Source organism: Condylostylus longicornis, unplaced genomic scaffold (assembly GCF_029603195.1).
Source record: "Condylostylus longicornis isolate FDR11 unplaced genomic scaffold, ASM2960319v2 ptg000001l, whole genome shotgun sequence".
NCBI classification, from domain to species: Eukaryota; Metazoa; Arthropoda; class Insecta; order Diptera; family Dolichopodidae; genus Condylostylus; species Condylostylus longicornis.
In genome coordinates, this window is record NW_026577970.1 from 7,459,274 (window position 1) to 7,531,362 (window position 72,089).

General features: G+C 22.9%; 2 protein-coding genes and 1 non-coding gene across 6 annotated transcripts; 1 reads left to right on the forward strand and 2 right to left on the reverse strand.

The window, feature by feature from the left end:
• Positions 1–1,374: 1,374 nt before the first annotated feature.
• On the reverse strand, positions 1,375–2,398 carry LOC129619175 (NAD-dependent deacetylase sir2D-like). Its single transcript, XM_055534303.1, has 3 exons — positions 2,227–2,398; positions 1,843–2,151; positions 1,375–1,472 (listed from the first exon to the last, which is right to left on the reverse strand). The coding sequence occupies exons 1-3, from the start codon at positions 2,396–2,398 to the stop codon at positions 1,375–1,377; spliced, it is 579 nt and encodes a 192-aa protein (XP_055390278.1).
• Positions 2,399–9,360: 6,962 nt separating this feature from the next.
• Positions 9,361–30,258, forward strand: LOC129619249 (calcium/calmodulin-dependent protein kinase type II alpha chain-like). Of its 4 annotated transcripts, none has more exons than XM_055534416.1 (2): positions 9,361–9,382; positions 27,665–30,258. In XM_055534416.1, exon 2 carries the CDS (start codon positions 28,519–28,521, stop codon positions 30,133–30,135), a length of 1,617 nt encoding a protein of 538 aa, XP_055390391.1. In that variant the 5' UTR covers positions 9,361–9,382; positions 27,665–28,518; the 3' UTR covers positions 30,136–30,258. The 4 variants fall into 4 exon arrangements, with proteins under 4 accessions (XP_055390391.1, XP_055390399.1, XP_055390382.1 ...); XM_055534424.1 differs by lacking the exon at positions 9,361–9,382 and adding an exon at positions 13,149–13,404; XM_055534407.1 differs by lacking the exon at positions 9,361–9,382 and adding an exon at positions 18,121–18,235.
• A 30,360-nt stretch (positions 30,259–60,618) lies between these two features.
• On the reverse strand, positions 60,619–60,691 carry Trnas-aga (transfer RNA serine (anticodon AGA)). The gene has a single exon. It is a non-coding gene; the product is annotated as a tRNA-Ser (tRNA).
• Between the last annotated feature and the right edge of the window lie 11,398 nt (positions 60,692–72,089).

Below are 72,089 nucleotides of genomic sequence, written 5' to 3' on the forward strand. Positions count from 1 at the left end.
TATACACTCGTGAAGATAGAAAGCTGAAATTTTATATTTACATATGTAGATCTTTACTAGAAACTTATTTCTGTGGAAGAAAATTTTTACCTATCTGTCCCTCTCTAAAAGTGCCCCTAAAACCCTAAAAAACCAGAAAAATAGTGTCTAGCTTCTTAACCGTGGCTTGCCACATTTGAACTAAAAAAAAATAAAATTGCTGATAAACGTAACCGTTGTCTAAAATATATTTTTTTTTAATTTTTGATGTCGTTTTCCTTCTATACCCTATTGTGAGATTTTAACAGCTTTTAGACACTAAAAAGTAGTTCACTTCTTTAGAAGAAAATTCTTTTCCACCTCCACCCCCTCCAGTTATCACCTTTCGAAATTTTTTGAATTTGATTTTTTGGAAACTTATATTTAATTAAATGTCATTAAATGTTTTTTCCGTTTTATTTCAAATATTCCATAGATTCCTCATCCTAAATGTATGCCATTTTCGATATAGTTTCGTCTTTGAATGAAAGTAATTTTAATAGTGTATAAAAGTAGTATTTTCACTTGTTCAAGAGAAAAGTGCTACATTACAAACCATTTGTTTGACTCAACTTTATTTTATCTAATATCATTTTAACGATTTATAACTTTTAATAATTTAATTCTTTAAGTTACTACCTTGCAGTTTTAATTGTTCAAATGCTAACCATACGACAAATCTCTTAAGAATACAACAATGATTTCAGGTTATGCAATACATATCATAGACAATAAATTCTCGATAAACTTCGTTTCATATGAAATTAAAATGCGATTGTTAAGTGACTAACGTACGCACATACATATACATAACTTTGCAGACCAATAATCGATTTTAATTGGCGTCGCTATATTGCTCTTCCTGCAGCGCAAATCTCCTAATATATACTAACTTATATTAGTATAAGCTTCAAAGTTTGTCCATACAGTATTTCCACAGGGCAATGCTCTAAGTCATCCTTAACGGTAACTGTAATGCCTAACATGATTACGGTAATCCGCTGTACGGGTCTTATGAACTCCCAACATTTTGTTCAAGTTTGAGCGGAGCCAAATCACGAATGGGAGAACACTTTTCAATGAATGTCCCAATGTCATCACTAGTAACGGGATGGCCAAGAAAATCAAGAAGTTTAACGCCCTAAACTGAGCTTTTTACTTTAACAATAATAATTGACAGTTTTTTTTTTTTGACCAAAAATAACACAAAATTCTTCTTGAAATAAGACATTAGCAATTAAACCCTTTAATAGACGTGTTTTCGGCCTAGTTAAAAAAAAATAATCAACAAATATTGCTCAAACAATGAAGAAGAAAATTTTTTGGTAATATTATAGGCATCGGTTACTACAGAAATCACACTAACTTAATATTTAAGGAACTATGTAACGGAATTTTTTGATATTTAATATTTGAGTTCTGATTTTCAATTGAGCTAACTGATAACTGTATAACTACAACAATTTAAGTTGATTTGAATTTATTTTAATATAATTAATATAAAATACAATATTCTCCGTTTTATTTATTAACAATTCACAATATTACAGTAATAATTTATATACATACATATTAATAAAAATAAATTTATATATTGCTCCATAATTAATTATTTCATAAAAGTTATTTTAAATGGAAACGTTTGTTCTCCAATTTTATCATAATTATTAATTTTAACAATTATTCCAATTGCAATTATTAATATAATTATAACAATACTTAAAATTATAATGACTGTTACATATGTCAAATTATGTTTTTGTATTACAGTAGTTGTTTTATTTAATATCGTATTATCATAATAATGTGTCAAGTTGATATTACTATCTTCATTACTTGTATCATTATTATTACTTGCTGCAAAGTAATTTTCATTAGAACCATCTTCTTCTAATAAGGTTGTCGTCTTTAATGATGTTGATGTTAATTTAGTTGTTGATGAAGTTGTTGATATAGTTGTTGATGTTGTTGACGGTATTTCATTATGAAGTGTTGTATATGCTGTTGTTGTTGTTAATATGATTTCATTATTCTTTGAAACACATTTAATACCGTTAATTGAGTCTTCATCATTGTAATTATGGTAAAGTCGATCATTATAATGTGATCTTTGTACATAATATGGTAATTCAACTAATACAGTTATAATTTTTGTAGAAAAAAAATTTAGCATTTCCTTTAAATATGTACAATTCCAATTATTATTACTAATATTAATTGTAAAACCTCTTTTAGATATTCTTAAATGTTTATAATCAATTTCTTTCAATTGATTATTATTTATGTAAAGTTTTTGTAACATTCTTAAATCATTCAATATATTTAAATTTAAAATTGTATAATTATTAGAAGATAAATCTAATTCTTCAATATTATTCATTATTTGAAAATTTATATTTTTAATATTTGTTTCAGATAAATTTAAATTTAATAAATTATGCAACGAAATATTGTTTTGGGTTTCAATAATTTGCAAATTCCAATTTTTTGATAAATCTAGAATAACAAGATTCTCTAAAAATTTCAAATTTTCTCCATTAATTATAATTAATTTATTATTTGATAATTGCAATTTAATTAAATCTTTATTATTGGCAAATGAATTTAATTCGATTGTTTTAATTAAATTATTATTTAAATTTAAAATTTTTAATTTTTGTAATTTAGAAAAATCATTATGTGTTATCATATTTATTTTATTTGTTTGTAAATTTAAATTAATAATATTAGAGTTATTGTCAAACCAATTTCCATTATTTAAATTTTCTAAATAATTATTTGATAAATCTAAAATTTGTAATTTTTTCAAATTATAAAATCCATAATCATCAATTGATTCTAAATGATTTCTACTCAAATTTAATATTTCTAAATAATTTGAATTTTCTAATAATTTTGTCTTTATTTTGTATATAGTATTTCCATTTAATGATAAAATTTTTAAATTGATTAAATTTTCAAATAAATTTTTGTTTAATTCTGATATTGTATTATCATCAAGATATAATTCTTTTAATTCTGTACAATTTTTAAATGAATTATTATCAATTTTATATATAAAATTCTCACTTAAATTTAATATTTGTAATTTTGAATAATTAAATGGTTTCAAATATCTAATTTTATTATTTTGTAAATATAATATTTTAATATTATTTAATAATTCATTAGATTTAATTAAAAATTCATAATTCTCAAGATCATTATTAGCAAATGATAATTCTGTAATATTATAACTGCTATCATTTGCATATTTACTATATTGAAATTCTTTAGAAAATATGCAATTTTCAAAACTTATAGATTTAACATTTTTTAAATTTTTATAAATTTCATATAGATATTTTATCCGACAATTTTTAAAAATTATAAAATTTTTATTATTATATTTTTCAAGATCATATTTATAGTAATAATTATTACTATTTGAATTATAGTTATAGCGAGATTGTTGTCGATCTATTAAACGAGCATCTAATTCATTACTATATTGTTCAAGTATTAAAAAAGTTGAATTAGAATATTTTTCAAAATTGTTTGAATAATATTGAAATGAAACATCAATTAAATTTATTAAAATAACGGAAAGAAATATTTTAAGAACTCTCATATTTATTATATATTTTTTAATTAAATTTAACTATCTTAAAATATGTTTGCAACTGAATTGATATAGGAAGAAAAATCGCAATCATACTGAATTGGTATCGTATTGGGATGAAATATAATTATAACTTTTTTTTATCAGAACTAAATTTAAAATTATTTTTTATGTTTCAGATCTGACAAACACTTTTCTCTAATGTAATGAATTCTTAAATTAGTAAAAAAGGAATTCTCCTACTATAATTTAATGTAATATAACAGTAATATCTTTTGACGTAGTTACTTTGAAAATAAGGAATGTTTGTAATAATTTCTTATTATTTCATTCATATGTTATTTATTTATTTAGTCTAAGATCAAAGAGCCTCCACTCTTTTATAGTTACAGTTGTAATTATTATTTCATAATAGTCATTATTACATAAGTCTAGTAGAAGTCTACCAGTTTGACAATAGAATTTGAATTATATTAAAAATTATTTCTATTTATTTGATTTGATTTTCTTCAAAAAAAAATTTCTTAAACAAATTAAAATGTTAAAGCCAATAATTAAAAATATCAATTTGGTTAGAAATTCAAACTTGTTTTCAAATGTAGTCCTACCTTATTTTAAAATCACTTAATATTTCATACAAGAATTTGACATAAAATTGCATAAAAATTAATTAAACAAAATTTGGAAAATGTAAACGTAAATGTAGACAAATTAATAAAGGTTAAAAAACAAGTCTAACTTCTAAAATTTAATCTGTCATTTATCATATTAGTTTTAGTTTGTTTTAGGCAGACATATAATTTTTAATTTTGCAATTGCTGCTTTATTGTAGAATTGCTTCGTGCAAATCTAACTAACTAAACCATTGCGTCAATTCAAATCGTGTGTGTTAAATAGAAATTGCAATCAGTTAGTAAAAAAATTACAAAATTATTTGATTGCTTAATTGTATTTAATTGTATGCCACCATAAAGTTGCATGTGTGCACGCTTCAATATAAACCTATGGAATACAAATAAGCAATAAAGCAGTTGCAAAACTAACGAGAAAAAATAGAGTTGACCGTGTCAACTCTATAATATCCGTACGAATTTGTTATCCTATGTGCGAATAAATATGTCATAAGTGACTATGGGACAGACCATAACTTTAAGTTAGCATATTAATTAATGCAAAAATTTAAGTAGATACTGTGTTTTCAATATTTTCTAAGATATGACCGAACTACTATTGAAGTTGTATGCCAGCTACCAGAAAGAGCCAAACAATTTCAACGAATTTTATCAAACACATTGGTCCAACTAATGTATTCGCTTGTATGAAATTTCAATACCACTCCTTTTATAGTTTCTAAGATACAACCAAATAAATTTTGAAGTTGTATGGCAGCTACCCGAACCAGTACCACGATCTTATCCAATTTAAATAGGGTTCTGGCATTTACTATAATAAGTAAATCATTTGTGAAAATTTGGTGAACTTAGCTCAATTAGTTTATGAATTATCGCTGGGACGGACGGGCAGACAAAGCTAAATCGGCTTAGATACACTTAAGTTTATATCTAAGACCATTATTTCTTACAGTGTTACAAACAGTATGGCAAATTTAGTATATCCTTCGAACATACGTTTGTACGGGTATAAAAGTTGTATATACATCTGAAATATGATTAAAATTTAATGATAAATTAGCATATAATTGTTCGGTAATTTTGGTTCGAATATAATCCATATAATTGTTCGGAAAATATAATCCAGAAATAAAATGTGGCGTTAAGCCACCCTTAAACTACGTTTAGAATTCGTTTTAAATAAGATTTTATTGGTTGTGGAAAACCTCGTTAACAATAGGAGCTTACTGTATGAATTAATATTATTTAAGATCGCAATGCTTCCTCTGCAATTTGAAGCGGTACGCTTTTAATTTTTGTTTATGCCTCTTATGGAATTTTATCTAAAAATATGAGCTTTTTTAATTTCTTCTTGGATTTTCTATTTTTAGTCTATATACACTCGCAATAACTTTATTGATAATAAATTTTTTTTCGAAATTTCTACTAAAACAAATAAGTTATCTTAATTAAGAAGTACTTCAACTTGAAAACGTGAGAGAAATATGAGAAAATAAATATGGTCGCTTTGTAACAACATAATGTTAAAGTATAATAAAATTTTTGAAATTAAGTTATAAGAAAAATTTTATTAATAAGGACAGAGTGAAAATAACGAGAACTTATTTTTCAAAAATTTTTAAACTGAATTTAAAAAACCTTATTCACTCACCACAATACCGGTATTGACTTGATGTAAGCTGTGCACCAAAAAGATTTTTCGTTTTCTTATATTTTGCGATGGCCTCCATTTTTGTCTATTTTGAATTTGTGATATTTTGAAATGAATCCGTTGCATTAATTAAATAACAGTATTAAATGAATAATAAAGAACTTTTTTTAAACTTTTTTAAGCTTTTAATATAAAAAGTGCCTTTACAGTTATAGTTTCTTGTAAACTTTTTAAATATTTTTCACTTGTCTATACAAAATTTTTAAATTGATAAAATTATAAGTATACACACGTAAGTCAAATATAAACTTAAGCTATTTGAAAATGACATTTAAAAATATACGGTAAAAATACCCAAAAAACTAAATACATTCATAAAAGCTCTTTCTTCATTTTAGTATGACTTTAACGTAAATTTTAATATCGTAAATCTTTCAAAATGTAATGAGATTCATATATACATACATACATGTTCTGTACTTATACAAAAAAAATATGTTATTGCTTTTACTCTCTAGTGTGCGCACATGTATTTTAAGAATACAAGCACGAAATTTTTGAAACGTCAAAATTTCTATTTCTAGATTATAATGACATGAAAATAAGCAAAAAAAAAAAAAACAAATCCAGGGTCACTCCTAGGTAATGGTTACGAAGAAAAAGGTGAAAATTAGATTTTTATCAATTCAATATTGAATTGATAAAAATTAATAGAAGAAGGGGTTAAGTAACGTTTAAAAATATTTTTCCAGTATACTCGTTATCAAAAATTGTGTTAATAAAATCTTCGAAATTTTGAAGTTCTATACTACCAACCCAAATCTTTGGAGTAGCATTTGAAGTGATACATAGAAGAGAATATGATTGTCATGCGTGCATATCTAAATCCACGTAGACATAGTTGCAGAATTTAATAACTTAATTAGAGAATTTAATTTATGTATATAACCATAAAGAGAGATATTATGTATGAGCTCATAAAATATAGATAGGGGTAAGTCATATCCTAACGATGATAAAATTAGGACATGATTGCAAAAAAACAAAAATTCTGATACCATAATAATCAGAATTTACTCCGAAACAATAATTTTAAGGCATTTTTTTTTAAATAAGTACTTTTTTCTGATGATAACAATGCTTTGTGGATTTATGTTAAATAGTTTTCTTATTATATACTTGATTATTAAATTACTTAGATACTGTCACGCTGTTTTTTGAACTTACGTCAACAAATTTAATAAAATGATAAAAATACAGAGGTGAAAATTTAGAAAATTCTTTTCGCTCCATATATACAATTAGAAATATTTAAAAGATATATATATGTATTAGAAATAGAATATCAATAACAATATTATTTTATTAGTTATACACATTTTTGATGGAATTATCTGATAGATGGAATTATTTGATTTTATCAAAAATAAACGACATATCTTTAAAATTCAAATGAGTAGATAAAATTGAAGTATTGTAAACACAAATCAATGGTAGACCTATACACTCATTTATATCTAGAATAAGTATTTTTATTATAGCTTCTTGGCGGCCTCGAATATAGCCTCGAATTCGAAATATACCTACATATTATTATGGCGGCACTGTTTTATAACAAAAAATATTTTCATATATTGAAAAAAAGAAATAAAATAAAAAAAAAAATAATCAAACAAACAAAATAAATAAATTATTATAAGCACGTTTTTAATATTATGAGAACAAATTATAAGACACATTTATTTATAATTTATAAATAGTATTTATGTATGCATGTATGTATAGTATTTTCTTTTAATTTATATGAATTTCTTATATTTTAATAATGTATAACAGTTATATAGTTATAATTTATAGAAATGAATGTATGTATTGTACATGTGTATCTATAAATAATTTTACTTTTAGAAAATTTCTATCTAAAATATCCACAATAGACTAATAGAGCACCTCTAATATTATACTCTCTATTATAGATAACACATAATTATAATATTATATTTAAGTATGTATATATAATTTAAATGGTACACGTAAGTATATATTTATATATTTAATATAAACCAGTAAAATATATTTTCTTTTTTCATTTTAATTATTACATGCAGTTGTGGTGTGGTTTGGTGTATAAAAATTTTGCATATTCAATTTAGAGAAGAGAGTTAAAAAATCAGAGATTCAATTTGTTTCTTTTGAAATGAGAAATCGAGAAGAGAGAAAATAATATAGACTTGAAAAAAAAATTTAAAATATTATTTTGCTATTACGCATGTTTCTTTTATTATTTTTTTTTTATTTTTTTTGTTTGTTAAAAATAGCGCATGTTCTAATAATTTTCTTGGTTGTCATTATTTTACAGTAATTTTTATTTTAATCAAGTACCAGTATACATACATATGCAATAGTTTTGTATACGTATACATAATATACGTATGTAATTATAAATATACGTATGTAATTAAAAATTTATTATTTTTATTTTAAAATAATAAGTATAGGTATATGTATTTTGTATTACAAAAATTTATTTGCGGTTTGTATTCATTTGTAAATATTGTTATACATACTTAAATTTTAAAATAAAATACTTACAAACATAATTATGTGTAATATTTTTACAATATTATTTAATTTACTTTTTTATTATTAATCTATATATATATATATATATATATATATATATATATATATATATGTATATATGTGAATATTATCATTCGAAAATCAATCTATGCCAATATAAATTTGGGATGAATTTTAAGCAATAAAATTATAACAGTAGTGGTGTGAAAATATATACATATATTCAATATAAAGTATTATACTCTTATACTATTTTTATATCGTATATTTTTTATTTATCAGTATTAATAAAATATATACATATATGTGTATCAGTGTATGTATGTAAAAAGAAAAAAGTACTTTTTTTTTTTGGTGTACATTAGTGCATTAGTGTCAAAAATTTTGTGTCAATTTATATTTTTATTAAAAAACAAAAAGAAAAGAAAAAATAATTTTTTTTTTTATTGCAATTCAATGTTATACGTATACAAGTTTTAAAGTATATACTTGAATAATATTGCAATTAGAATAAATAGTTGCTAAATATTTATACATATGTATGTATGTTTGTAAATATATATGTCAACAATATTATTATAATTAAAGAGAGAACAAAATTAAAAGAAGGCTCTATTTTAACATAAAATATATGTATAACTGTTTTATTTTTATTATAAAATTTTCTCTTGCAATATACATACATAAATATATACATACATTTCAATATATATAATAATTGCACATACATACTCGTACAATGTATGTACACGTATATTTTGTATAATAGTTCAATATAATGAAAATCATGTTATCATATACCTAAAAGAATTAAAATAAAAAATTAGTCTTGTCAATTTTTTGTATAAAGTCACAGTCAGGTTGTTTTATTGATTGGCAAAAAAAACTTCAATCATAGTATATACAGAATTTTTTTTTCTTTTCACATGAATAAATTTGAAAAAAAAAAATCAATTTAAAATTATCAATATAAATAATTAATAATTAAATATAGAAAAAACAAATAATATAATAAATTAAAGTAAACATTAATAAACAATAGAAAAAAATACATAATACATAAATATATTTTCGATTAAAAATATATTATGTATGTATATACGAGTATGTAAAAGTAAAATGTATTAACAAAAGAAATAATTGTTGAAACAAATAAAAGTGATTTCAAAACAACAGAGAAAAACAAAAGAAAAAACAAATTCATATTTTATTAAAAATATAAAATTAATAAAAATAATTTTATATTATAGAAAAGTGAAAGTGAATATTAAATATAGAAGAAATATATATAATAAACAATAAATAATAATAAATAATAATAATATATTATAAACAAAGAGTAATATATAATAACAAAAGAAAAACAAAAAAGAATTTATTAAAAAAAAAACAAACAAAAAACTATTTAATAATAAATAATATTATTTAATAATTATAGTTTATTTAATATACATTCATATATATATATTATATAAATTATTTAATCATGAAATTAAAATTTTTATTATTAATATTTTTAGTATATACTTTTGGTTCATTTTCATTTAATTTTGAAATTTATAATTTTATATTATTATTTTGTAATATTTTTACAAATTTATTAAAACCATCTGATTCAATATCATCATCATCATCTACATCTGGAAATTATTATCATCAACAAAATTTAAGAAGACAACAACAACAACAACATTATCATCAAAATAATTTTGATACAAAATCAAATTTATATGATAATAATATTTATTGTCAAGAATTATCTAGAGCATCATTTAAAAATACAATTGATATTTATTTTGGAAAATTTTCATATAATATTATAATGGATAATCGTATTAATATTAATATATCATATGATTCAAAATATTTAAATCAGAATCGTGATTGGAGAAATTATTTTAATAGATTATTTAGTTAAAAATAAAAATTAATTAATATTGATTTACAAAAATATTTATTAAAATTAAATATAAATTAAAATAAAAAAAATAATTATAATTAATAATGATAAAGAAAATTAAAAATTCCAATTTGTAATTATATATAGCACATATACTTAATTAAATATAAAAGAATTAACTATAATTATTAAATATTTTAAATAATTTTAATGTAAATTTTTTTTACATTTATTTAATAAACAAAAAATTTATATTATATTATGTGTATATATAGATTATGTAAAATAATAAAGAGAATTTAATTCATATTACCTCTGTTCATCGCCTGCTCTTCCCATCTTCTAAAGCCCCTTCAAATGCAAAAATAGTTTTTTATTAAAATAAAAATATTAATGTTAATATTGTATATATCAAAATAAAGAAATAATTAATAATTTTTCAAATAAACAACAATATTAAAATAAAAAAAAATTAATTTATTTTCTTCATTCTAAAATTAATAAACAATTTACATATATATAGGCTTTATTGTTTTTTATTCTCACGGTAATTTTAATTTCTTAAATTTTTTTCTTCTCAGTTTTTTGCTTCATTTTTGATTCTTCTGTTTTTTTTTTGGTTATAATGTAGTCCCAGGTCCGAAAAATGGGTCAAATCCTTTGTATTGATTTGTGCAATTTAGATAATATATATATTATGTATATGTACATATCTATACTAATATAAATATGTATGTGTATGAATGTAGGTAATATATAAATCTAGGTTTGTTTTTTTTTTTGTAATAACACTACGTATGTATTAAAAAGTTTTGAATAAGTTTGCTTTATATATTCATATAAATATATTTTATGTAATTCTACAAATGTGAATGTGTGTATGTGTACGTAAAATTATTATTCTTTAGACATTTTATACTAAATACTTAATATAATTATACTTTATGTAATATAATGTATGTAGGTTTATATAAAAAACAATTAATAATAATGAAAACAAATATAATTAAAAATATAAAAAATTAATTTAAAATAATTTGTTTTTTTTGCTGAACTATTAAATATATATTAGGGGAGATTCCTACATGATTGACTAGTAAATTAACTCTGTCATGAGGAAACAGTGTCAAATTTTCTTATCATACAATTTACATACTTTTTCACTATACATTTACTTTTTTACAGATTTCAGAGATACTGAATGAATTTAATTAATGTCAATATTTTTATTGTTATTTACATAAGGAAGGGGATTGCGATATTTTGGGCCATATCACATTATAAACAAACTAAAAATAAAATTAGGTCAAATCAATATTACTTGGAAAGAAGTTCTTTGCCCTTTCGCAAATGGAAAATACTGATTTTTAATTACTCTCATTCGTATACCGAAATATTGTAAATAATTGCAAATATGAGGCAAAAAAAAAATCCAAAGAAGCATTAATATAATGGTCAAATTGAAGGGTTAATTACATGATTTAAGAAAAATAATTATATTATCTTTTATTTGTCTACATTTATAGAAATTTTAAAAAAGTGTACAGTTTCGGCAATAAATGGTGTCGATAATTCGGTCTTTAGAAATTTCGAGAAGTAATAAATTACGAGGGGAATGGAGGTGGAAAATAATTTTCTTTTAACGAAATAAACTATTTATTAATATCTAAAATCTGCTAAAGAAGCTGGTCCACTATATCTACTCTTTACTATTAAGATAAGTGGATGTCGTGGACGGTAACTAATCACTACCGTTTCAAAATTTGTTTTGGAAAAGAGCTTAAAATGAAAATACTAGGTTTAGTTAACTGCAGGCTTTTCCTTTTTTTTAAATTATAGCATTTTATTTATTTATTAAATTTTTATTACTTGTTTTCTGTTATATTGTTATGTCTCATTTTTATTTTGATCCAAAAAATTAAAAAGAAATTAATTTGACATATAACTTCATAAACATTTAAGATAAATGGTAAAAGTGAGTAATTCATAATTCGGTTAAGATATGTACATCAGGTACCTCATGTTTTTATCAAATCCTATACAAATTTCGATATGTAATTACGACCAACCACTTCTAACTAAAACTTAAAAATATTTCCTAAAATATTTCTAAAAAATTGATAATATTTCTTTGAGTCTTCTTTAAAATTAAGAGTGACATTGCCAGTGGACTTATTTTCGGCAGTGAGATCTCGCTTAAATATTTAAAATTATTATTGTAGACACACCAATATCTTTGCCCCATGTCTATGAAATTTTGTATCATTAAAATTTATTAAAATCAAATTTGTTTTCTTAGGTTTAATGATAATATCGCGCTCATCGCAATAAGTGTGAACTGTGAATTCTTCTATTTGATCTTGTATTTTGTTTATTTTTCTTATATTTGGTAATATTAAAAAAAAAAAAACCGAATACTTTAATTGAAAATGTTATATATACGTAGAACAATATTGTGGAATTAAATTCATCTATATTACAAAATTAATTAATATTGTTTTGTATTGATTTAAATTGTATTTAATTTATATTATATATGTATATGTTGTGCGTATGTAAATAAAAATAACCATATTTAATTACAGAAAATTTATACGGATATATTCTCTTCTGATTCTATATGAAAATTATACACTCTTACTTAGGCGTTCAGTATAAAAATATTACAATTTTCGGCATTTGAGATTTAAGGAATCAAAAAGTTTATTTGGACAAAAAAAAAAGAAATATTTGTTGAGTATGTTTTAGTTTTTAATGTGGGGAAAATTAAAACGAGGTCAATTTTTACACCACACTTACACGAATTTGTATCTTTTCATTCTATTTTTGTGTATAATAACTTTTGTAGACTTGTATTTGTGGTAACGATTTTGTGCGACATTATTTTTTTTTCTGTTATATACCTACTGTCAGTCTATAAGAAAATATAATATAGAATAACGCTCAACAGATAAGAATATTAAAAATATGAGTAATGTCATCGAACGGCAATCATTTCTGGGTTATTATTCCAAGTTGAGTATGTGAAGTAAAAATAATCCGAAATTTTTAAATTTTACATATTTTTTTTTTATTGTATTCTTATGTCATAAACAATATTATATTGTATATTATCGTGATGTATGTACAGATGTACAAAAATTATATTATTGTGTTTAATGAAATTGAGAAAGTTTTGAAAAAATTAAACCGGTATACATAAATTGTAGTAAAAGTTCAGAAATTTTCAATGGAATTAATTAAATACTAATAAAAATTAATGAAAATTGATTTTAAATTTTATTTTTCATGTTATAAAATTTTTGCAAATTTAATATAATTGTATGTATGTGCACGAAAAATTTATTGAAATAAAAAATTCAGATAGTTATGTGCTCCTGAACTGAAGAGCAAAAAAATATATATATACATATATGTATGTACTAATATGTACAGGCACTGAAACTGAATATACATAATTTGTAATATTGTGTGATTATAGTGTGGACAGTTATACATAAAATAGATTTTTATATGTAGTGATTAAATTTGATATACGTATATGAAATTTTGCAATTTGTTTGTATAAATATGTGGAAAAAATTTAAAAAATATTATAAATTATTATTCAAAAAGAAAGAAGAACATTTTAAAATTCGAACAAAACTTTAAGATTCAAATGCAAGCACAAAATAAAGGTTCTAATAAAATATTCTAAGTTTCAATTTTGACATTTTTATATTCATATTTTACCCATAAATAGTATTATTTTTTTTTTAAATAGAAAGCATTACACATTTATATACATACATACATATTAAATATCAAAATTCTAGAGAAGAATTGTGTATATAATATATATGTGGCATTCATACAGCTGTCATGCATACAAAAATTCCTATTTGAAAAAAGAGAGGAAAATATACATATTATTATATGCATATACATATGTATGTAAGTACATATATGCTAAATATTGAAAATAAGGATATTTTCACTAATTAAGGGTAAGCCGGTATAGCAAAAAATTTGATGTCGAAATTCAATTTCTTTATTTTTCTCTTTATAATATTTATAATTATGTATTTCAATTTAAAAAAAAATTTGAAATTAAGATGAAAACAATATTCCCATACATAGCACAAATAATGTCAATTTATGCCTACCCTTTAAATCATTCTAGTAGTATAACACTGCAAAATACTTCAGATTAGTGAAATGCTGTTTTGTATCCTATTATACAGGAATAAAATGTAATGTAAAAATTTTAATACAAAGAATTTAGCATTTATGTAGAGTTTATTGCAAATTTAAGGGCTATATACACCTAGAGCGTATATGTGTTTTGAATGTTATATAGAACACAAACAGTAATATAGCAAAGTTTTAAACGTTTTAACAATCTATGTACGTGTACCTATTCCACTATTAAAATTATTTTTATTCATATACGAAACTATTTCAAGGATTGCATACATTTAGGAATAACGATTTTTGCAATCTTTGACTTAAAGCAAAAAAAAAATTTAAAAAGGCGTTAAAATAATGCTGCATTTTAAGGGCTAATTGCATAAGTAAAGAAAAATAATTATATTTTTTAATGACATGTAATTTATAGTTGGCTTTTTGCGTTTATAGAAATTAGGAAACGCATGGGGTTTCACAAATATAAGGTGCCAGAAATTGAAATTCCGGGACCTGAAAGGTCAAGAAGAAAAGCGACATTCAAAATTTGAAAAAAAAACGCGTTTTAGATAACTGTAAATTTTAGCGGCCACCTTGTTTTCACAAAGCTCGAATATGGCATGCTGCGGTAGAAGAAGCAATCCATTGTTCTCCTGCGTTTGCAAAATTTAAAAAATACTTATAGTTTCACTGCAATAAATAGCTAAAAACATGGCCTTTTTAGGGTTTTTGGCGTGGGGAATGACTTTTAGAGTTTTGGGGGGGGGGGAGGATAGGAAAAAATTTTCTTCTACGGAAATAAGTTCTAGTAATGATCTATGAACTGATGGACACGGTGAAACTAATAATCATTTTTTTTCAGTGTGAATTGAAAGTTCAAAACCAAATACAATGCATATACTGTTTTAGAATTAATAAATGATTTTGACTTTTGCGACCAAAATCCAAAATTTAATAATAAAAAGTTTAGTTAATCTAAATTAACAAAAATTTTTATTCTCTTTATTTTAGTTTGAAATTTATTGACTATATTCGATTGGTTTATTTATTTTTTAAAGAGTGTCTTTGAACATTTTGTTATTCTATATGTATATTTATAATGACTTATTGTAAACAGTTCTGCTAACGTCAATTTTATGACGTTGTCAAGTGATGTCAATTATTAGTATACTCTACTTAATACAAGTTTTTTTTTGCCAGTTATTTGTTTTTTGTTTCTTTTAGTTATTGTTTTAGAGGCCCGGTTTTACAAAACATAAGTTGTTTTTTTTTTTTATCATTTAATTAATTTAATATAAAAACTTTGACATATTTATTTACGTAAAATTATTGTTAAATATTTTTTCATGTACGTACAATTTTAAATATAAACATATACATATACATATATATGTATAATTGAATACATAAATATTCCTATATATCTACATATATACCTGCGTACATATGACATCTTGCAATAATATGAACAAGTGTATGAATGGCGTTTGTTGGACTACTTTTAAATAATTTTTCTATTAATTCTTTGTTTTCATTGTGAAGGTTTATTTGAAGAGTAAATTTGTGTAAATCAATAAAAATCTTAAAAATTAGTTTTTTTTTGTCAAAATAGCAGTTAAGAAAACGATGTCACCTGCTTTTTAGAATAACAATTTTGATCAACAATACTATTAATAATTGAGAATTTTAATAGCACTTAAAATTAAAAAAAAGTTGAAAGAGCTGCATTTGTTTGAGTTATGAATTTTTTTTTTCTCAAAACCATTTTTTTGATAGATCTCCAGAACAGAAAGAGATACTTTTAAGTTTTGATGGTTTAATAGAAGTTTAACTAACGGGAAAAAAATTTGTGTAAAAGTTTTTTGAAATTTTAAAAATGTTTAATCCCTATTTTATCGGGAAAAAATCCCGAAAACTCATCGGGGTAAAAAATTGAAAAGTGGGAAAATTTGAATTTTTCTGGAACTGAAATGCCGTGATTTCAAGCTGTTTTATATATCTTTCAAAAAGTGTTTATTTGAAGCTACTACCTTTTTCGAAGCGGAAGCTTTTGGCAAGAAAACTTTGGAAAATAAAAATTTTCCAAGTGAAAATTCATTAAAATATTTAAAATATTATTTCGAAAACTGTTGAGATTAATTCACCTAGTTCCAAACAAAAATTTTACCCATTTTTGTTTCTCTGAACAATAATATATTCATATTTCACATACTTCTCTTAATTTAGAGTCGTATCCTAAAATTATGCAATTTTAGAACATGTTATACTCAAGAGAATAATGTGCAAATTAAAAATATAATTTTTCAAGGAAATATTCTACTTTACGAACCCTTGATTTTATCTGTTGTTTATGTTGTGAAAGTCTCAATGCACTTTTTTAAAATACTCACTTTCACTTTTGTTTTTTTTTTCGTTTTATGCTCCTAATTAATTATAAATTTTTAATAATATTATATGGATTTTTTAATATTATTATCATTTTGAAACTTGATATGAGCAAATTACTGAAATATAACATATAAGATTATATTAGTAAAAAAAAAAGAATAAAAAAAAGGACCTACTTAAAATAGAAATCGAGTAACAGGTGCACTTTTTTTTCTATATACATACATATATATTTTTAATATAATCGAAAAATAAAATAAAAACAGAAGTAGAAAGAAAAAAATCGACATTAATAAAATCGTATCGATCGATTTTAATAATTTTGTTGTTTTTTTTTTTTTTATATTTCTATTCTATAATTTCATATTAAATTTTTCCAATGCTAAATTTATATGGCTAGATAGTGTGTGTATTCTAAAATATAATTATTGAGAGAAAAATTTTGAGTATTAAAAAGTATTGTGTGTACATGTATACGATGATGTGGAGTGGAGTGGAATGTAAACTTAGTTATATTATATATGAAAACATATCCACATAATGTATACGCATATTATATATTCACATATTATATATATACGTAAAAACGTAACGTAACGCAGCGACATAAAAAATATAACGTAATATTAAAAATTTACCCCATAAACATTTTGCCCTTTTTTTTTTTGTTTTGCCCCATATAATTTTAGTCTCGTCTATTATTTTCCAAAATGAAATTTTATGAGAGAAAAAAAGCAAATATAATAAGAGCAATAACAGAAATATTATAAAGAAAAAACAAAAATTATTTATATTAGAGTGATTGTTACTTAGTATGGTGCTCTTCTAGACAAGATTCTGCGTATATTCTCCATTTCCATTTTTTTTTTTTTTTGTTTTCTCATAATTTTTGATTTTATTTTTGTTTTTAGTTTTATTATGAAAATTTTTGGTCTCTTGTCTCTTTGTGTGATTCTGCTAGTCTGCTGTGTGCGGAGAACTCTCTTTTATAATTTTAATATACATATTAATGTGTGATTGTCTGTTTGTGTGAGTGATTCTTGAGTACATACATCTATTAAAGAAAAAGCAATTTCTCTATATTAAAAATTATTATTTTTCTCTCTTATTGTTTTTTTTTTCCTGTTTTCTCTTTTTTTCTTTTTTTTTCCATTTAATTTCATTTTCCTTATTTTATCATTTATAAAATTCAGTAGAACGAACATACCTAAAAGAGGGATTAAAAAGAAAAGAAAAGATTTTTTTTTTTATTTTATGAAAAAAAAAATTCAAGAAAAAGAAAATATTAAATTAAAATTGTAATAAAATATTAAAATATAGCAAAAAAATTATAGTTTAAGTATAAAATAAAATTCGAGTTATGAAAAGTTAAAGAAAAAGAATTTTTTTAATTGTTGGTATTAATCAAGAAAAAAAAAAAGAGACACAGATACAGAAGAAAAGACAAAAAAAAAATTCAAAAAAATTTTTTTCTATAAAATTTTCATAGAACTGCAGAAAAAAAATAAAACAAATATGAAAGAAGAAAAAATAACAAAAATCGGGAAAATCATGAAAAATTTTTTTTGAAAAAAATTTTTTTTTTTAATTAATTTTATTATATTTTCGAATATTCTTATGTATGCGCATATACATACATTTATACGTTATTAATTTCGACATACCAATATAGAATAATTTAAAAAAAAAAATTATAAAAATTTTTTATTTCATTTGTGCACGGTCTGTTTTTTTTTTTTTGTCTCTCTCCTATTTTTAAAAAATTGGGGGGTCCAAAATGAAAAAACGTCTCATTTATGTTTTATATTGATTCAAAAAATGAAAAATAAAAGACAAGAAAAACCGTAAAAACGCAAAAAGAAAAAAAAAGAAGAAGAAATAAAAAAAAAAAATTTTTTTTCATTTTTCTTTAAAGTGTGTGAAAAATTTTTTTTATTATTTTTATTCTTGCTTTTTTTTTTGTATTAAAAGAATCATTCATTTCTGCTTTTGGTATTCACTGTATATACACTCTAAATAAATATTAAGGAATAAAACAAAATGAGAAAAAAATATTAATTTGATCAAAAAAAAACACAATAAAAAAAAATTTTTTTAATAATATTTAAAAGTATAAAATAAAAAAATTATAAAAATATTTTTCAAATTTATTCTTTTTTTCTTCCAATTTAAGAAAATTTTCTTTTTGCAAAAAAAAATTAAAAAAAAAAAAAGAAAATAAAAAACACAAGATAAAATGAGAAGTTGAAGAAACAAAAAAAAAAAAAACAAAAACGAAAAAAAATTTAAAATTTTTATGAGTGAAAGTTTTGTGAAAAATTTTTGAAAATTTTCCTAAAAATAACAACAATAAAAATAAAAGTAAAATAAAATAAAAATTTTCAAAAAAAAAAAAATTTTTTTTTTTTTTAAAGGAAAATTTCTTGTACACATTTTAAACATTTCATATTATATACCTTCTTATATACCTATGTATATATATGTACATACAGAATTTTTCAAAAAATATATATACATACAAATATATGTACATAAAACAATATTCAAAATTTTCGATATACATACATACATAATAATAAAAAAAAAAAAATTAAAAAAAAATTTTTTTTTTTTCGACTTGAAAATTTTAGTGAAAATTAAAAAAGAAAATACAAAAAAAAATTAAAATAAAATATAACCTAAAATATATATACATAATAACTATATAATATGTGTGTTAGTTAATATATATATATATATATATATATACAGATTTATGTATTTAGGTATATTATATACCAACAATATAAAATTAAATTTTTATATATAAATGTTATATGTGTTGTTGTCGTAAAGTGAAAACTATAATTAAGTCTTAAATACTAATTATTTTTTTTTTTTTATTTATTTATTTCTCTTATTTTTCTTATTACATACATATATAAATTATATACTATTTTCTCTTCAAAATATTAAAAATAATTTTTGACTTTTTCTCATATTATATACCAAAAATTTTATTTGTTTTCTTCTGCTGCTTCTTCTTCTTCTTCTTGTTATTTTCTTTTACATAAATGCGTATTGTATAAATTATAATATAATATTTTCTATATACATAATATACATACACAAAGAATGCTTTAATATAATAATATATAGATAGTATTTTAATATTCGATATTCAAAATAATTTTTGAGAATTAAATAATATAAAAAAAAAATTCTTTTTTCAAAAATTTTTTCTTAAACATTTTTTATTAAGAATAATTTAATATTATTTATTATTTATTAAAATATAATAATTTTACATATTGGTATTATATATAATTGCATATATACAAATGTATATATACATTATATTCATCGTTTATACATATATTATGTACTAGGCCTATATAATATATGCGGTGACCATTTTTTTTTACCCAAAAATTCAAATATACATAGACGTACATAATAACATATATTTATGTACATAAGTATGTATGTAGAATGAGGTGGAAAAATTCCATAAGGTTTAATATTCCATTTACTTATGTCAAATCAAAAATTTATTAAAAAGTATATATATATGTGTATGCACAATTATATCAACCTAAAGAAAAAAATTTTCATTTTTTAATTTTTCTATTTAAGTGACTAAAATTTATTTAAAAAAAAAAAAAATTATTTATTTGTGCAAAATTATTAAGAATTTTAATGAGAGAGAGAGAAAGAGGTAGAGGAAGAAAGAGACAGAGAGAAAAAGAGGCAAATATTAAAAATATTTTTCATACAATTATGTACAACAAAAACTAAATAAGTTTTTTTTTCCTATACTTAATAATTATTATACATAAGGATTCGGATTTTTAGGTCATTAAAAAACAAAAAACAAGTACCTATAGCAAAAATCACAAAAAAAAAAAAATATGCAGTAAAAACCAGAGAAATATAGGAATAAAATAAGATAATAAAAAAGAAAAAAAAAACACTAAGAGAAAAAATTAATTTTTTTATTATCGAAAATTTTGCGAAATTTATTTTAAAATTTTCTTAAAAAAAAAATCCTGATTTAATTTATAAATTTATTAAATAAAAATTTACTTATCTATTTGTTTTAAATTAATTTTAGGGACATTTATTCAATTAAAATATGAAAAGCGAATAAAGGACCCGGTCCCTGTTAATGTCAAAATTCTAGTAATAAACTATCCAAAATCACATATATTAAAATATTGCATTCTTTGAATTAATATAGTAGGTATGTTTGAAATTTGGTAGTCTTCATAATTCAGGTTAATTACTCGTAAGGATTATTCAAAATCATAAAATTAATTTTGAAATTAATATAGTAAAACATTTTACAGAATTATAATATTTTGCAGAAATATTTTACAGAAAATTATTTGTCTAAAGAAATTTCACTATTAACGAACACTGTTCAAAATTATTTAAAATTACATAAATTTTTGAATGTGTATTACTGTTGTTCTATTTAATGCATTTAATAGCAGATATTAAAAAATTAAAGTTTGTAAATGATTTTCCTTCTTATTTTATTTTTTCATAAATTACAAGTTTAATATCATGAAAATTTCAAAATTTTGAAATTCTTTATTTGCTGAAATTATATATGTATATAGGCTTTATAAAATTTCTATAAAATATAAGAATCAACGGTATATAGCGATCTTCTTATTATAAAATATAATTGAGTATTTTCAGTAAGAATAATAATCGTAAAATTCTACCATTAATTATGCTTATTTCGAAATTTATTCATTCCCTAAAAATGTGCAATATTGATGACAATATTATTATAATAAGAGAACAGTAGGTTGAGTTCATATTGTCAGATCTTAGATCTAAAAATGTAGTGTGTTTATTGTGACTGTAACACTGTAAAAAGCAAATTGTTTTCGTGTAAAGAATTTTGAAAGCATGAAAATAAATGCCGTTAATAATCAAAAACTTACATTACCGAACAGTATAATTGAAAAGCTATAATTATAAAGTTAAGATGATGGAATCAATGTTAGTTAATATTTTAATAAATATTAACCAATAAATTTTAAAGGCATTATTTAGTTTTCAAAAAATTTATTGTCATTTATGCAGTGTTATCAATTGTTTTTAAAAGTTGAGCGATTCGTTTAGTTTTAGTTTAAATTTTCTGCTTTGTAATAGGGCTGACAGAAGTAGAATTAAGTTTTAAGATATTCCAACATGAACTTAACCCTATTCATTCTTTGTACATAGAACACTTTAAAAAATCGCTTTAATATACAAAAATGTTTGTTTGATTCCAATTTTAATTCAGGTTTAAGATTGAATGAGGCTTTGAATTAATTCAATTTTAATGTTCGAAACCTGAATCCTTTTATATTAATAACAAGTTTGCCTTAGAACTGGTAAGGAGAAATTTCATGTTAGAAAAGCAATTTTGCTCAAAAAATTATCTAATTAATTTTTTTGGTTGTAATTAAAATTTAAATTGATAAAAAGTAAATTAATTAAAAAAAAATCTCCATAAATTTTTAATACCAACATCTTATACTTTTTATTAAAGAAAAGAAAATTAAAACAAAAAATATTTTTATTTGTTTTGAAAATAATATTTTTGTTTTAAAAAGAAAAATGAAAATTTGCCAAAAAAAAAAATTTCTCAACTTTATCAAAAAAAATATTTCTTTTGATTGTAAATATTTTATATACACGTATGTAAATATATATATGTGTGTATGTATGTATGTATGTATGTATGTATGTATGTAGATTATAAATCCTTTTGTATAAAAATAAAATATATTTTGACAACTGAATTGTTTTTAGTGTTGTTGCTATTTTATAAAAGATTCTTTAACTTCATTAAAAATCTTATTATATTTTCAGCATTATTGAAAAAGATATATGAACGTATGTATGTGTGTATGCAAATCTAATATAATAGTTTTAATGTAATCCATATTAGTAATTAGTTATAATTAGTCTAGGAATTTACAATTTGGAAATTTGATTATTTAATATTAAAATTGAGTGCCAGATTGCAAGTTTGAATATTAAATAGTAAAAAATCTTTGTTTAATTCAAATTATTATTCGAAATAGAATTCTATTTTCATCAACACTTGTTATTTACATCAATATTTATTCTGCGTATACTCATGCATTCACACGTATACAAAAAACAAATTTCTCTATATAATAATGTACTATGTTCTAGTACAGTGTGTCATGTCAAAATGACATAGGTGCTATTATTATTATAAATCTTAACTTGTTAGCATATTAAACTTAAATAAATAAAATATTGTAACATGTTTATAATATTTTAAAGAATTAAATTTCGAAAATTCACCAAAACTAGAGCGGGCTCGTAAAAAAATTACTAAAACACAAGTTTAAGTTCAACAATGTTATTGTTTTAATTTGACAATAACTTTCTATCATAATATATGATTCTCCGATTAGTAGCAATTTAAAAATATCAATAAGCTACCATTGTTTTTTCATCACACTCATTGAAAACAAAAAGGAGTCGTTCGACACATAATGAAAAACCTATATTGAATAAAAAGAAGTCCGCTTTTTTCAAGAGATTTACAAAAAGTAAAATGTCAATTATAATTTTGTTTCCGAAATCAGAAACATATTTAAAATTTGATTTCAAATAAAAATATTCACCATTTTTAAAATTTTATTCGGAGTATTTTGAACATCTGATTTCTCATTTATAATAAAACATCAAATATTATAGAGAATATTATTTTGTTTTTTTTTTTTAACAAAAAAAAAAACAGAGAGCGAAATTGAGTATGAATAAATAGTAGTATGAAGAACAACAATAACAATTTAAAAATATTGAGAAAACGAAGGTGAAGTTGAATAGTTTAATTCAATGAACCTTGTATTATTTTGTTGCAAATTCAAATAGTAAAAAAAAGTTTTGTTTTTCAATCTGTCAAATATATATTATGACAATCATATTGTATTGAAATGTCAAAAATATAGAAAATTTTCAAATAATATTGATAAAACATACATATGCGTTACATACGAGTACATACATACATAATAATTGTGTATACATTTTTTATCTTTTATAAAGAACGGAAATAATTTTTATATACATACATGTATATATAATATAGAGAAAAGTGAAAAAGGATGCTTAAAATTTTCCTAATGTGTGTTAAATATTGTGCTTATACATACATATAATATATACATATAGGTATACAATATAAAATTGATGACATTCATATAATTTTTTAGCTTTTCATTTTTTTTTAATTTACAAAAAGAGCCCTTATGAAATAAAATTTTAAAAATTAAAAAACTAAATTAAAAAATTATAATTATTGGAGTCTACGTAAATTAGAATTTGAAATTTTCAAATCAAAAATTTGTTAGAGTTTTTTGTTGAAAAGAATAAATCAATTTTATAAAAAAAAATCAATAGAATAAATAACCATTATGTGCCTAATATAATTATTTTCTATATAAAGTCATACAACTTCACAAAATAAATAAAATGGCGAAAAATTATATTTTGATTTTCTTCAATTATTTTAATGAAAATTTTTCGATAACTTCTTAAATTATCAAAAATCTCCACTTGGCAGAGCTCGATTTTCCCAGCCCATGCAGGTGATACCTCACCTTGCAATGATCTGTGAAAAAATTCGCAAAAGCGTGAACCCGGCTACTACCCTTCTTCAACAGTTTTGCAGTGAACTTCCCCGAACATGTTGAAAGAAACATCCGCGTCTGACGGCAGTGACACATTCGCCCGTGAAGGCCGGATTCCGCCGCAAGTAGGCAGGCGAGCCTAATCTATATTAAATAGAAGTAACATATTCTAAAATCATGTATGGTATATAGATATATTATAGAAGTTGTTAAAGAAATCTAAGTAAGGCTAGGAAGCTTAAGGAAACAAAACTTGCTAAGTAAATAAGTAGATTTATATTTTTTAGTTTTGATAATTTTGGATGATGTTCTATAGCATGATAATAAACAATTGATTCCAATAAGCTATTACGAGTTTACATTAAAGCTAATCGTTAAGGCGATAATTAGATTTTTTCAATTTTCAAAGAATGTTGCTTCTTGGTTTTATAAAGAATTTTATTTTATTTTATTGAGGAAAGTGAATGCATAATTTATTTGGAATTGAATATTAAATTAAAGTTATTTAATCAATGGTCTCAACTATATGAATAAATTCCAATGAAAGATCTGTAGATTTTCAAAATATACAAAATATTCCAAAACAAACATTGTTAATTAAAGCAAAATTCTGTTTTTCAATATAATAGTATTATTAATATTATTTTAATTTTTTTAATTAAATTAAAATATTGAGTTCATTATTGAATCTATTTGGGCTATTTGAACATTATCCCACACGTAATTGTAATATATGTATTTGAAATAAATTTAAAAACTGTTTTCCTTAAATAAGTTTTTCGACAAAGAAAAATATTCAAAAGTTCATGTCCACTATTTTAATTAAAAATAAAATTTTGTTTTTTAATTATTTTGTTTTTTAGTATAATTATTTAAAAATAAATTCAAATTACTCTACTTATTCAAAATTATTTGGATTTATTTTCTATTATCCTAAGACGTATTTGAAATAAATTTAAGTAGAATAACAGTATAATATTATTATTATTGTCTATAGAAATTTAACCCTCAAATGCTATATACGTATTACATTTTGATTACTTTATTTACAGTAGGTGTCTTGGCATATTTTTCTAGAAGCAAATTTTTAAATATTATACATATAACAATTGCTTTTGTGCACATTTTCAAAACAAAATTTGAAAAAAAAGTGCTTATCACATAGTTTCAGCCTCTCCAAAAGTTGTAGCCCCTCAAAGTCATAATAATATCATATTTTTTTTATTTTTTAATTATTATTATTGAATAAATTTTCAAACTTGATAGAAATTGCAAAATATAACGAAAAAATAAAAAATTTTTTTTAAATTTCGCAAACGCTAAGAGATAGCCCCTGGCCACAGCCAAGCATATTTCAACATTTTTGATCTGAGACAAAATGATCATTAAAATTAACCGTTACCTAAGATATGTTTTTTTTTTTTTAACTTTTGATATCATATTTCTTCTGGACGACAACTTGTAGAAGTTTAGACTTGTTTTATTTAATAATGTGAATAATTTTTATTCGAAGGGAATAATTTATTTTTTTAGAGAAAATTTTTCCCCATCCAAGAGACGGATGAAGGTAAAATTTCAATTTTCGGCCTCTTATATTTCCGAAACTAAAATTTCTATAAAAATGAAAAGGTAACAGTAAATGACATGTCATCGAAAAGTACATTAATTTTTCTTAACTAAAACAAATAACTTTCAAAATTCGAGCATTATTCATCATCCTTAATGCATGCAAGAAATCAATACATTTTGATATATGAATAAAGGTTATAATAATTTTTTCCACGCTTCATGCCGTTTTCAAAAGAAATATTTTTCTTGTTTAAGGAAAAAGTGCTCCTTTACGAACGGTTTAATCCAACTTTATTCCAATATTTTTTTTAAATCGATTTTCTTCTATGCAATGCTCAAATCTGCCTCAATATTAATATGTTGGGAAACGTCATTTACCTTAATTAATCATCAGTTCCCAATTAATCAAGAAAACTACCTAAAAATAAAATATATTTTTTAATAGTGTTTAAGTAAGAGACAAGTTAGAAAACAAATATTTCATTATCGAATACAAGTCCAAGGAAAAAATTGAAGTATATCGAGGGTTAAAAAACTGTTGTTTTTCTGAAATTAAAAAAATTAATTTATAGTCATATTATACATACATACATACATAAATATATATCAAATACTTTTGGTAAAAAAAAATAAACAAAAATAGAAAAAAATAATTTAAATACTTTAATTTTTAGCAAAAAAAAAAAAAAATAACATAAAATTTATACGTAAATAATGTTTTCACTTAAATAGACAACATTATACCTAATACACATAGATATATACATATCTAATATATATGTATAAGTAGAATTATTTTTATATATGATCTTAGACACTAGATATTGTTTGTGTAGGTTTTACCGTATATAAATAAATATATTTTTTTTTTTTATTTATAATATGATGTAGAGCTAGATGATTTCATAAAAATCAAAGTATTTTTTTTTTTGTTGAAATTTTTAAAATTTTTTCTTTTCTTTTAATTTTTTTTTTTCTGTGTTTTTTAAATTTTACTTTTTTTAGAAATAAAATACTCGTGTTTGATAAAATGCATAACATACAACATAATATATATGGAAACAAAATAACTGTATTTAAAAAATAAAATCATTAATATAAAGAGAGAGAGAGAGAGAGAGAGATAGAAAAAAAAAGAGAGAAAGAGAGATGGTGCGGTTCTTTTCAATAAAAAAAAGGAAAACATTTGATTTTATTTTTATTTCATTCGCTTTTTTTTGTCTGTTTTTTATTTTTTCTAATATAAATTATAACTGAAGTGTTTCTACGTATGTATGTAATTGTTGAATATATGTATATGAAATATTATGAAATACATGCAAATAATATAATACCGTGCACATACATTATATTAGTGAATAATATACAATATAATTAGTAGTGTTCATTTATAACTTAAAAACAATAAAAATAAAAAAAAATTAAATATTCTAAGAGAAAAATTTCTTTCTATAATTTTTTATTTTCTGTTTTTTTTTTCTCTTTAATATTTTTCATTTTATTTAGGTGGTGCAGATTCATCATCTTTTTTTTTTCTGTGAATAAAAAGGAACTTACAAAAACTATTAACTAAACTATAAACTAATAAATAAAATAACAACAAATAACAACAAAAAAACACAAATACAAACAACAAGAACAACTATAACAACAAAGGTTACAAAAAATCACCAAAAAGAAAATTAAAAGAAAAAAATAAAATACAAATCAGAAAATCAGAATATAATTGTTTATTTGCAACATTATTATATATACATACATTGATATATATACATATATAAATTATATATATATATGTGTATATAAATATTGTGAAAATTGTGTATGTATGAATGAAAATTCAAAAATAAAATTGAAAAAACAAAAAAAAGTTTTTTTTAAATATTTCAAATAAAAATATTGGAAAAATAAAAAAGAAATCGGTGGTTTTTTTCAAAAAAAAAAAAAAACAAAAAACAAATGTACACTTAAAATACATAAAATAAAAACTTATTATATACACACAAACATATTTAGCACACAAAATAATAAAATATATAACATAAAAACAACAATAACACAATAATAGTAAATAATAAAAATATCAAAATTATTACTTATATTTTAATAACAAAAAAAAAACAAAGGAACAATAAAATAAATAAAAGTAAAATAAAATCAAGAACAAAAACAAAATAAATAAATAAATAAATAAAGAAATTACAACAAACTATATAAACAACAAAGATAAAAAAACAACAAATATAAAAAATAAAAACAAATAATAACAAAAAAAACAGTAAAACAGAAACAAAAAAAAAAACAATTTGTTTTTCTAAAATTTTTAATTAAAAATAGATCTATTTAAGTGTGCAATCGCGATGGCTGCACCAGCAGCCTGTACGCGTTTCTCTGATAATTATGAGATTAAAGAAGAACTTGGTAAAGGTGCATTTTCAGTTGTTAAAAGATGTGTTCAAAAGGCAACATCATTAGAATTTGCTGCTAAAATTATTAATACAAAAAAATTATCAGCACGTGATTTTCAAAAATTAGAAAGAGAAGCAAGAATATGTAGAAAATTACAGCATCCAAATATTGTACGTTTACATGATAGTATACAAGAGGAAAATTATCATTATTTGGTATTTGATTTAGTTACCGGTGGTGAATTATTTGAAGATATTGTTGCAAGAGAATTTTATTCTGAAGCTGATGCATCACATTGTATACAACAGATATTAGAATCAGTTAATCATTGTCATACAAATGGTGTTGTACATCGTGATTTAAAACCAGAAAATTTATTATTAGCATCAAAATTAAAAGGTGCTGCTGTTAAATTAGCTGATTTTGGTTTAGCAATTGAAGTACAAGGTGATCATCAAGCATGGTTCGGTTTTGCTGGTACACCAGGTTATTTATCACCAGAAGTATTAAAAAAAGAACCATATGGTAAATCAGTTGATATATGGGCATGCGGTGTTATATTATATATATTATTAGTTGGTTATCCACCATTTTGGGATGAAGATCAACATCGTTTATATTCACAAATAAAAGCTGGTGCATATGATTATCCATCACCAGAATGGGATACAGTAACACCAGAAGCAAAAAATTTAATTAATCAAATGTTAACTGTTAATCCATATAAAAGGATAACAGCATCAGAAGCATTAAAACATCCATGGATATGTCAACGTGAACGTGTTGCATCTGTTGTACATCGTCAAGAAACAGTTGATTGCTTGAAGAAATTCAATGCAAGACGTAAATTAAAAGGTGCTATATTAACAACAATGTTAGCTACTAGAAATTTTTCAAGTAAAATTGTGATACCTAAAAAATCAGCAACTGGTAGCGGTGGTGATGGTTCACAAATAAAAGAATCAACTGATTCATCAAGTACAACAGTTGATGATGATGATTTACAAAAATCAGATGATAAAAAATCAATTGTTGAACGTAGTACAACAGTTATAGCTGCAAATAGTAGTGCAAATACAAATATTAATAATAATAATAATACATTAAATAATAAAGATTCATTATCATCTGAATTAAGACGTCAAGAAATAATTAAAATAACAGAACAATTAATTGAATCAATAAATAGTGGTGATTTAGATGCATATACAAAAATATGTGATCCACATTTAACAGCATTTGAACCAGAAGCATTGGGTAATTTAATTGAGGGTATCGATTTTCATAAATTTTATTTTGAAAATGTACTTGGAAAAAATTGTAAAGCAATTAATACAACAATATTAAATCCACATGTACATTTATTAGGTGATGATTCAGCATGTATCGCATATGTTAGATTAACACAATATATTGATAAACAAGGTCTAGCACATACCCATCAATCAGAAGAGACAAGAGTATGGCATAAACGTGATAATAAATGGCAAAATGTACATTTTCATAGGAGTGCAACTAGTAAAATAACTGGAGCAACGACATTTGATTTTGTTAATACACAAAAATAGATACATAAACACACATACATATATATATATATATATATATAATATTTACTTAACATATTTATAAAATATTAAAATAATTAAAAATTCTTTTTTTTTTTTTTTTAAATTTTTTTTTTTTTTCGAATTTATATAATCTAATTATTGTTGTAATTATAATAAAATAATAAAAAAAAAAAAAAATTGAACGAAAAACAAAAAAAAAAATATTTGTTTCTAAAATAAAAAAAAAAAATTTTTTTTTTTCATAATTTTTAAATTAAAATTTTTCAAAATAAATAATTATTATCTATTTATCTATACATACTTATATTACATTAAAACAAAAAATTTAAAAAATTAAAAAAAATAAAAAAAAAATTTGTAAATTAATTCATAAATTATTTTATACACATACTTACATAATAATTATATAAAAAAAAATATTTAATTATAGTAAATTTGTAAATTTCCTCATTATTATTATTTTTTTTTCTTTAAAAAATTTTTAAGATTAAGAATGCTAAAAAATTTTTTTCTCTCCTATTACATACTATTTAATATAAGATATTGTATAGGATGCAACACCATTATAGTAAAGTATTTACAGGAAGTGATAGAAAAAATTAAAAATTTTCAATGCAAAATAAAAAAAAATGTAAACCATGTAAACAACAATTGGTTTTGATATACATACGAGTATATAAAGATTATTCTTTTATAGAACATAAGAGTTTGTACAATATTAGATCAATATAATCGGTTCGATACAATAATGAATCGATAATGCTATTTATATAAAATTTAAGTTATTTTTAATTACATAAAGCGCAATTAAAATTTTTAAAATAATTTCTTTTGTAATTATATATTTTTAATAATTTTTTTTTTATCGTAAATTGATTATGCATGGGTATACATTTTAAAAATTAAAAATTTTAATTAATTAAGAAATAAAATTATATTGTTATATTAGATTATTATTATTATTATTATAGCGTAGAATAATATTATTAGTTCCATTTAAAAACAAAAAGCAGTCTTAAAATAATTAAAGATTTTTAGAAAAAAAATATTTCGAAATAGTTTATAACAAAAACGGTACTTACATATCCATTGTACTACAACATCGCATCATAAATAGTCTGACGTCTTGACAAATCATGACAAATCAAGTTTATATAAAGTATTCCGAATAGATGATATTATAGTATCTATTATATTGAGAACGGCATTTCGTTTCCACTACTACAAATAAATTGATACTTTTGAAAACGAACGGTTAATATTTTGAGAAAAAAGAAACGGTAATATAATATAAGAAGTTTGAGTAAAAACTCTTTAAAAAAAATTGTTTGCTCAATTTAATATAAGAAAATTGAAATTATCACATAAGTCTTCAATATATTATAAAAATTTTAATTATATTTTATAAAATTTTATTTTTTGCAGTATATAGAATAATATTTTTATATTTTAATTGTATTTTAAAACAAAACGGAATATAGCTATTTTAATTATATATATATACAATACAGCTTACAAAAATGTTAACCCTTGAGTTATTAAATAAATTATAAGCATAATTTATTTAATTTTATATTCTGCAACAATATTGCTGCCATAGTAAAGTGTAAAAATCTTATCTCTTTATTTTATTAATTTTAAAAATCAAATAAATAATATGTAGGTATTGTAAATTTGTAAAAAAAAAATTATATAAATTTATTTTTATTTTTTAGTTAATTATCGAAAATAATTTTGTAAAATGATGGAGAAATTATAGTGATAAATTGATTCTATTAATCTAATAATAATAATATGCCAGTATATATAGAGATTACAGAATATTATAAATTTTATATTTATATAAACTGCCAATCTTTCATAAGATTTTAATTAAACGAAAAAAAATTAAAAAATAATATTTAAATTAATTATGTTATATAAATAATAAATAAATATATAACAGAAATATTTTATCATTTAAAATTTGACATTATATTACTCGTATCATATAAGTTCTTGACATTAATATTATTTTATTAGTTATGTCAAAAGAAATTCATAGCATACATTTTTGAATTCATATAAATTGAATTCCATTTCAAAGAAAGTTTAGTAAAAGCAAGAAGAAATTTTTTTTGTTCTTAAAATTGAAAAATGTTGTCAATAGATGTCGAATTTTTTTTTTTTTTTAAACTTTTCACAATTAGGAGAGATCAGAAATGATACCGTAAAGCGGGGAAGAATAAATGAGAGTTTGACTTTTCATATTTAATCCCGTCAAAATTCAAATATCGTAAATTCTAGGGATTTTATGTAAAGTATGCATAAAATTTTAATAAAACCAATGGTTTAAAAATCTTAAAAATATGATTTTAGGCATTTAACTTCTTTACCTTCTCTCCACCTTTAATTAATTTTAATTGGAATGAGTTGACGCCCCCTTTTTTTTAAATTAAATAATATAATAAGTTTGATTATATAATATGTAGTATTTATTAACAAATAAAAATCTCGTAAAATAATTAAGTAGCTCCATCTCTTACAAATACTTTTAACTATTAATTTTTTTCATTTTCTGATAGAATTCTACTTTTTAATTTTTACTATCCACAACTCCTTAAAAACACTTTAATATTAATGGTGTAACATCGTCTATATTAAATCTATGCAAAAACCCACAACAAAAAAAAAATTACACATGAAGATAACAAAAAAAAATATTTATATTTAAATTTAATATTTATCAAAGAAAAAAAAAATATTATAACATAAACGACACACAAAAGAAACCAAAAACAACAATTAACCTTAAATCCCTTTACTATAAAAAAAACAAGAAATATTTAATTATAAAATAATAAAAGAAAAAAGAAGGAAAAAATTTTCAAATTCATATTTCTAATAGAAAAAAAATAAATAAAAAAAATATTATGTAATAATTATAAAAAATAAAGTAAAGAAAGAAAAGAAAAACAGAAGAAATCAAAAGTATAAGTAAAAAAAATAACATGAATATTATAGCAAATTTTATTAAATATTTAAAAAACAAAAAAAAAAAACAAAATTAAATTAAATAAATCAAATTTTTAATAAAATTGATTAGAATTTATTATATTATATACAAAATATATTAAAATATTAAATTATTGTAATAAAAAAACAAAAAACAAAATTAATAATTAAAAAAAAAAAAATTTTTTTTTTTGTATATCTATGTACTTCACGTAATATATTATGTAATATTAACGTATGTATATATAAATAAATTATATATAAAAAAAAATTAAATTCACAAAAAATACCATAAAAATTATAAAATAAATTTTTATTATTATTATTTTTTTTTTTTTAAATAAATTAAAGAAAAACAAAAACATTGATACCAAAAAATTTACTTAGTATAATATTAATAAATTATATAACTCCCTCTCGTAACTAATAAAATAACTAAAACAAAAACAAAAATACTTAATTTAAATAAGAAAAAAAAATTAAATTATAAAATTATAAAAACAAAATATTATTTATAATTTATATAAAAATAAAAATTAAACAACAACTTTGCCATTATGTATATATTTGCACTTATGTATGTATATGCATAAATTTACATAGTATACATAAAAATGCATGTATACATTTAATATATTATATACAAAAAATTTTTAAATAGAAATATTTAATTAAATCAGGAAAACTTTTTTATATATTTAATTATAATTCCTTATTATATTATCCATATAATAGACGCCATTGTCCCATCATAAAAATTTGAAAAAAAAAAATTTTCTTGACTACCCAAAATTGGAGTAATTCAGTATTAATACAAAATTCAGCTTATAAATGTTAATTGTTGAATTATTTGTATTAATATAGAATTATTGTATTTGGGTAGTCAAGAAGTATTAATAAAAATATAAAATTGAGTGATAAGCAATTTATTATAATATAATAGTTGAATAACTACGTTATTTTCCGATGGATATTGAAAATGACATTATCCAATTCAAATCAAACAAATAAGGAGCTAACCGAATCAAATTTTAATAATTAATATTTTAAAAATAATTGTAATTGAATTACAAGAAGAAAAAAAAAAAAACGAATGTTTTTAATTCAATAAAAATTTATAATTTAATATTTATATCAATTCAAAGTAATTTGTCATTTCACTCAGTGTCATCCACTTATCATGTCTCAATACGTATTGATGACATATCAGTGTAATGTTATGTGAAGTAATTGAATTACATAAATATGCAAATTAACGTAGTTATATTCTATAAACGTATATTTTATAGAAAATTGTGAATATGTCATGAAAATTTCAAAATTATTGTGAACTATTCATATTTTTCCATATTCAAGTAACATTATTATTTTAAAAGTCAAAATTACATAAATTCAGTATAATTAAAAATTAAATCTTATCTAAAATTTTACTGGTGATAATATTTCAATCAACAGCCATTTTATATTTTATTTACACATTTATTTCACTCTTCCTCCAACGAATGCAATCACTCACAATAATAAGAGTGTTAACACTGTTTAATTTCAAAAAAGAAATTAAGTAATGCCATTTCAATGTTAATTGAAAAAATTTTATCCTCAACGTTAACACTATTTAACGAAACAAACACATATACTTATATTTAAAAACATTAAAATATGAAATGAAAATATCAAAAAAAAAAATTTTTCAAAATTCTTAATCATGCGTCTATTTATTCATTTTTTTTTTTTTTTGGATTTAGAGAATGTTAAAATTTAAACATTAAAAACTTAAGGAAAAAAAAAAACAAAGCAAACAAATTACTTCGAAAAGCGCATACTAATTCTAACGAAACTTTATTATATTATATAGTAAAAAATAAATAAATAAATGATTAAAATAATTATTAAATTAAATACCTAATTACTTCAAATGGAAAAAAAAAAAAACAAAACAAAAAATTGAATTAAATTTTTAAAAAATAAATTTATTATCAATTTATGAATCTCTAAATTAATAAATTTAAATTATAAAATCCCAAGAAGAAGAAAAAAACAAAAAATTCATATATAACAATTTTAAGAAATCATTATAAAAAAAATTTAAATAATAAAATACACTAAAATTAAATTAAAACAAAAAAAAAAAAAACTTTTTTTTAAATATTTATAACTGAAGCAAAACAAACCAAAAAAAAAAAATTTATTATTAAAATATAAAATTAAAATTAATTTAAAAATTAAAAAAAAAATTCTTGCAAAATGAAAAATAATACAAAAAAATTTCTTTAAAAAATCAAAAAAAAAAAAATATAAAAAAACATTTACAATTTTAATAAAATAACTACATCCATAGATATATATATATACATATATATATATGAATATATATATATATCGTATATATATATACGTGAAACGTATATATATACATATATATGAATATATATACATATATATATATGAATATATATATATATCGTATATATATATACATATATATGAATATATATATATATCGCATATATCGTATATATATATACATGAAACGTATATATATACATATATAAGAATATATATACTTATATATATATCTCGCATATATATACGATATAATATACATATATATGTGCGTGTGTATATATACAATATATATATGTATATATATATATTTATATATATACATTATATATGTATATGCTGCATACATTATTCATATTTATTTTATATTTAACAAAATATTAAAAAAAAAACAATTTAAGAATCTATAAAAAAAATTTTTAAAATTTCAAAAAAAAAAAACAAAGCAAGGAATAAAAAATTATTTAGAAAATGCATTACAATCTCTTAAAAAAAATAATTGAAATCCAAAGAATCTATTTAAAATAAATAAATACAACAAGAAAAAAAAAGTTTAAATAATATATAAGTAATAGTATTTATGATATAAAATTATATATATATATAGACATATATATTATATAACTATATATTCGTATATATTAATGAATACACTCATTCTTTGTTTTACAAGAGATTAGGCATTCCCCATATTGAATTATATATTATACAGTACACCTAATTCAAAAATCAAATTAGGCTTAGATATCATAAATGTTAAAATATACAAAATTTAATCGACCGTGAGAAAACGATAAACTATTATTATTCAATTTGTCAAAATCTTTTCTCTTTTAACAAGTTCCTTATAATAAAAAAAAATTTGAAATATAAATCCGATTACTATACTAAAATTTAATAGAAAATTTGCATAAAATTTGCATGAAGTTGTTATACAATATTATTACAATACCGGTAATTCATGATGTGATAGCTTACTGCTTATAATGTATTTATATAACAATAATATAATTTTGTTGTTGTTATAAATTATTTTAATTGGTATTTATATGCAATTCATCAGCTATAATTACTGAATTGGATAGTAATACAGTTTCACTAGGATTTTAAAATCATGCTCTATGTTAAATAACATATCTATTCAACTAGTTTAGATTATTCAGCAATTAAAAATTATATTATGCTGATTAAATTAAATTAATAATATGACAATCCAAGTTGAATCGGTAAATAAGTGAAACTGATCCATTTAGATAGTTTTGAACTTAACATTACACCTGTTATACTTATTATAATATTCGAAAAATTTTCACAAATTTTATTTTTAATGTCCCAGTTTGAATTCTTCATTTGTAAGATTATTTTTTTTAATTTTTGGAAGTCATTTTTAACCCGAAATTTTGTAATTCTAGTAACATGGCGTATACCAAGGGATGAGTGTATTCATATATTAAAAATTATGAAAATAGAAAGAAGAAAAAAAAAAGAAGAATATGATAAAGCAAAAAAAAAATATAATTAATTAAAAATTTATCCAAGAAAATTAAACAAAAAAAAAAAAATTAAAAAAAAAAAATCGAAAAAGCAAAAAAAAAGTCAAACACATTGTAAACAAAGAATTTAAAAAAATAAATAAAATGAAATATATAAAAATATTAAAATAAAAATACAATATTTTTTTATTTAGATAATTGAAATTTAATAATTTATATATTTATATTTAGAAATTTTTATTGTAAAAAGAAAATAATTTTAAATTAATTAATTTAATTTTTTTTTTTTTTTAAATAATTTTAGTATATATGGCAATACATATCAATTTTTAACAAGAACTTCAACAATAACAACAAGAGTGTTATTGACTTTTAGGATCTGTTGACATCAACCTTGTCCCCTATTATTTATACATAATGCATAGCGAAATAGAGAGATAATGATTAATATAATATTATGTAATCAAGAGAAGTGATTTTATTGGTTTTAATTTCATAATTTAATTGTGGCTAAAATTGTAACCAAAATACTATAAATGATTGATTATATTATTACATTGTCATATTGTCATATTGATCACAAAGATGTGAAAGATGTTTAATTGTAAACAATTAAAAATTTTCTGGTATTTTAACAATTTGGCAATATTATTAGAATTTTAGCATAATTCAAAAATTTTCTTTTAAAGTTTAATTATTTGATTTACTCAATGAATATGCATAAAAGTTAAACAAGTAAAACTAATTTTAAAATTAAAAATTTAAAAATGGTAATAACACATATAACAAATTTCGGCTGATGAGTTTTAATTGCTAAATTCTTTATTAATACCATATTAATATTCAGCAAGCTGTACAATAGGGTTTAGGTTAAAACAATAATTTAGGCCAAAAGAAAACAAAAATTTAAGTCAAAAAATTTTGATCATTTCTGAATGCTACAAACTTTTCAAAACTAACGAAATGAAAATTTTAAAAACTTTAAATTTTTATGAACATTTAATTACTAATAACACATATAGTATACATATAATATATAATATTTTACATATGTTTGATTATATGTTAAATATTTTTATATTTACAATTTTATCTAATAATTATGTGTAAATTGATAACTAAAGTTTTAACAAATTACAGGGTAAATTTATAAGTACGAGTATAGAAATTAGACATATTATATATATTACCATAAATGTAATGGTAATTTCTAAATGCCTTTTACTATTTTTTTCTGCAATCAAGATATTTTTACTTTATTACCTAATGTTTTTTTACTTAACATAGTTGAAATGGATAACTGTATCGCACATGTATTTCATGTATTATGATTTGACATTTAAATTATTGTATAATACTATTATATTACATAATTCAGCTTAAAAAATTTTAATTACTGAATTTTAGTATATTAAGTAATGTGTAGTCTTTTATTATATAAATTGCGAAAAAAATAAATTTCCAATTAAAATATTATTCTGCTGAATTGATTGAATTAATTGAGAATTACTAACTAATTAATTAATTGAATCTTAAATTTTCTAATTTAGTTGATTTCCATAGTATAATCTTAAATTTTGAATGTCGGGAAATTTTTTGGACAATTTAATAATTGTAAAAAATTCAACACTGTTATATAGATGAAAAAATTTAAATGCAAATTTTATTTCCTGGAATTAGTTGCCATTATTTACTTAATATATAATATAATTGATTCCAATACCGATGACCATTAATTTGATAAGCATGCGACAATATGATTTTGCTCAAAATGAAAAATTTTAAAATACTGCTTTTTATTTCATATATATATATGTATAAGTAAATATAATCTAATTTTATATATTGTAAATATATTTAATATACATAACACATAATAAATATAGCTTTTCAGTATTTTTCATCAAAATTAATTTGGAAAAGAAAATAAAAATATTAAAATATTAAAATGATCCCTTATACTATTAATTTCAATTATTGCAATATTTTAATTAAAATTTCCATAAACTATTTTTTTAATTTTAAATCTTAATAATTTTTAATATTCTTATTAAATTTTTTTATACAAAAAAATAAATTAATTAAAATTTTTTAATATAATAATTAATTTATTTTATTTTTATTATTTATAAAAAATGTCATCGTTTATGTCATTGCACGCCGTTTACAGATTACATATATTAAAATGTCAACTTCAATAATTACGTCATAATATATACTTATATTAAATATTTTGTTTTTTTGTTTCTTGCTCGCAAATTACATACAACCAATCCATTTTTCATTTTGTAAATTAAAAATTTACAGCTATCAGAAAAATCAAAATCAAAGTGTTGCCATAATATTACTTTTAAAATACTTAGATGTTATATAAATTTATATATATATATATATATATTTTTTGTTAAATCTCTTGTTATTTTAAATTATTTAATTATAAGTACTCCCTGTTCCTGTTGTTTATTTCTTTTTCCGTTTTATCATTAAATATTAAACCTAACCGAACCTATTAAGTTTTGTTTTTAATAAATTTTTTTTTATAAATATATTTTTAATAAATTTAATGTTGAATTTTAAGTTTTATGTTCTTAAAATATATATAATTATAATTAAAAAAGAAAAAATGAAAAAAAAAGATAAAACAAGAAAATATTGTGAAAATTACAGCCATTGTTAAATTTAAGTTAATAATTTTAATTAAAAAAAAAAACATTTAATATATATATATATATTAAAAAATATTGAAAAAGAAAAACAAATCATTTAAAATTAAAAAACAAAAGTTGTTAGAATATTTAACAAAATATTTAAAGAAAACCAAAAAAAAAGAAAAAAAATACAGAGAACATAAAAAAAAATTTAAGAAAAAACTAAGAAAATTCCTATATATAAAAAAAAAAAAAAGAAAAATTCTAACTTAAAACAATTTGAGTGTAAATAAAGTGTGTATTCATGTGTGGTCTTAAAAAAAAAAAAAAACAAAAACAAAAAAAAAAATAAAATCTTTTTCATGTTTTATTTCATACACATATTTTGAACTATATATATACATATATTATAGCTTATAGCTTATTATTATTAAATTTCTATATAAATAATTATGATGTTACCACCCTTTATGACTTGATGCTGAATAAATTTAAGCTTGCATTGCTTACACACACATAATAATATTATGATCACATATATTTAATTTTATTATTCGTAAATATCTTATTTAATTTCTTTTTTTTTTTATAGGACCTTATTTGGTTATAAATAAATTAACCCTATATATTAATTATATTTTAATTAATTTATAGGGCTATATTAGAAATATTATTTAGTAGACCTAAATTGAAAGTTGTATACCACTGCCTTGGTAAGCATATAAGGCTACCGCATTAAAAAATTTTTTTTCGAACTGCTTCAATACTTACACCAGGGCAGTGGCTATACATACATCGTTCCATAACTAATATTTTGCATTATGAAAAAAATTTTTGAATGAAAATTGAAAAGAATTATGATTTGCTCTTGTTATATGTATATATATTTTGTACATATAAATTTTCGAAACAAAATGATAAATGAGGGAGCTGGGCGCGAGTATGGGTTAATTGTAAAAAATTTACTATGTAGAGTTTTTAACATGTTAACTTACAAAAGAAGTTAATTAAGAAATTTATATAAAGTATTTGAACATGATGCTTTTTTTACTATTTTTGGAACAGATTTTTAGATTTTTTGGAAGTTTAACTCTATGTAGAGATTTATTGTTACATTATTTCTTCATTTATAACGTAAGTGTGTATGATTGTTTTAATGGTTAACGTATATGGTTACCTAATGATAATGCATTATTATTCTAATACACTTGTGTGACTGCAATAAAGTAAGTATTTTTAAATAAATTTTATAATATTTCAGATTTATGAACATTGGAAAATAAGAATTTCAGCAAGTGACTCATATTTTTTTTTATAATTTTAATGAGCTTTTAAAAGGATGTTTTTGAAGTACATAGATAGACTGTTTTTGATTTCATATTTATAGGCTAAGGGGCAAAATAGTAGCCTATAGGATATATTCATATAATACAAAAAAAAAACTGTCTTTGTTTTATCTATCTATTATAAATGATTAAATGGAATATCAAAGGGGGCGGTACAGTAAGGGACATATAAACGTGTTTTTGGGATTCAAATCAAAGTTCGTACTCAATTTTTATATAAGAAAAATTATGTCTTCAATTTCAGGTTACATATTAATGTATAAAAAAACAATGACTTTAAACAAGGTTTAGATGATTTAGACAATGAGGTATTTATATTCAAAATTTTAGGCCCTTATATCGAATTTTGTATATAGATCTTGAGTCTTGCAAAGGATTGCATAAGTTGTAATCAATTAATATACACACAACTATAAAAACTATTATATGACTAAACATTGGAAACTGTAAAAGTTTGGTATAGAGAAAGTCTTGTATTTACGAATTCAATTTAATACGGACGAAGTAGAGTTGACCATATCAACTTTGTGATACCCGTACAAATAAATTTTAAGAGTTGTATTGCAATTACTCCAATATTTCACACGACCTTGTTTTTTTCTCAAAAACCGTCTCAAAGATTTTTACTGAAAATAGTGGCTATATTACTGTTAGTGCAAAATTTCTACATTGTAATTTCAATAGTTTCCATAAAATACAACCGAATGACTTCGAAATTGTATGGCAGTTAATACCTTGGATCAAGAAATTTTTACTAGTTTTATCAAATACCGACAAATCAACTTTCCATAAACTAACGAATCAACTTTTAACAGATTTTCAATCGGTAGTATTGATTCAATAGCAAATTTGAATAGTTTTGTAATTCTGTTCAAGAATAATAATTAAGCTTTACTAAGTTACCAACACAATAAATTACCAGATTAGCTCGACCACAAATATCAAAAATTTACAGTTCATTTAACTACTTTACAACTCATGTACTATTTTGACAATATATGCAATTAAAATAATATTGGAAAAACTATCGAAAAGTTTAGAAGTTAAACTAGAAGTAAATGTTCTTAGTTCAACAGTAGGAGGTTATAGTAAGGTAAGTTATGCTAATAATTGACTTTATAATTTAGAAAATTTCAACTGATTTATCGTGTTCGGTTTCGTATTTAAAACAATAACAGAATCCATAACCTAAAAGAATTTTAAATAATTCTAGGAGGGTATTTAATACTTGACAGCATTTCCAAACCTTATAAGTATTATATTTCATTCCCTTCTTTGCTCTATTTTTTTTCCCTTCTTAAACTCTATAGAGTTTTAAGGTAGCTCTTTCTCATAAATTCTATTTTGTTCGAAAATTTTGAAGCCCGAGAAAGCTTTTCAGCGAAGTATTGATAGGTCGCAGCTGGTAGTAATCGTTAAGTACATTGCTGTCTTACGAAACATTCCCGGATATAAACCATATATTTATCCAACTCGACCAGCACATATAGTAAAAGAAAACCTTAAGAAAACGTGGACTCATTAATATGTTTTCGTCTACACCCAAATTATTCTAATTCAAAAACTTGTTTTAAATATTTTATAAGAAGATACACTCAGAAAAATATCTAAATACACTTTTATACGCACTTGAATATTTTCATATCTTCCGGTTGCTGGTTTTGAAATTCTAATTTGTTTATAATTAACTTTCGAACAAAATAAATTAATAAATTTTATTCTTTTATTTTTCCCACATAAATCTTTACCTTAAAAGTTCTAGTAGAATAATAATTGTCTTTTGCTTTACTTTAATTGAATTTTGTTTCATGAATTTTAATTTTTTCATTTGATTTTTTTTCCTTTTGCATGTATATAGCTATCCTTTACTTTTATATTGGTTTAATTAAATAAAAGTGTTTCTTTATATTATTCAACTTTCATGTAAAAATAAATAATAAATGAATAGTAATATTGTCAACAAGAATTGAACCTACCCCTAAGCTAAAAATTTCAATAAATTTATTAAAAAAAAAAATATTTAAATGACATCATAGAATGAATTTATTTCAAACAGATCCCCAAAGAATTCATCGCTTTTAAAAATGTAGAAAGGACGACGTTTAATAGTGAAAATTCCCTAGTGCTTAAGTCGATTATACATGTAAAATGAAAAAAATATTTGCTCCCCTTCTAATATTGTAAACAGTTAGTTGGGTATAGAACTAAAGAAATTAATTATTATAAAAGTTCGAAGACACTCGTAAAACATTTTATTATTTAAATAATTACTTTTTTTTTTTAACTTTCAAACGATGACAAAGAACATTGAGTCAAACAACTTTGGGATACCAATTAAAATTTAAAAATAATAAATAATTATTTTAGTAGCTATTTCTAATTTGATCGATTTTATGAGAATACAATTTATTCCAACTCACGTTTTATTTAATTTACAAAGAATCTGCATGAACTTCGCGTCGAACTGAAATACAGACAAAACATTTTTATTCACACAAAAAAAATTAATAGAAAATGGGGTTCTTGAATTTTTAATACAACGATCAAGAGATAAACCTGAACTTTTAAAAAAATTTAAGAGAGAAAATTTTATTGAGAAGTGAGTGTAGTGTAAATGCAAAAAAGCACGAAAGAATGTGTGCGTAACACTGTTTATGACGCGATGAAAACTTAAACACACAACTCACATCTTTATAAAAACGGGGTTTTTCCAGGGTAATAGTTTGTTGGTCTAATTTAATTTTTACATCTACGGTGTAGCGATAGATATAAATTAAACCTAAAAATATTTAAATCTAGCGATGGCTAAAAAAGATCGACGATATTTACTTCAAGAAGTTAAAAAAAATCATCTGCCTGCAATCATAGTTTGCTTGGTCTTTAAAATTTCATATGATATTTTTTCCCATTCTTTTCAACTCATCATAGAGTTTCGCTTTGCGCTACCTGAATTCCCTGAAATGCTCGCCAGTTAGTTCAAGAAATTCCATCAATTCGTTCCGTAGATATGGTAAAAAATGTAAGATCGGCCCTCAGATCAGTTTCCGAGCCGCGGTCTTTCCAAAAAATTTATGGATTCATTGGTTTAATACGAAGAATTGAAATATTAAATTTCAAGGAAATCGGTTGATTACTTTCAGTTCCCGATGTATTCCAAAAGTTCATCAATCCGTGCCATGGTCGAAATAAACTTACATAAAATATTTCATCAAAACCGGTTTACCCGAACTTGAGATACACACGTGCGCACACAGCCAGGCAGACCAACAGAACCACAAACCGACAGGTTTATTTTCATATATGCTAAAAATAGTTTATTTACACTTCCCTACCATGTAGAAGTGTATTCCCACCGAAAACTCAATATGCAAAATTTGTTGCCATCACATAACCTACCTAATAAATTCACAATACGGTCGGTAAAAACAAAGCCTGACATAAAACACTAACTATTTCTTGGTAAGATGAATATTGGCTTTGTTATAAACTTAATTATAAATTTATAATAACGTATGCTTCAAATATTATTGATAATGGTGGACAACGTTTAACTATATGCAGACTTTTGAATTTAAAATGAAATACATACTTTAGGTTGGACAGGTATATCATGGGGTATAAAGAATAATTTCAACATTTTAATAAAATTTTGATTCTGTAAAACTAGAAGAGAAGTTTCATTCATTTTCATAACTTCTTTTAACTGATAAATAATGTTGCCTTGTGGGTAATACGTGAGTAAGAAAGCGCATTAAGTGCAGTTTTGTTTATAAAAGAAATTTCAAACCAATCCCAAATTGTTTTTACAAACTTCATGGCACAGTTTAATAAAAAACAATCTGGGAAAAAGTTTGAAATGTGTAACCTATTTAGACTTTTGAGGAATATAAATGAATTGTTTTGATTAATGAAGATTTCAAATAAATGAGAGCCTTTAATAAATTTCTGGTAAATTAGAATATTTCAGAAAAGGAAGATTGCGTGAATAAACGGACAATTCTTACAAACAACAGTCGGAAAAGTTTTCTACATTCTTTATTTTAACGTTTATAGGACCTGGACGAAATAAGGAAGTTTAAGAGATACTGATATTTAAATGTTAAATAAACTTTATTGTCAACCAACATAAATTTACTCATAACGTCCGAAGCAATTGTGATTAAACTGTTCTTTCCTATACTATCAAGTCAATTCAGGAGAAATTCAGGGCTATATACAATATACAAAATAAATCAAAGAAGCGGGGACTGCCTCCTGTAACTATATTGAATATTTACTGCTTCTTTTCAACTTTTGGTATGCTTGTACATTCGTGTTTTAACTTTTGCGTAAAAAAAATTAAATTATAAAACAAAAATGTCTATTAGAAGTAAACAAAAAAAATAATATTTTTATTGACTTTCTTCAATGGTTGCTATTAGAAATGGGGTAGGTATGTGTGTAAATAAAAACTTAATGTAAATAAAAATGTTTGATTATACAAAATGTCTTATAGGGAAAATTTATCCTCAAAATAAATTACAAAAGTGTACAACAACACCGTTTACTTGCAGAGTAAATAATCCATAAAGGACTTACAAATGGGTACATCATATAATTAAAAATAAAAGTATAAGGACACGAAAAAAAAAAAAAAACAATTTTAAAAAATTCTGAATTTCTGTTTTTCCTTTTTATTTATTGTTTTGACGCAACGACGTCATTTAGGTAGGTACTGCAAAATTGTGATGTGTGCATAAAAAATTATGCATAAATAATTTACGTTTAGAATTTTTATCTTGTTTTTTCTTTTTTTTACCAACAGCATTTTACACAATGAGGGAGGTGTTGTGATGGTACCAAATTTCTCAGGTCGAGGTTTGTACGGGAATGTGTTTCTCCATACAAGGAATGCGTAAATAAACTATTTTTAGAGAGATTTTGGTATGTCTTTCTGTCAGTCTATCTGTGCAGATTAATATCTCAAATTCTGTTGGACTGAAAATTTATATTTAAGTTTTTATCAAGGATGAGACGGTTTGATTAGCTTTTGGAATATGACTCTGGAACTGGATCTTTTTATAAGAAAATAACGAGTGTATTTTCTTAAAATTTTATATAAAAGTTCATTTGACAGAACGGCAAACCATCTAACGTTTGGAATAAATTGGATGTCAGCGATTTGACGTTTACTACGTTCCAAATTAACATTTTTGTGTATATAAAGAGAATAATAATCAACCGATTTCATTGAAATTTAATATAGGAATTCCTCATATTAAAACAATAAACATATAAATTTTTTGGAAAGATCAGGGCTCGAAAACTGATTTGCGGGCCGACTTTACATTTTTCACCATTTTGAAGAAAATATTCAACCGATTTACTTGAAATTTCATATATAAGCTTTGCTCGACCGTCCGCGAAAATTCCTATGTTTTGGAAGAAATCAGGCATCAGCAACTAGACGTTTACTACGGGCCAAAAATACATTTTCGTTTATATAAGGAGAAATAATCAACCGATTCATTGAAATTTAATATATGATTTCAGAGCGTTAAAACAATGAACTTGTAAAATTTTGGGAAATATCAAGGCTCGGAAGGAAGTAGCGGTAGCTTTTATATTTTTTATCATATACAAGGATCTAATTCACCGATTTTTTCGAAATTTAATGCATATTTAAGTTCAATTTGCTACCACTGGTAACCGACGAACTTTTCAGGAAATTTGGATGCCATAAAATGAAACTTTACTAAGAGCCAAATTCACGTTTATTTAGGTATGTTAACTAAAAACTTACCATTAAAATTTTAAAGAAGTATTTAAAAAACATTTCCATAATCTTTTGGAATATTTTTGCTAATCTAGAGAACATACATTGCGATCGATTATGTGCTTGCCACATCAGATTTTTTAATATATATTACTTACACTAAATTTGAACACGTGGAAGAATGTCTATTATAAACTTTTTACGTTCTTTTTTTCATAATTACACCCGATACACATTTTTATACAACTTCCCATGTTCTTAACGATTATCTTAGGTTATTATTTGTTTTGTTTTCGTTTTAAATATAGGTAAACTACCCCTTTTGTAATATAAAAATATTTTGTGGTATAATAATGTATGTAATTGTGTTCATATCTAATAAAGGTAAATTTTATTTAGGTGCATACACGTACAATTCAAGATATAAGAATATGAAATTATAATTATAAAATAACAATGCAAGTTAGGCGAACAAACGGACTGAACGGACCAAACGAATAAATGGACATAACTTAATCGACTCAAAATTTGAAATTGAGTAAGAAGATATGTACATAGCTGTAATTATGAATGATGAATTTATAAATTGTTTAAGAAAATTTACAAATTAAACTGTAAATTTATAATAATATGTACTGAACATACGTTTATACGGACCCTAAGATCTTAACATTTTTAGATTTTTATAACATGAAATTCATTAAAACTTAGTTTCAAAGATTTCATGAAAATATTTAGTGTTTAATTAAAAACTAAAATTTTATTATTTCATTCGTCAATCAACCGACACCCTGTTAGAAGTTTTAATATTTAATTAGTAACTCCTAGGTAAGGCAGATGAAACTATGCAAATGCGAAAATATAAAAAAAACTAAACACTTTTAACTTATTTAAAAAGCTAGGGTATTGTTCCATAGTGCAATTTGCTAGCATTTTTAATTGCAATTATTCTCTTTTGTTTGTCAAATTGTTTTAATGAAGGAGATGATTTGAATGCTTATTATTCTGTCGATGGATATCTACCAGATTAGTTTTTTTCCAAAGATCGATGTCACTATAGATCAAAGGACGTTACGGTAGATGCAAAGTCAAGCAAGAAAAATTTGTAAAAAATTACCCCCTTTTTACTCTCCAATCGCAAAAAATTTAATCAAACACCTTTGACTTTTACCCTTTTTCAGACATTTATTCTGGGTAATTACCAACTGCGTTTGCAATAGTAAACAGATGTATTTAAACTAGTATCCTGGTAAGAAAGCTTAAGAATTCTCAAAGGGGTTATAATAACAAATTCACACAAATATATTAATTAAAAAACTCAAAACTTTCTCGTCAAAATGTCATCAAAGTTAGAATTTACGCTTTTCATATGATTTCGTCGCTTTTCTGTTGCCTGCTTTTCAATCGCTATCAAAATTCATAAAAATGGTAAATGGACCCTTTTATAGAAGATCTAATTCTTGGGCTCTTTTTTATATCTGCGCGTTACGCTAAACATCATCTATAATTAAATCATTTTTTAGTACAATCATTTTGTGACATAATGAAATCGAATAATTTCCTTCACAAATTCTATTGCTTTGTTATGAATAATGAGAAAATCTAAGCCGAATGTCTAGATTTAACAAAAAATAAAAACGGAGAGATAAATTACCTGTCTTTCGGGATTTTTATGAAGAATTGAAGAATTTTGTGAAAAATTGTTTTGTTTATGTAATCTACATGGACACAACATAACATGCTTTAGCATCTTCATTGCTGATAACGAAAATAACAATTATAGAAGATTTGTTACATCCCACGAGTAAAATATTTTACTTTCAGTTACTCTAAAATTTTACGCAAAAACATTACAATCAAAAAATGAATAAATTTCAATTTCAACTTAAAAAATAAATCCTTTTTATTATCCTTATTAAATATAACAGATTTAAATTTTTACTAAATACGCAAAAATTTTCTATTCTAGTTAGAATAGATTTTCATTTTCAAAATAAATTATTTTATTTTGTTTTGTTTCGTTTTTTTTTTTTTTGTACAAATTTACTTGGCAGAAAAGAATATTTCCTGTCTTATGATAATAGAGCACGCACTTTTATACACATAATATATAGATTATTGTTGGCAAGGTTAATTATTAACAATCGGATTTACTATAATGTAGTCAAGGTGAACTATAGTGTAATTGGATTTTTAAAATGGTAGAAAACTTAACAATGATATTTAATATAATATGTATGTATGTAAATATTATATAGATTAGGAAATTTTTGTTTTTGTTATACGGAAATTATGGATTAGTTAAAATAAAGTACCTACTATGTCCACAATGACATTTACAAATAATACAAAGTCTATAGTTATTTACGTTGTATTCTAATTTTTTTTTTTAGATTATATTATTTTTGTTATGATATTGTGTTGACATTTTTACATTGAAAAATTATCAAAGATTTTAATGACTTTCTTCTAAATCATTTAAATTAGTTTTGCTAAATTAATGAATGAGTTAACAATATTTTCGTAAAGAATTTCAGTTTCTGTTCAATTTACAAAATGGCAATATTGGCTATTATATGGTCTAATATAACAGCAACTTTGACACTAAAATAGTAGTTTCAAACAAATCGAATTTGTTATTCGAATCGAAAACGAGAAGGGTTTCAAAAATGGTCTTTTTCCAACAGTGTTCGATTTTCATACGCTTGTTTTATTGTTGCCAGCTTTTTTGTCCCACTTATTTAAAGAGACAACACGTTACTATTAATTTAATTTCGTTATGTAAAATTTTATGAAATTTCTTGAAAATTTAAGAGTAGTGTACAAATTTTTTGGCTTCATCAATTGGAAAATGACACGAAAAAAATAAATCAAAGCTAATCATATACGAAAAAGATTATTTGGGCTGGTTTTACTCGGATCATAAAATATTCTATTATAAAGAACAAAAATCATTTGTTTAGTTCGGGTTCAGATTCGGATTTTGAAAGCATGGTACAATAGCTTCAAAAAAATATAATTTTTTTTTATTAAATGTGTACTTTATGTCTTGCTTTATGGGTGATTTCTCATTCTGCCGTGATTTTATAATACGCTCATAAAGATTCATCCCTGGTTGTTGGTTATTCTAATGACCGTTTTAACAAATTTTTTAATAAAAATGAAATGTTTTTCAAACAAACTTGTTGTGTAAAGGAGCTTGCTGATTTTACGGGGAATACGAGGAGGCCACAGTGCATCTTCTGAAGAGATTACGGAGTCATCCCACACCCGTAGGCAAAAAGGAAATATATGGGCAAGTGCATACTCACTCCGGCGCAGCTACTGTCTGTCGGATATTCCAATTTGCTCAAATTCATCACCCTCATCTCGTTGGGAGGCACAATAGATTTTTTTTGCATTTATCACTTGTTGTGATAAAAATTATCGTTTTCATGAAGTTTTTGCGTCAATGTTATATTCCTCTTAAATATTTGAATAAAAAATTTAAAATTTTTTCTCCATTTTGTTTTTGTTTGTTTTTGTTTTTCTTTTGTTTTATATTTAAACTAATTAAATATTGTATAACATTTAATTCTATAATCATCCAATGTCAAGTATTTTTTGATATAATTATTTTAAAATTTTTATTTTTTTAATAACCATAAATAAATATACAGGTATGCTCTGAATTATATCGACATATATATATATATATACATATGCATGTACATACAGTGTACATATCTAATTTATACTTGCTATTATTATTTTTCGAGTTTTTTTTTTTTTTTTTGCAAAAAGGCCATAAAATAAATTGGTAAAAAATTTTCTAAAGTGAAAATTTTCCTGTACATATGTATATAATTCAAAATATACACTATCAACATACATACATACATAATACAATCTGCTGCTACAATCGAAAACAGCAAAAAATTAATAAAAAACGAAAGTAAGAAAAACAAACAGAGAAAAAAAAAAACTATAACATTTGAATCGATTTTTGTTATATGGTCCTTGAAATGAAATTTGATACGGAAAGTTATCTACAAACACGTATAAACATTGTATATGAATAAATGTACTTATATACATACATAAATTTATGCATATAAGTTATACTTTTTTTCCATTATAACTTAAAAAACTATTTTATATTTTTGTTGGACTTTTGAAAAGTTGTTTTTTTTTTTTTTTGTTTTATAAAAAGCGAAACTAATAAATATTTTTTTATATAACAGTTATGACTATATGCACCATATAAAAAAATAACAATAAACAAAAACTAAAAATCATAAAAAAAAAAAATAGAAAATAAAACTTTTATAAATAGAACTTCTATTAAAAATAACTAATTTTAAAATGCAGGCTATTTATTATTTACCTATACATTGGAAATTTTTGTGCGATAAGTAAAATTTAACATTGATATTTTAAAATACGATAAACGCAAATATGATTATAATTTACAACAATGTATAGTCGAATGAGCCCGTATATCTTGTAAAATAGCACATTTCCCTTTTTAAGACTGGGAAACTCTATATTATTCGCATATTTTGAGTCACTGTTAAATTTATTTGTATATACTTAGTCACAATCACTCAAGAGATAAAGTTAAATCAACTGATCGACATCAAACGAAAATCCTGATTTGTTATAATAAGCACTTGATAGGTCTAAATTGGAGAACAAAGGAATTTATTCTAAAAATTTAAGTCTCGTTTTAACGTTTGTTTTGCAAAAACTTAGGAGAAATTTTGTGCGTACAAAAAATAAATAATATTTCAAAAAAAAATCTGATGTGATGACCACATAACCGACCGCAATGTGTATCGTCCAGTTTATCAAAAATTGTTACAGATGTTTATGAAAATGAAATATTTTCAAATTTTAGGCAAGCCCTTAGTAAGCTCTTAGATAACATATCTAGAAAAATGTGAGTTTGGCTTCATAGATATGTTAAAAAGATAAAATCGGCTTCAAGGTCGTTTCCCGATCCCTGATCCTCCCACCAAAACACGTTTATTGTTTTAACACGCGGAATTTAAGTGTTGAATTCCGAGGAAATGAGTTAATTATTTCTTTTTATATAGGCAAAAATGCAAAATCGGCCCTCAAAAACAATTTGTTCCCGACGACTGACATATCCGAAAAACTAATCAATTCGTGACACAAACTCATATATGAAATTTCATCAAAATTGATTAAGCCGAACACGCGTACACATAGAACAACAGACCGACATCTCTCTAAAAAAAGTTTATTTATACTTCCCTACTTTCTTAATTAATTTCTTTTAAGTACGATTTAAGTAACAGTACACTTTTGAGTAAGAAAATAATTATTGTCAAATTGAGGCTTTTATATTAATTCTCGGTGCATTTTAAAACATCTTTAAAAAATAACGAACCGAAAAATCACATCTTGTGAATTTCGACAATGTAATAACAAATTTGTAAAGTGTAACGAAATTGAAAAAAATTGTGTTTCAAGCAAAATGAAATGGTTTCCGGCATCTAAAGAATTAACAAAATTTAAGATTTTTTTTGAGTTGCCGAAATATTCCTTCAAAAAATTAAGGAGAAAATAATATTAGAGGTAACATTAAATAGAAAGGAGACTGTAATTGTCTGCAGGATGCTCTATTTTTGTTTAAGAAATTGTCTATTTACAGAGTTTACAAATTAATTGCCGGAAGCATTGACTTGCCAATTAATTGCATTTTCAAATTTTAGTAAAACAATTTCCTCTTAGCCATTTTAATTTTGTAAACAGACAAGCAGATAGGTTGAAATAAATAAGTAAATTTTTCAAAAAAATTTTTCCAAGTTCTAAAAAGTAATTCGAATTGTATATAATTGCTAACAAGAAAATTTTTTCATAACTTTGTTTTTTTTTTGTTTCGAAATTAACTAGGTTATTATATTTATGTAATTTTAATGAGAATATCAAAAGAATTTTCAAACAACTTCAAAATATTGCATGCTAACGTTTTATGTTATAGAAAATTAGATAAAAGGAAAACAGTATAAATTAAAATATTATATAATTAAAAATTTATTCTAATTATAATATGAAAATTACTTATACATACGTAATATTCGCAATGTAAGCTTATTTATATTCTATACCAAAAACCAATTTGGTAAACATCAAAGATGCGGTTCATGCAAAGTGAAATAATGATAATGTTAATTAATTCTTCATAAGACCAAACGACACACCGATTACAACAAGGTCTAAACAGCATTTGAATGAGGTAGACCGAGACGGAATTGATAGAAGAGATAAAGCGAAAATATGAGTGAGAAATTCACGGAAGAATAGAACAGTTATGTTCTAAAAATGACCTGATGAACACAAAAAGACACAATGTGATTAAAATAAAATAAGTTTTCATTCCAGAAATTTTTTATTATTATTATGCAGTTTACGAAAACGCCATAGCTGTTGAAGGGTATCTGCCATACTTTCATGCTTTAGAAAATTTCTCCCAATAGGCTTGAACTTGAATAATCTTACAAAATTTCTTAAATTTATAAATTTGAAAACAGTTGAAAATGAATCCATTCTTTTGTTGTTTAATTACGTTCAGCGATTCAGACCAAAATCCAATGTGGTTAAAATTAAGCTTCATTATTCTATTACCAAATTGTAAGAGAATTGAAGCCGGAATCGAGTCCAACTTTAAAGGCAATGTTAAATAAAAAATTAATACTTTAGATTTCAATAACAATATCCGGAAATATTTTATTTCAAACGATTTTTTAGAAAGCAAATTTTTTTTTCTAGATTATCATAAATTTTCTTTAATTTTGGCATTGAAATAATAATCCTTTATATAATTCACACAAAAAAAAATTATGCCTACATGTTTGTATGCCTACATTTAAATGCACACATATTTGCTTTACTCATTGTATGTAGGGCAATAAGTTTTGGTCAAGTTTATTTTATAAATACTCTCTCTCTCTCTCTCTCTCTCTCTCTCTCTCTCACTCCCTTCCTCTACATACTGAACGTACATATGTATATATATGTTCAATATAAATAAGTATAAATCGATCGCGGCGTTTATGTACAAAATAATAATTTAAAAAAAAAAAAAATTATGTAAAAATATTTAAAAATTTTTAAGTATCTATGTACGTACGTGTATGAGTAATTCAACTTGGCATAAAATAATGGTTCTATGCCATTATTTTAAGGATTTAAGGACAAAAAGAAAAAATTAAAAAAATAAGTATTTTTTGTTTTTGACTTGAAATGGCTTTTAAGCACATTTCTGACATAAGTAAAAAAAATTTATTTATTAGTTTCATTACGTCTGTCTGGGTTTTCTCTTCTAAATCATAACTTGTGGTAGTCTTGCTTCTCTTTTAAATCATAGTTGTGGTTTGTCGAAAAAAGATCTTCAACCTGCCTTACTGGCATTTAAAATTCTTATTACTCAAAATAATCAAATTTCCAACTTTCAGTTACTTATTTTACGAAAACTGTAACTGCTTTTCGAAATTTCTGTACAAGCAACAAAACTAATGGCTCTCTGTTTTAAACCATAACTTGTGGTAGTCTGAAATTGTAACAGTTTTTAGCAATTTACAAGTGTTTTTTTTTTTTTGGAATAAGATCATTTTCTCCCTATTTGTCCTTTAAAATTTTTGTTTCTCAAAATTAGCCAAATTTCGATATTCAGTTACAATCATTTTACCGTAAACAGTAATTGCTGTTTCTGTACCAGCAATAAAACTAATGATCCTATATCAAAAGAATATTTACTTATTCTGTTATTTTGATTTGCTTAATTTTAGCAGTCGAATTTGGCCATTATTCTAATGTTGCTTCTTTTAATGTTTGCTCCTTCTCCGAAAAGTATGCAATATATAATTAAATGTATTGAGTAGATGGTAATATTTTCTGTTAATTAATTTTTTTCAATCTGAAATGTGTTATTTTACAAACCTATAAATTTTGTTTTGGTCCGAATTTATGTTTTTTTTTTTTTTTGCAAGCCTATATGTATGCTAATAAATATGACTATAATTATCACATAACTACACATATCTATTTATTATATGTATTTATACATGGAATTCAGTGATATAAGTATATATAATATGGATAGATATTGATTAAAAAAACATCAAGAGCAAAAAACTATAAAAAAAAACAACTATCGATCCTTAAATTTTTATTTTAATAAAATTTAGTTTTTTTTTTCTTTTTTCTTATTTGTTATTTTTGTACTGATACAAAATACCTAACGGAAATTTTTATTTCATTTCATTTTTTTTTGTGTTTTAGAATGATAAGGGCGTTAAAGAGAGAAAGAGAATCTACTAAAAAGTAAAATAAAAGAAAAATAAACAGAAAAGATATTGTCAATACCATTAGGTTAAAGTTTAAGGTAAAAGAGAAAAAAAAAAAAATGAAAGGAAAGAAAAGAAAATGGAGAAGAGTCTCTTGAAATACAATACCAAGAGCAGCACCCATATCTTTCTTCACATACTTGTGCAATTATATATACATACATATTTATATATATATAGTATTGTACATTTTACCTATATTGTGACTTAAGCATATACAAACATACAAACACAACATAAATATAGAATATGTCCTTTTTAACTTTTATTTTTCAAAAAAAAAAGTAAGAAGGATTTTATATATCCTTGTTGTTAACTAATTTTTTAATACACACCTAAACATCTTTAGGATATACAAAATTTCAACAGAAATAATAAAAAAAATGAAGAGAAGAATAAGAACAACAAAAAAAAATTAAATTCATTTCATCCTTTTTTTTTTATATTTCTTTTAGAATTTCCTTAAGAAAATATCATTATGTCGTATGCGAATAAATTTAATTTTAACAACAATTATAAAAGTAAAAACAAAAAAAATGGATTATAACAAATACAAAGAGACTCATATTATATGGTATGTTCTATGATACACACACACACATGTGCATAAGAAAAATTTAAATTTTTATTTATTTTTTCTTTATTATTATTTTTATTATATAAAATATACATTTTAAACTTTTCCGTTTATATTTTATGGCACAAATATAGAAATTTTATTTTTATTTGAATTTCAAAGAGATTTGCATTATTAAATTTTCAATTTAAAAAAAAAAAATTAAAAAAAAAAGATGAAAAATGCAAACAATATAAAAATATATATAGAGAAATGCAAATTAGAATAAAGGAACGGAAGAGGAAATGAAGGACGTATAGTAGAGAAGTTGTGTACATAATTAACAGGATGCATAATATGAGAATATCTTATATAAGAATAAGAATTAATATATGACTTTGGTATGTGATTAACAAGCACATATTATATGTACATATACATATCTGTGAGTATTATGTAGATGTAGATGTTAGAAAATTTATAAGATGTAGATATTTGGTATAAAAACAGATGAGAAATATCTTAACCACTTAAGTATATTTTAAAAGTATTTTTAAAATATGTTAATAAAAAAATGTATATATGCAGTTTTAAATTTAAAAAAAAAAGAATAATAAAAAAATTTATTTTATTTCTCGCATATTAAATTTAATTTTTTTTTTTGTATTTCTTCATTTAAATAAATTAACAAAATTATTTAAAGAAGACAAATGGGTTCTTTGAATGGAGAATAGAATTTTTAATAATAATTATTTTATACACTCATAAAAGCACGAGTATATCATCTAGAATGGCTAGAGACATGGGACAAAAGGCATTAGATAGGGTTTTGCCTCTAGGGTCCAGAAAAAGCATTAATTTCACCCACCCTCTTCCTTCAACTCGTCCCAAGATGCTTTGTGACCGCTTTTTACAAAATGGTATTACATCAAATGGTAGTTTGTAAATTCTAATATTTGGAAGTGCGAGTTATAACAAAAAGTGAACACTTTCTTAAAAAAATTGTAAAGATTTAATAAAATCTACATTATTTTATAATAGCTATGTATGTACGCATTTAGTTAAAATCAATCTAATAAAATAAACTAAAAAAATTTTAGATCTCGTAGGAATTAATTCTTTATTTAATTAAGTACTTTTTCGTAATTATTTTTAAGAGTATTTCTTATTTCTAGTTTAATCTTTATACGTATTAGGAAAAAACATATCTATATATATGTTTTTTCCTAATACATAACATATCTATTACGGGTATGGTTTTGAAGAAAGAAAGTAAACTTAAAATATCTCAGACACAGAATGGAACACAATTTCAAAACTACAGACATAATAATTGCAAGGCTTGCAATGCAAGCACACACGACTAGTATACACAGTAACTTTTTATTTTATTTGTAATTTTTAATAATATTAAAATATTATTAAATAAATTGCAATCTCCCTTTAATGAAAATCGCGTGAGAATTAGGAGGTGTTTTCAGTTTTTTTTTTTTTTTTCAAAGAAAATCAATTTAGAAATTTAATTCGAATTTTATCAACTATTTTTTAGTTAAATTGCAAGTATACACCTGGAATGCAAAATATACGTGAATAATTGATCCAAAATAAAACAGTGTACATCTAGAATGCAAAATAAATGGAAAAAAAATTTTTAAAATTTGTCTGTCTGGAACCCGAAATATACGAAAGACAAGTAAAAATCTGTAATGAGACACAAAAATGTTTTGTATAGGAAAAATTATTTGTAAAAATCACATATCATAGCTTTACGAAAACCATGACATAAGTCAAAATGAAGAGTCGCAAACTTGCTTTTATTTTACTATTATACTTTAATATTTATAAAGATTTTCTGTAACAAAATAATACAGAAAATTTGTTCATATACTTGTAGAATAATTATAGGCATTCTGCCTTCGATAGTAATTATAGGCATTCGGCTATAAATACTTTAAATTATAGAAAGCCGAAATTATATTTTTGAGTTATGTCGTTATTCTTCCCAGTGTGCGATATATGAGTACTCAATCCATTAAGAACAAATACTAATTTGCAAATATTAATAAATAATAGATGAGTTGTCTACGACCGGCTAGTCACCTACCAAGTAAACTCTATGACACTATGAAACTAGTGCATGATATCATGCACTAGCCCTATACTCCTCCTAGGAGTGAAGAAAAAAAAAAAAAAAAAAAAATTGATGAGTTGCAGTTAAAATTCAAGATTTGATTTATATATGTATTCAGAGTTGCAATTTTACCAACAAATTATTGAGATCTGTAATAAAAAGTTAAATGAGGCCATTGTATAATATTTCAGATTATTAACTAAAATAATAAAATTTTCAATTAAAATTGGTTCTAAAGTTTTTTATGAGACTCTTCAAAAGGTTTTTTTTCAATATAGCCACCCTGTACCAAAATGAATTTCTATATACGATTGGGCCTCATGAGTAGAGATAACTTTTGTAATTTGATAACAGCTCAATGAGTTACAGAAGCCTATAGTCAATTTCAACTAAATTTTTTAATTTTTGAAATTCGAAGAATAACTTGATGCCTGTATAAGACATTCGATTTATTAAATATAATTTAGAAACCTTAGAATAAGAGTTTCCCATGAATATCTATCATTTTAGTACAGTAGCCAACATTATCAACTAAGCTTCAATTTCGTATATGCATCATCATGCTACCTGATCCCGTTTAGGAGTTATTGAGAATAGTTATTAAAATAGAGAACTGCAAATTTTATTTGCAACCATACAAAAAGTTTTGTACTACTCATATGGACTTATAAAATAGTAAAGAGAGATACGAGATATCCTGTTTATATAACAATAATTATGAATTTTTTGTTTTAAAAGTGAAGGTTAATTAAAGTTAGATCATCCAAGCTTAGAAAATAAATTAACAATAATTTCCAAATTTTTATGAAAATTACAAAGGATTCTTGGAAATTATTTGTTCGAAGTAAATTGAGTAATATTTTTAAAAAAATATTATTTAAGCATTCTATGATCAAAATTTCAAAAAAATTATTTAATAAATTTCCGAGGAAAATTCAGTTGATTAAAAATTAATAGCAAATTTGGACGCATCCGAATAAAAACTCTCTTCCAAATGGAAGGATTCTGAATTACAGGGAAAAATTTGTAGAAATAAAAATTAAGACATAAAAATGAAAGGTCATTTAATAGTTTCTTTCATCCAACTAGGAAAAATTCAAAAACCAAATAATTATTAAATTTCTAGAAGGCTTTTGAAAATAAGATTAAAAATGTTAAAAAATTGAAAATTTTTTAAAATTAAAAAAAATAATTCATTCAGAATACTTCGTAACCAAATGTACGTACTCGTAAATTATGAAACATTGATTTTTTATATCTTGTAACTTCGGAATGCATCGGCAAATATTTTGTCAACTTTGTGCTCTGATAAGTAATATATGTATATACTTGGCATAAGCCGTACTAATAGTTACCTATACGGAATAAATTATACACACAAATATAATATACTTATGTGGATGTGTGTGCCATTTTTACATTAAATTATTTAAAAATTACGTGATAAGAATTCCAAAATCTTAATTGCACATTCAACTATAGTTTAAAGAATCGTTCTCAATACATAAACTACACATACGTTATATAAAAAACAATTCACTCATTGTATTTTTACATAAAAATTTAAAATTGCATTATTGTAAATTTCATAAAAATTTCATATTATGTTCGAAACCATGAATATTTAATTTAAAATTGGAATGCAATTTAAATTACCACCACAAATTTCAATTCTTATTCAAATCAATGGCTACATAATTTACGAGTATCGTATACATATATGAAAATTGTTGAAAAAATAAATGTAATAGAAAAATATATCTTGATTATTATTTTAAATAACGAAAATAAATTTATTCCACTTACATAATTTTGCATATATTAAGGGGTAACAAAAAAATTCGAATATATTATGACAAGAATAGGGTTAAAGTTCGTTATTGTTTTCTATAATTAAGGTATTCATATAGTATTTAATTAACACTCCTAAAATTTAATTCTGTAATAATCCTTTTTATAAGGTTTTTTGAGGAATTGTGGAACGAACGTATATTTGGTGTACAAGATTTTAAAATATGATATTAAATTTTTAATTTCAAATAAAATTTAAATAAAATTACTTACAGATTTTAATATACATATATATTATGTATAAATAGGAATTATATCAACTGCAATGAAGCTTTTTTTGCACCAGAAATTTTGGAATTCGTACTAGTCTTATAATTTTTTGCAACGCATTTAAAAATTTTATTACGCATCTATGTATGTAAATATTTCCTCTCCAATTTTATTTGCTTGTCCTCTTCAATCTTATTTGCTTGCTCTTCGGATTTATTCTCATTTTTTCAGTTTATGTTTTAATAACCAGATATCATATACAGCTATACTCCAGTATACTAGAAAAATTTCTGATATTTTCTCATAATTTTAATCCGGTTCGATTTGATATTTTGGTTTTCTCTGTTCTATTATTCTCCCATATTATTTTGTTTATAGCAAATGCAATATTTTATTTAAAATCCAAAAAAAAAATCAAAATTCCAAGAAAAATTATATCAGTAAAATTTTAATTCCTTCTATTACAAAAATTATAATTAAATTATTTTAGAAAATGAAAAATATTGAAATAATATTCAATGACATTTAAATTAATAAAATACATATATGATTTAATTTTTTATATTTAAATTTTATTTTAAAATTTTGGATTTGTAGACCTACAAGGAATAAGATAGTAGCTTAGTAATCAAATATTACTCAATATGTCTACAGGCGAAAATGGTAAATTTAGTTCTTTTAGATTTACAAACGGAGTAAGTTTAACTTAATGGAAATTTCTTCATGCAACTGCAGAACAGATGGATGACGTAATCAAAGGAACGAGTTAAAGGCAGAAAAATTCATTAAAAAAATTTTTCTCCTCGAACTGGACTCGAACCAGTGACCTACCGCTTTCTAGGCGGACGCTCTACCAACTGAGCTATAGAGGCATGAAGAAATTGCCGACGAAATGTTCTCTACATTGCTTTATACTGTAATTCACATGATTACTAAGTATTTGTTTTGTTTACATTGATTGCTACATACAATCTACTATTGAAACACACAATGACAAGAACAAATATATTTATAGGATTGTGCCTATTTCACTAACTATTTCAATAGCTGTTTTCATTTAGCCATCTATAGCTCACAGCAATAAATCTTCATGATTCGACTTTTTGCTTTGGATTCAAACAAGAAACTACAATTCAAAACGATATAAAATTAATTTACAAATAACACTAACCATTTTTCTTGTTGATTTTATAAAAATTTTTCTCAGTGTACTCATACACACATAGCCTTTCATTATCCACTACAGTTACTAAAAAAGAGCAAAATAAAAAAAAATGTGATAATAGAAGATTATTATCACCTTTGATTTTTTTTTTTTTTGTATTATTTTATAAACTTTATAATATTTCTCCTGTTCATATATAATTTTTATAAAATTTCTGATGTCAAATGCATTGTATAACACTGCATAAAATATAATATGCTTGTCATGAACGTATAATATGAACCAAATAAAAATGTACATATGCTATCAAAGCTAACATGTAATTTAAAGTACATAAAAGTGTGATATTTATATATATGTATATGTGTAATGTAACTCGGTTACCATATTTTTCATTGTAATGAATTTTATACACATTTTTCTTTATTGCACAAAGAAATTCGATCGGGCATAAAAATATATATAATAAAATTTTATACTTATACAGACTTATGTGCATATAATATAATAACGTATACACAGTCGAACCAATTTAAAATTAACTTATAATAATAGTAGAACACAATTGTTATCACATCATTTTTTAGATTACAAAAGAAATATTTGCTATTGTATAAGTTTCGCTAGTAGTATTAACGATGAATTCCTTACAAAAATATACGGGGATCTTTGTTTTATAGAGCCTCTGAAAATGGTAATAAAAAAGATAATTGAATAATTGAGATTTTCTGTCGGGAAATTTTCTTCAAATTTCTAGAAGAAAGAAATAGAAAAATGCCTTTACTCTCATAATAACACGCCGTTCATCTGTTTTTTTAGCTGTACAAGAACGTTTTTGTGAATCACTTTTAAATAAATTGAAGAGAAAACTTTAAATTGCGACATCTATTGGAAAATTTTCAAATAAAAAAATATGAAAATATTCTCTAAAAAATTTGTTATACTCTGCGCACCTTCGTGAAGGAAAAATCCAGGGTATAACAAATTTTGGGACTCCATAAAAAATAATAATGCCAGATCTATAAAAGTTGGCTGCCGTGTGTCCAATTATAGGTTAGACATAATATCCGTGAAGTTTCTATTGAAAGGTTTGACAGGTTCGAGTAATTGCCATTTACAATAATGAAAGCTAATTCTAGACGGTTTATACCGACTGAAACGTTTTTACTTGTTTTTAAATCAAATTGTAAATTATTTTTGAAAATACGAATTGAATTTTGTATTTTCGAATTAGAATCTTCATAATTATTTTATTTCCAGTTCGAATTATTGATTCTGTGAAAATGGAAGGGTATTAAAATTTTAAGAACAATTTTATGTAATTTACATTTTGCTAAAATTTTATACGTATAGTATAATTGTATCAGATATTTTACTTTAACAAATTCTTTCAAAATTCCTTATGCTGACCCGAATAATGACGAAGATATTAGGATCCGAAAATACCGCAACGAAGACCTACTGTTCAATCAGCCATGAAAACCAAACCTAATTTAACTTTCATTAAAATTAAATAAACTCTTACAAGATTTGCTGTTTCATTCAAATTAATTCCAACTGTATATATACTAAAAATGCACTTATTAAATATAACAGTATTATACTTAAAAATCATTTTATAAATGGCGTATAAAATACATGTAAATTTTATTAAGTTATTGTACGAACATTATGAACGTATGTTATACGGGTGGTTAAGCTAAAAAAAAAAAATTTTTTTTTTTTTATTACTGGTAGCTTTAAGAAAAAATAGGATTCTTATGCAAGTAATTGTGGGCGAGTTTATGTCTTCCTTGACTTAAATAAAATTATATTTTATATTTTGACATTGCATATATATACATATATACAAAGTTGTGTATTTTAAAAAAAATTAATATTCGAGGGGGTGGTTTTTTCTATACATTTTTACATATAAAAGATTTATTTTTCATTCTTATACGCGTATCTGGCGTTCTTTTTATGTTAGAATAAAATTTAAAAGGGATTTTTGTTAAACTTATGAAGAATTAATAGCATAACATACACACAATTATTATTATGAATGTGTAATAAAATACACTTGTTGTCTCTGATTGAGAATTCTTTTAAAAGAGTTCAAATAATTTTTTATAGGTTTCTCTATATGCAATTGTGTATGGTTTTGAACAATTTCTTTACTAGCACATATACAATTTAAAAAAAAAATTTAGGTTATCATTCTGATTAATCTTAAATTGAATTTGAATAATTTTTTGTTTGTTAAGTAGATGAATGAGTAAGTTGTACGCTCGAATTGGATTAATTTTAATTTAATTCCTTATTGTTTCTAATATGAAGACCATAATATAAAATTCTAATGGGTAAGTCTATTGTCTAATTTTAAAATGAAAAAATTTAATCGATTTATTACTAACTTGTAGTATTAAAATAATTGATTTCTCAAAATTTAATTCTGATTCAGAAATTTTTAAGGTGTTCAAAATGAAGCGAGAAAAATTTCATACCAAATTATTTTTTTTTCAAAATCAACACCATGATATTGTAAATCTGACCAACTGGCTTAAAGAAATTTTAATTCAAAAAATTCAAAACCACTCTGCAAATTTGGTTATTTACTCGAAACTAAATCTGATTTGAGAATAGTATTACTTGTGTGCAACAAGAAGACAAAATTTTTATAAAATTTATTAAATTAACAAAACCGCGGTTTCTTACAATTTGAAATTTTTTCAAAAATCATAAACACTATCAAATGGGCTCCCAATCATTTATAGTACAACTAATTTAAAGAGTTTATCTGATAAGAGTCAACTAAATAATTAAACTTGTTTAAGAAAAATGCTAGAGAAAATTTAATTTGACCAACGCTTTTGACCCAGTTTTCAAATAGTGTAATTAGCATATGTTCCATATGTGGGATCTATCACTTTTATATAAAAAAAAACTCTCTATCGCGTTAAAATTTAATACAATGTCATACAATAAAATACAATGACATTTTTAACTTTTAAGGATGCTTGGACTTTACTGGCATATACGTTTACAAGCCGGCTTGAAAGAGCTAAGTGAGTTAGCTGAAAAAAATTTAAACTTATTTATTTACACTCCTAATATTTGGTATTTGTCTCGATTTCGTAAAATATTTTGCAAACATTTTTGTGATTAAAAGATATTGAATTTCGAAAAAAATTGCATAAAATTAGGCGAACAATTTTTATTCAATATTTTTAATATTCATAATCATTACCTTTATTAACTGAATTCCAATTTTTGAAGCTACAAAAAAATGCTCTACAATAAAATTTATAAAATGTCCTTTAATTATTAAGAGCAACTGCAGTTCTTCATACTTTTCAATTTCATTTTAAATGTTATCTTTGATATTGTCAGAAATGTTAGAAAGTTTTTTTTTTTTTGAAATGTTAAAAATATTACCGTTGGTATGTGTTATACGTTTTAAATACATTCACTTTTGTGAAAGGATATTATTACATGTGGCTATTATGAAATATATTGGAAATGTTAAAGGATATTCTATATAAGGAAGTTATGTAGGTATGTATACAATATTTAATTTATTAGTATTTTAAATTTAAATTTATAGATGTTTAGTTTCTACTTGTACGAGTATTAAATATTTATTGTATGAATGTAGATATGGCCATCAGTTATGTAAGGAAAATGTCATTCGATAAAATTTTACTGTACACTCCTATAATTGTATGTTTGATTGTATTTAGAAATTAATGCATAATTCACTGCAATACACAGTTTTTTTTTCCAAATAAAATTTAAAATTTAATTTAATTAACGGAACAAAATGGTGTGACATTTTTAAAAGACTTGAAATTAAAATTGTAAGTATCAAAATGCGTAGAGTATGCATATTAGATAATAAGATGTAAATGTTATGTAATTTCACTGAAAGGATTGTTATTTTTAGTTAACCATCTGCAATTTACGATATTATTAAATTTATAGGACAATTTTCAGATAATCTGGTTTAAAAACCCACCTTCTTTAATTAATTAGAAGATAAAAGCAGCAGAACAATTTTAATGTCATCTAAAATGAAATTAACTTATTTGCTTATATAATATTGAGAAAGCCCTACATAGGAGAAGAATTTCGTGAAAGAAATAGTAATTATAGCCTTGGGCGTCTAATACTTAATTCAATTGAAAACTTTCAGCATTTGAGAGTAGGAGTTTGTGTAAAAGGACAACTATTCAGAAAGTTTTTAAATATTCTTACTAACAGAAACACTGATTTGACTATCAAAAAAGAGAGATTAAAAAAAACGCAGGAAATTTCATAACTTTTATTTGAATATATCCGATGAAATACATCGAAAATATTGAAGTAAAAGTCCTCGATTGTTTTAATGATTTTATATTGAATTCTAGTAAAAGAAACATTTGTATACCATCGTACATTAAATAAGATTAACTTAATTTTCATTAAATTCAATTGTTATATTTGAATTTGATATTCTCCTAAATTCTAAAATAAATCCGAAATTCTGCTAACAAACATTCTTACTATTGTTTTAGTAAATTAATGTTTCTAAATGAAAATTTTGTTTAAGAAATGTACAGCCTCCTTTCAAAAAATATATGGTAATTTTCTTATATCGTAAAAAATATTGATAATTTTTATGCTTATCGGTTTAAGAATTTTGTAAACAATTTCTATTCCAAACATTTTTTTTTTTTTGTAAACTAATAAGGTCCCAATCATCTTATAATGCCATAAATATCAAAATATTTTGTTTAAATTTAATATTATTCAATTTACGGCACAATAATAGTTTTTATAACTTTTGGACCTTTTAAATCAGATTTTAAATTATAAAATGATTATAAAAGGAAAAGTTTATAAAAATAAATTTTTTTTTTTAAATCCTAAAAATAATTTTTTTAAATCACATATAAAAAAAAAAATTACGGTGAAAAATATCCTTTTCTGTTTTTTTTTTCCTTATTATGTTTTGCAAGTAAAATATGTAATTCTTAAAAAATGCCAACATCTTAAGAAATATATGTACAAAATTACATCATGTTATAAACAGGATGTAAATGATGTTAGGTGCCACAACAAGGAAAAAAATTACTTTAAATATTTTCGTTGCCTTTTGGCAAATTATATGAGATAGGAACGTGCAAGAACCATGCATTTATTTTCGATATTAATGAAGTGAGGGAGTAGAGCTTACAAAAACCCTGAGTTTTCATTTAATTTATATTTCTACATTATGTGATCCTGGGACTATTAAAAAGTAAGTAGCATAGTTTGTTAATGACGACCGTCTTGTAGTAAGACACTATTTTACATCCTGCGTGACCGAGTAAATGGAAATATCTGGTGCATTAGCTGAATATTCTTTTATCAGAGATAGTGTGTGGGTTATAAATTCCAAAGCGTCTAATTCAAAAGGAGATCACTCTGCATGTAATTTCTGGGCAATTTCAAAAACGTACTAGAGGAATGTCTTGTCCGTTGGTCGACTCTATTAAATGTATCTTATCGTACCATTTTAATCCCTTTATGAAGAAATGAAAGAACGTCTCTTTTGAATAATATTCAAATTCTAACAAGAATAAATCAGCTGTCCCAGATACATTTACTTAAAAATCTGGAATTCAAGAAAAATTTAAGAAAAATATTTCACACCAATTACAGAATAAATTGTCCTGGAGCTCTCATATATCAATTTTGAATAATAATTTTTAAAATCATTCCCTTAATTTTTTTCAGTTTAATGAATTTTGTGCACTAAGTAAGTTGAACAGAGCAGACACTTTCTTAAATCGAATCACTTTAAATATTACAAATATTTCAAGAAAAAAGCTCATCTCATAGAAAATGGTAAAGCGGAATTTTGACTGTGTAATTAGATTGCAATTTTGAAACCTGATTAAATTATGAATTTGTTATTTAAATTAAAAAAAACTTACCAACAATTGCTAACATTATTAAATTCGAATCAATAATTGCATCTTAATTTTTTACTTAAAGAGCGAACATCTGATAATTCTAGACTGACCAATACGATATAATTTTATAGTTCATTGTAGCCAGCCGCAAGCAGCAGATTCTCTAAAATGACTGAATTAAATCGTAGAATTAATACACCCTTTCATATTATCTATTTTTGTATTAGCTTCCAATCTACACAACAATTAATTCCGAATAGCATTAAGATGGCATTTTTATAATTTTTCTTACTATCCTTAATGAGATCTACTGTTAATTAATTTCTTTACATTATAGTTGTACAATAAACTGTTAACATACTGCTTATGTTTATATTATTTATCTGTAAAAAAACAAAATAAGAGAAGAGGAAAAACTTTATGTGTATAAGTTGGAATGGAAGAAAATTTCCTAACTTTTAACATTTCAAAATCATTACAAAAGAATTTTTATAAAGAAAAGTGCCCTTAAGTAAATATAAATAAAATTTTTTTTTACTGTTCCTCTTGTTTTCCTTATTTTGTCTTCTCTCTCCCTCTTTCTCTTCCTCTCTCTCACTGAGATTTTCATATGAATAATTCATTCGGATTCACCTTAATTTTTAGTATGTTACTGAAACTGTGATAAAAGTTTTTTTTTTTTTTTGTATAAAATTTTTAAGATTTTATCTTTTTTTTTTCTTGTTTTTATTGTTGTCTTTTTTTTTGTACGTAAATCAAATCAAAATCATTTAATTCAAAAGTAAATTTACAACTTTCAAAGATGTGATTTGTATATGCTTACTGATTTAGGTCATGACTTAAGGGATATTGAATGTAAGACGCAATGATATAACAAAATATAATTTCCCTTACACAAGTACTTTAAAATTATAGCACTGCGGTACTTGTATAAAAAAATTTAGCTTACAAATTGTTGATTGCTGAATTGTTAAAAGCAATTTAGTATTAATACAATTGTAGTACACGTGTATGTATATTTTTTGTAAAACATTTCAATCTTATCTCCAGTTTTCTTCAAAATTTTGAATAACCTTGAATATTAAGTTTAATTTGGATAAGGTGTTTGAGTATTCCATTAATTTTGAGCTTATCAATTCGGATTATTATTGAGCAGCCGAGTATATAATAAAAAAAAAAACGGTGGACGCAATTGTTATTAATCAACATTCAAGCAAGCTCTCCTCCCTTGAATATTCTGAATTTTTAATTCAGCTCTCTCTATTTCTAATAATGTTCTCGTATTTGAATTTTCTCTATTTGTTTCTGACATCATTAGAGATTTTAGTGTTTTCTCGTCAAGTACGAACCCCATACACAAAAAACGGTCCCTTTTGCATGTTCGAACATAGTCCAGTTCAATAAACCTTAACATTTCTTTGAATTATAATTATTTTAACTGTATTAAATACAAAATTAAGGACATGAAAATTATTAAAATTATATGAGACAACCTAATGAGCTTAATTTTATTGAAATTTTTATTTAAAATATGTAAAAAAATAAGAAATTGTTTCCAGTAGATTTTATCACAAATACCAATCAAAAATTTTTATCCAAAACTTTTTTTTTAAGAACAGTAGCTCATTTAAAATAAAATGTGTATGTATATTTTAAGGTATAGAACCCAAAAAAAAAACAACACATCGCGCCCCCCCCCCCTAAATAAATTATTTTGATAATTTGCAAATTTCCAAAAAGAAAATCGCATAATAATATTTTTTTTTTATATATTTGTGTATACTCTTAAGAAATTTAATTGAATCAAGTATAAAAGGTTTGATACAACGTTTATAATTTAAAAATTTCAATTTGTCTGAGAGATCTACGAATTCAATTTCCATCTACAGAGAGTTTTAATTGTAACAGATAGTTTACGCTTAAACTGATAATGGTGATGAGTTCCGGAAAGAATTTATAGTGAACCAACAATTTTAAGAAATCAATGCCTACAATAAAATTTGAATAAAATGTTAAAGAAACTAAACAAGACCGTGTTAAAGAAACTAAACAAGACCGCTTCTTTTTACGTGTAAGGGAATGATGATTACTAAAATACCCTTTTGTAATAATTACTTTTAAGATGATTACTAATATACCAAACGAACCTACATATATAATAGGAAATTTTATTATTCGCAGTTCCTTGAATCAAAATTCAAATTATAAGAATCAGATAAAATGAATACCTCCACAAAGAAGCAGCAAAATGTCTCTCAATCTGTTGAAATTTTTCTTATTCAAATTTAATTATTAAATATACCAAATTAAGCTCAACTTTGTGTCAGTTTTCAAAATTATTTTAAGAAAAAATAGTTTGTTACCAAAATATCATGGGAAAATTCTTTGAGTCCTTACTTGAAATCAAAATCTATTACCCAACTGTATAATTGATATTTCCCAATTGAAAGGCATTAAAATACTGCCCATTCAACCAAATTCATTTGATTTCCATTTAAATTGTTGGGGAAAAAAATTTCCAATATTCTATACAAAATGCTATTGCTTTATTCTGGAGTTTAAGAATTATTTTGTTTCAAAGGTGATCTGTTTAATGTGTCAAAATATGAATAAATTTAAGAGAACGAAAATTTTTTAGAAAAAAGCAAATATTTCTTTAGAAAATTGTTAAAAATTTCCAAAGAAAATGGTTTTGGGTACACTACCAATTTTTCGAAAGTTGTTTAGTACACCTTAGATTAGGTGAATAAATTTCGAACACTGGCTATGTATCAAACGTTATTGACACAAAATTGTAATTAATTTAATTTGTAGTATGGCGTTATGGACAGCTCTCTAATACTGATTTACATTTGCTGTAATCTGTAATATACGACTGTACAGTCTGCACACAAATTTTTTTAAATGGTAATTAAATGACAGCGGCATTGTCAAATATTGCAAATTATAATTTCCACTGCTTTACTTGATAGTAGGTAAATTTCTCTTACAGTTTTATTTTACAGAATAAAATTTTGATTACGTTAATAATGGAAAATATTAAAGACTGTGGAAAAATTCAAGGTAATTTGACTATATATAGAATGTATTTTGCATAGTACGAGTACATTAATCATTAATTTAGAATCAAAGTCACACCTTTATTTTCTCCTTATAATTTCCTCATACAGTATATAGAGTTAAGTAGTTCCTGTATAACAAAACAAAAAAACAAAAAATTTTAGACAAAATATATCTCATATAATTATATTTTAAGTGCTTGTCATGTTAGTTTAGAATTTAATTGCATAGAGTTTAACTTTTGACTTATTTGAATTTTAAAAGATTAATATAGAGAAAGATAATGATGTTGGCCTCTGTTAGCTGTTAACTCTGTTAGTATTAATTATATCGTAGAACAAAATACATATATACAGTGGATTATAATTAAATGCTTTGTTATAAGGGCTGAAATTGGTATCCTAGAATTGGACAAATTTAAAATATTAAATTTTTTTTAAAGGTGAATGTGATATAATTACAAAGTATTGATGTACCTTGGGTGTTTTCCTTATTTCTTATGTTTTCTTTTTTTTTTTTACTTTTACTTTTCATTAGAATTTAATAAATACGTGGCTACATATACATGTATACATATATATTTTAATTTATTTTTAGAATTCAAGTTACCCTGGCCAATTTATATTTTATATAAATTTTTTTTTCTCCAGTATTTAGTGTATAATTTTTTTCTTTTTTCAGGATATAGTCGACTAAAAAAATAATTTTTTTTTTTATTATATTTCAATTTTTTCACTTTTCTTTTTTTTTTTAATATAAAATTTTACCTACTTATTATATACTGACACTGTATGTATTGTTCGATTTTTTATAAATAATGCAGGTGGCATGTACTTTATTTCGACAATAAATCGATTAAATTTAAAAACTATGCGTGCCGAAATTGTAGAATTGAAATATTCACAAATACGAAATTTATATTTCGTATGAAGAATATCGCTTCAATTGCGATTGAAGCGATATTCTTCATACGAAATATTTTCTTACGAGATTGTTTTTTTCAAAAAAAAAAAAATTTCAATGGAATATTACAAAATGCTAAAAATTCCCTCATAAAATTTTTGAGTTCAATGGAAAATTTGCGTAACCATGAATCTAGTTAAAATGCGATACCTGAAGGGAGCGACATACGGTATGCGCTTTGGTGTTGTCAACAAAAAATAAACGTTTTATACATAGACAAGTCAGTGTGATATTTTTAACAAGAAATATATATAATTGAGTACTACATAGTTTCAGTATGCCCCAGTGACGTTTTTGATAATCGCATACCGCGTGCTATATTCATTTGTACCTTCAGCACTCCAGTGATTATTTAATTTATGCGAACACTGGAGACCCACACTAAAATAATGTAGAAAAATAATAAGCGTACCAAATTTAGCCATGTATGCATTTATTACAGTACGGTTGTACACGAAACTGTGCTTATATATATAGAATATATTATATATATATAAATATATATATATATATATTTTATTATATTTAATATCCTTTTTCTTGTATTATGTTTTTTTGTTTTATTTTTGTTTTATACTCTTCAAATTCATTTCGAAATTTGATATGACATCAAGCAGAGGATACAAAAGTTGTATCTTTATACGTATATCAGTAAATATATATATATATATATATATATATATATATATATATATATATACAGATACATAATATATAATATGAATTTATAGAAAGTATGTGTGTATGTACAATATTATATCGGATATATAGAAGTTATTGTGTATAAGGAAAACATAAAAATGAAAATCAAAGTTTTTGAAATTTATTTGTTATACAAAAGTTAACATGCTTATATTTTCTTCTTTTTTTGTATGATTACTACTCGTATTATTATACTATATATATGATATATAAATACGTATATACATACATATGTATGTTTTCTTATTTAGCAATATTATTATAAATATATTAATATCAATATGAGTGTTTAAATGATTCCTCTTGTGGAATATTTTACTCTTCATTTCGAATTCTCTTCCTCGCATACATATATGTGTACGTAACATAAATTCTTTTTGAGCAAATTTATGAAGAGGGAGAAGAGGTGTGAAATGAAGAGTAAAATGTTTCTCATGAGAATTAATGATCTGCAAACCGAAT

Excerpts from the sequence above, each read along its gene's own strand:
- LOC129619175 (XM_055534303.1), bottom strand. The coding sequence starts at position 2,398 with ATGAATAATATTGAAGAATTAGATTTATCTTCTAATAATTATACAATT. Across the intron at positions 2,152-2,226 it reads AGGTTTTACAATTAATATTA|TTGAATTACCATATTATGTA; the intron begins GTAATAATAATT and ends TAACTGTATTAG. Across the intron at positions 1,473-1,842 it reads TGATACAAGTAATGAAGATA|TTATACAGTTATCAGTTAGC; the intron begins GTAATATCAACT and ends AAATTGTTGTAG.
- LOC129619249 (XM_055534416.1), top strand. The coding sequence starts at position 28,519 with ATGGCTGCACCAGCAGCCTGTACGCGTTTCTCTGATAATTATGAGATT.